General features: G+C 43.0%; 1 protein-coding gene across 1 annotated transcript; it reads left to right on the top strand.

The window, feature by feature from the left end:
• The first annotated feature begins 8234 nt into the window (after positions 1–8234).
• On the top strand, positions 8235–44760 carry LOC139540314 (sodium-dependent neutral amino acid transporter B(0)AT2-like). The gene is made up of 12 exons (XM_071344051.1): positions 8235–8384; positions 10049–10582; positions 20962–21119; positions 23040–23166; positions 23426–23607; positions 32550–32660; positions 36493–36734; positions 37047–37239; positions 38341–38533; positions 41839–41998; positions 42312–42474; positions 43010–44760. The coding sequence occupies exons 2-12, from the start codon at positions 10258–10260 to the stop codon at positions 43382–43384; spliced, it is 2229 nt and encodes a 742-aa protein (XP_071200152.1). The 5' UTR covers positions 8235–8384; positions 10049–10257; the 3' UTR covers positions 43385–44760.
• The last annotated feature ends 16570 nt before the right edge of the window (positions 44761–61330 follow it).

Genomic DNA, 61330 nt, shown 5'->3' on the forward strand with positions numbered 1-61330 from the left:
TATACTGTAGCTAAGAAAGTAATACTAAGTGTATGCTGTGTAGTAAGATGTTAGTAGCCCATGTGCCTCACCCTAATAATTTGGCCTATTTACTCCTCTTAATTTCGCCTACTGTTCTGACTTGGTGGTGCACATGTAGCCTACAACCTGTAATCATCGAATATTGTAAGAGCTTTCATTGTCTGCATATATGCCCCCTTTATTTATCCTACGGTTCTGACTTGGTGTACGGGGAGAACACTGTAAGAACGGCCCATACTCTGAATTCTGCTCGCTCATTAATGTCTTAATCAAAATTATGGATTGCCTCTTATCTGCCTGTTGTCCCCTTATGTCATAGTTTGTACATCTCAATTGTAATTATAAACCACATTTGTTTAAGCAAGTCAGCCATATCAGGTATGTTTTTTTAAAAGGCAGTCAATGAGGCTGATAATATCAGTTAAATTGGTACAGCACTCTCACTACACACAGGTGTAACAAATGTGGTAGTAGTGCTCCAATTAGTAAATGTGTATAGGGGACAGATAGGAGTGGCAGAAAGCTGCCAACCTTTAATGGTTGAGAATTTGCTAGTGATGGGCAAAGGAAGCTTGTGACTACTTTATTTATGAGAATCTTCAGGGGTGTCAATAATTTTGAACCCTACCTTTTTAAGAAAACAAAAGTATTACTTGTTAAACAAAATCACTTTCACACAATATAGGTCAGTTTTTTAAATATTTATTTTATACATTTTAGAACGTTGCCAGGTGACATATGACCCCTCCTGGCGGCCATGTTGGAAAACCACTGCATCAATTCTTAAGACAATAACAGTGGCTACTCCAAGCTGAATGATATAACAGTGCCAAAAAATAGTTGATTCATCATCATGGTCAATTTCTGTGCTGTATTTGGCTGCTCTAACGAGGCAGGAAAGACAACGGAAATGTTTTTATTCAAGTTTTTGGGGAGCTATTTTTTCTCCAAAAAATGCACCTGATAATAAAGCATTGCATTCATCTATCATCACATTTTCAGACTAATGTAAGACTACTATTCCTAATGTGATGAGTAGATTGGATAGTCATAATTTATTAGGCTAATAATATAACTCAATCTAATCACTGTGTATGGCTGAGCGCGTAGTGGCATAGGCCTATAGGCTACAGTATATCAGAGAGGTTTCTTTTCTTTCCTTTGCACTGAAAAAAATGTGGCCTTCGATTAACACATTTAATGCAATTCTACTACACTTTATACGACTGGAGACATTAGCAGAATATTTTTTATATGACAAATCACACGGTTGCCTAGGCCTTCTCTGCCGACACTGACAAACAGATCAATAAAAACGACGTTGTCTTAAACGCAACCATCTAATAATATAGGCCAATGAAAAGGGGAGACACACATTTTACAATATGACATCCATCTATCCTGGAGAAGGACATTATTGTCCAAAAAAACTCCAGTGGCACTGAACCAATGAAAAATTGCTGAGAGCTTTATCCATGAGAGAAGGGAAAATGTATGGACATTACAGCGTAGGACAAAGGCCTCAATGGGATAAGACAAGCTGCAGTGTTGACTATTGGTTGTTCCAGCCCAACAATAGATTTCCTCTTTTTATGACACTAAAACACCTGAATGAATTAAACACAACCAAACAATCAGGAGTCTTGCTGGTATAGGTGACCCGAAGAAGTGATATTCTAAAATCAGGCCAGCTGACCTCTGTCAAGACACCCATGTCGACTGGATTCCCATTGTGAAGTTGACACAATTCTGCAGCAGCGTCAGTTTCCACTTCTACTACTTCGTTCTTTTCCCGATGTGACAGGAGAAATCCCTCAGTTAGATCAAATGGTTGTCATATGCTGTGCCTTGGTCAATCTGAATGATTCTGTTGTTCCATTTGAGTCGAGAGCACCTTCACCTTGTCGTCATGACAAAAATGCCTCGAATGAAGGGTGTAGCAAAAATTGCATTAAACAGGAACACAGTTTCTGTGTAATTTATTGATGTACACATGTATACAAATGTAATTAGGAAGAACATGTAAAATACTAGTGTTTATTTTATTGTAAACATACTGTACTATTACAATAGGCTATATTGTTGTATGGGTGAAATGAAAAGTATTTTGTGTGTCATCTCTGCTTTGCCTTGCCCCATTGAATAAAATGTATTTCTTAATAGCCTAACTATTCTTTCTATCTTTAACAATTTAAACACATTTAGCATAGCAATGTAAATGTTATATAGTGGCAGAGTGGCACCTCCAAGTGCCACTCAGACTTTCTGTGAGAAAAGTATCTGGCATTGAACTCGGTAGTAGTTGTGTGTATGTTTTAATAAGATGAGGATCCCATTATCTCCTGCTTCTAGACATTTCACTACCCAGGATTGGATTTGCACTAAACAATTTCATGTCCGCACAAGGCATGTACAAAATATATACTGAGTTACAGTTCATATCAGGAAATCAGTCAATTTAAATGAATTCATTAGGCCCTAATCCATGGATTTCACATGACTGGGAATACAGGTATGTATTTGTTGGTCACAGATACCTTAAAGGTAGGGCCATTGATCAGAAAACCAGTCAGTATCTGGTGTGACCACCATTTGCCTCAAGCAGCGTGACACATCTCCTTTGCACAGAGTTGATCAGGCTGTTGATTGTGGCCTGTGGAATGTTGTCCCACTCTTCAATGGCTGTGCGAAGTTGTTGGATATTGGCGCGAACTGGAACCCGCTGTCATACACGTCGATCCAGAGCATCCAAAACATGCTCAATGGGTGACATATCTGGTGAGTATGCAGGCCACGGAAGAACTGGGGTATTTTCACCTTCCAGGAATTGTGTACAGATCCTTGCGACATGGGGCCGTGCGCTATCATACTGGAACATGAGGTGATGGCGGCGGATGAATGGCAGGACAATGGGCCTCAGGATTTTGTCACAGTATCTCTGTGCATTCAAATTGTAATCGATAAAATGCAATTGAGTTTATGGTCCATAGCTTATGCCTGCCCATACCATAACCCCACCGCCACCGTGGGGCAGTCTGTTCCCAATGCTGACATTAGCGAACCGTTTGCCCACATGACGCATGGTCTGTGGTTTTGAGGCCGGTTGGACGTGCAGCCAAATTCTCTCAAACGATGTTGGGGGCGGCTTATGGTAGAGAAATGAACATTCAATTATTTGGCAACAGCTCGGGTGGACATTGCTGCAGTCAGCATTGCTTTTGCGCTCCCTCAAAACTTGAGACATTTGTGGCATTCTGTTGTGTGACAAAACTGCACATTTTAGAGTGGCCTTTTATTGTCCCCAGCACAAGTTGCACCTGTCTAATGATCATGCTGTTTAATCAGCTTCTTGATATGCTACACCTGTCAGGTGGATGGATTATCTTGGCAAATGAGAAATACTCTCTAACAGGGATGTAAACAAATTTGTGCACAACATTTTAGAGAAATAAGCTTTTTGTGCATATGGAAAATTTCGGGGATATTTTATTTTAGCTCATGAAACATGGGACCAACACTTTCCATGTTGCGTTTAAATTTACAACTCTGCTGCCAGTATAATGGTGTAAATGTAAAGGGGAAAGTTTTAAAGTGCGTATACTGTCACCCCCTCACCTCAGATGACTCTATGTGACCATTTACGATGTCATCGTTGCCTTGTTCTCAAAGATCCCTTGGGGCATTACCACTGTTTTAATTTTACAACTAGCTGACATCATAGTGGTTCTGGGGTTGTCTAATGAGTGAAGTCACCATCCTATTCCAAGAACAAAGGGTTCTTTTTTCAGTCAGTACCATAACAATCTGCCTGAAACACACACACACACATTCTCACACTCACACACACAAACCCAAACAATTCCAACTTCCAAGAAGGGTGCGCCTTTGACACATCTGACATAACTTGTGTTTGTTTGTGTCGATGTGTGGTTATCAAATCTCACTGTTGTGAAAACATGACCCTCAGAATGGCATGTAGGGTTCCTCTCAAACAGACAGACAGCTGACGCTACCCCGACTCTCTTGCCTAAAGATTCGCTCCTCTTGTGAGCTTGAACACTAACAAGGACTAGAGCAGTTACAGAGCTTTGGGCTAGTGGTCAATTGAGGAGTAGAATTCAAACATGATTTATACATTTTTCAATCAGCTTTTGGAATTGAGAAAGTTCTCATTTGATTGACCTTAACCATGACAATAACTAAAGCGAATGGAGTCAAATATATCCCTATCTTGGTCTCTTGTAGAGATAAACTTACAGGGATACTGTGTTCTATCAAACAGCTTGTGAGCCTGCAGGACCTTCACTTGCTAAAGCAGTGGATGCTGTGAACAGAAGGCTGCCCCCTACATATCACACAAACTCTATTAGGAACAATCAATAAGACTAGCTGCTTAGGCTGCAGTCTCTGGGCTCCAGCAGAGGGGCGGGAGAGTGTGTGTGTGTGGGGGGGGGGGTACACTGTGCGTACACTGCTTGGTAATTTATTCAGACAGGCAAGTCAAATTGTGGCAGAAGGAGATAGGGACACAATGCACTGAGCATGAGTTAAATCTTGTACCACAAACTGAGACATGAAGGAAGGAGTGTAACAATAGAGAATGTTGAAATGAAAAAGATGTTTGAGAAATAAATACACACAAGAACAATCTAACTAATTCTAGTTCATCCAGTTAAACATACAGTACACAACAAACTCTGCCTCGATCTTGATCCCTCTCTCTCTCGATCTCTCTTTTTCTCTCTCACAGACACAAACACACAGACAGACACACACATGCACACACACAGCACCCTGCCTGTTTCAGAGTGCACATGACACCTACTGTGAGAGAGAGCTATTGTATGTCCTTGAGGCACCTGACAGTGCATGGTCATCAGAGCAGGTGCTGAGGTTACATGGGGACAGGGAGGATGGGAAGGAGGCTGGGAGGGAGGCTGGAAGGCCAGCCTTGGGTCAAGCTACCAGGCTCAACACACTGATATGTAGGATAGCCCTAGGTCTCTTCCAATGGTCGGGAGAGGTCACTGTGCCTCAGCTTTCTTTAAAAGGTTATCTAATTGGACATTTGGTACTTTGTGCCCTTTAATTGCCCGTATGCCAAATAGTCTCAAAGGCTGAGAGTGGTACATAAACAGAGGCTACTCCATTTAAGATGTTTAAAAGGAAAGGGAAAGGAGATTCCCAGTCAGTTGCACAACTGAATACATTAAACTGAAATGCGTTTTCCGCATTTAACCCAACCCCTCTATAGGCTTATATTTAATGTGAATAGGGATTTCCATTTATTTATTTTTTAGGGGGGGATTTAAGCACAATCAGTCACTAATTATTGATTAATAAGGTAGACTAGCTGTAATATCCATGAGGGTTTGTATTTGTATTTTAGGGATCCCTGTAACGGGTGTTCTCCTCCTCTTTGCTTGACAAGGAGGAGTAGGGATTGGACCAAAGCGCAGCGTTGTTATAGGACATAACGATGTTTATTAAAGATAAAGACGAACACGAGAAAACACTTGAGAATTTACAAAATAATAAACGAAGTCAACAGACCTGAACAAACGAACTTACATAACACGAAGAACGCACGAACAGGAAAATAGACTACACAAAACGAACGAACAAACGAAACAGTCCCGTGTGGTGCAAACATACACAGACACGGAAGACAATCACCCACAAACAAACAGTGAGAACATCCTACCTTAATATGGTTCTCAATCAGAGGAAACGTCAAACACCTGCCTCTAATTGAGAACCATATCAGGCAACACATTAAACCCAACATAGAAACACAAAACATAGAATGCCGACCCAACTCACGTCCTGACCCACTAAAACAAACAATTAACACAATAACTAGGGTCAGAACGTGACAATCCCCTTTAACTGATACTCTTCCTGGGGTCCAAACACATTAAGTAACATCACACAAAAAGCTACAAAATAAAACAGTACATCATAAGACATTACATCACTACACATCTACAACACAAAATGTATAATACCACCATACAAAATATTACAATGTATGTTTGTGTGGAGTGCATGTGCTATCATGTGCCTGTGTGTGTTTGTGTGTGTTTGTCTCTTCATATCCACGTTGTTCCATAAGGTGTAGTCTTATCTGTTTTTTAAATCTGATTTTACTGCTTGCATGAGTTACTTGATGTGGAATAGAGTTCCATGTAGTCATGGCTCTTAGTTCTGTTAATTTCCCAGAGTCTGTTCTGGACTTGGGGACTGTGAAGAGACCCACTGGTGGCATGTCTTGTTGGGTATGCATTGGTGTCTGAGCTGTGTGCTAGTCATTCGAACAGTCGTGATGCAGTCAATCTCTCCTCTACTTTGAGCCAGGAGAGATTGACATGCATGTCATCGATGTTAGCTCTCTGTGTACATTTAAGGGCCAGGCATGCTGCTCTGTTCTGGACCCACTGTAATTTCCCTATGTCCCTCTGTGGATTCAGAACATGAAGTGAAATGGAACAAAAAGTACAACCTTTAATTCAGTGAAAATATACATTTAGTGTCAGACGATGATGCTACAGTAGGATATATCTCTAGGACAAACATAAATATATATTTTTTACATGCTAGAGCATATAGCCTATATGCCTAGGCCTACACGCAATATGCATCATTGAAACACTGAAGTCACTTTGTAAATTTAAATATTAGCCAAAAAACATGAAGTGTCCTTGATACCTATACACATTTCAGTTATGCAAGTTAACAACCAACATATGTTACTAGCTAGCTTGCTATCTAGCTAACAAGACTACCTAACTAACTAGCTAGTTAGCAGACAATACTAGCTAGCCATGTTAGCTAAAAGCTGACATTGTTCCTTGCATGTGATTGGCTCTGGTCTTGGGGGCAGCACACAACCTGGGAGACAGTGCTCGTGGCATGCCCCATGAGCCGCACAATGGGTGGCATGTCTGGTGAGTATGCAGGCCATTGAAGAACTAGGACATGTTCAGCTTCCAGGAATTGTGTACAGATCCTTGTGACATGGGGCTGTGCATTATCATGGTGAAACATGCGGTGATGACGGCGGATGAATAGCACGACAATGGGCCTCAGGATCTCGTCATGGTATCTCTGTGCATTCAAAGTGCCATTGATAAAATGCAATTGTGTTCATTGTCCGTAGCTTATGCCTGCCCATACCATAACTCCACCGCCAACGTGGGGCACTCACAACGTTGACATCAGCAAACTGCTCTCCCACATGACGCCATAGACGTGGTCTGCGGTTGTGAGGCCGGTTGGATGTACTGCAAAATTAACATTAAATTCTCTGGCAACAGCGCTGGTGGACATACCTGCAGTCAGCATGACAATTGCACGGTCCCTCATAACTTGAGACATCTGTGGCATTGTGTTGTGTGACACAACGACACATTTTAGAGAGGACTTTTATTGTCCCCAGCACAAGGTGCACCTGTGTAATGATCATGTATATACTGTACTCTATACCATCTACTGCATCTTGCCTATGCCGTTCTGTACCATCACTCATTCATATATCTTTATGTACATATTCTTTATCCCTTTACACTTGTGTGTATACGGTAGTAGTTGTGGAATTGTTAGGTTAGATTACTTGTTGGTTAGTACTGCATTGTCGGAACTAGAAGCACAAGCATTTCGCTACACTCGCATTAACATCTGCTAACCATGTGTATGTGACAAATAAAATTTGATTTGATTTTGATTTGATTTGATGCAGTTTAATCAGCTTCTTGATACGCCACAACTGTCAGTTGGATGGATTATCTTGCCAAATGAGAAATGCCCACTAACAGGGATGTAAACAAATTCTGGGATGTAACAAAATTTGAGTGAAATATGCTTTTTATACATATTTTATTTCAGCTCATGAAACATGGGATCAACATGGGATCATGGGATCAACATGGGACCTTTTCTTCAGTGTAATGTAAGGAGTTAGGAGTGGAGAATACCAAGTGCAAATAGGGGAGATTAGACATTTTAAAAACGATTATTTACCTTATCGTGCTTATTCACGAGGGGTTAGAATATAAGTATACCATGTTAAATCGACCTAAATATATAGAGATAAATTGAGCAAAAAAATGATGTGCATTTGGATCAAATATTGACAAAGAGAGAAGCCGAGCACCCCTATTACCGCGCTGCCTGTAACCTATTGCTAAAACGCAGACTAGTCGAAGGACTTGCGTTTGTTTCGCACAGCACTACACCGGCGGTATAGGACCAGAGACGCAACACCAGTGATGATGTCTGCCCCGTGCGTGTGCTTCTGTCACAATTTCATTCCTTGAGACGCTTTTTTCCGAAAAAGACCAACAGAAGACGAATCTATACTTAAGGTAAACATAATTTAGAAGAAATATATGTTTTGGGCTGAATATAATGTTGTTGCATTGCGCAGGATGTGGGCAGTGAGTGTATGATGAAATACCGCACATGGATGGTACTACAGAGGAGATGCGGCTGGGCGGGGAGGGAGGAATTAATTTATGTTCATTCCTGGAGCAAATTGTCTCTTGAATAAACAACATGGCGCCAGGTATTCCTCTCATCCATTACTTTTTCGACATGTAGCCTATGTATTTAATCATGCATTTTAATAGCTTTATTTAGCCCTTTATAGTGGAATATGCCATACGGCGACGTATTCAATAGGAACATGGAACGATTTCTTATTTCATCATAGATGGAAATGCACATGTACATTTAATACAGTAGTCAAATGTTATTATCAAGACAATATGAATAGGTTGAATCTTTCTGTATATAGGCTACAGCATAGTTTACTACTCCACCTACACCCTAAAATGTACGTTTATTACAATTTAAGTTTATTTGCTGATGAAATGAAGCCCACACTTAGTGAATGAACAAGGCTAATAAATAGACTGCTATGTTCTGCACAATTGCAACATTGTATAATTTCGTGCTTTTTGGGGTTTATTTTATGCACAATGGGGATTTTTTAAAACTATCGGCCGAAGCATGATCACATTACAACTATTATACTAATACCTTAAGGGCTATATTCTGGGTCATTTTTTGTTACGTTTTTCGTCTGTTGTTTTTTTCTGCGTGTTTGGGTTGGTATGCAAATTGCCTCGTGCTTGGCGTTGGGGTTCAATTATTCAGAGGCGTGGATACCTGATCGTCTCGATATCAGAACTGTCATAGCAAAAGTCCATGCCATGTTTCAATAAATGTAAACAATAAATAGACAATGGCACATTCATCGATTTTGGTCACATTTGTCATATGGTGATTTCCTTGTGCGGGAAATGATTATTCTAAGATATTCAGTAAATTAAAAACAGGAACACAAAGAATTGATGTTATAATTATTTGTCCTCAACAATTTCCCAAGGCAAGTTTTCTAACATGTGCACACACCAGGTTGGACACCATCCAGACTACCATGTCTGGCTGATGAAGTATGAGGGGTGATTCTATTCAAATCAAGTGTGGTCACAGACTGTGGATAGGAAGGAAATGACATTCATAAAACTAGTTTTGGTTTAATTGATAAGAAGAATGGAAACTTTTTTTTTTGACAGACCCAGACCCCCCCCCCTTACTTCCTCCTTCCTCCACTCTCTTTTTTCTCTTCTCCTCTTTTTTGAGTAAATACAGTAAATATTTCTACGTGCATTGTTGTGATGTCATACACAGACTGTATCGAATTTCTTAAAAACACGAGTTCTGTGTCACCATCAGAGAGTGGTGATATCACCAATACGCACACTCTCATTCGGCCTTTACTGGAGTTATGGATATTGTACCCTAATATTTTGTTTGATTTCCACTTGCCATATGCTGATGATGAAAAGTTCAATATTGTAGTCTAATTTTCATTAAACATGGGTCCTGTGTTAACATCTAACAGTTATTGCATCGCCATGAATCATACACCCTCATGCTGTTTTCCCTGAAGTAATGAATATTGCATTTTTTATATTTACATTGTACCCGAAGTCATTTCGTTTTTGGATTTCTTTCCCCTCAGGCATTTTGTGACAATGAAGAAATAAACAACTCCATCACAAACCTCCAAGACAGATACTTTATCCAACCCCTGACAGACCACCTCTAAGCCCTTGCCTTGTACAGACAGTACCCTGATCTCAGAATAACTACCAGAACTGCACTGCTCGCACACCCCTCCCGCTACCAGCCCAAAGACATTCCACCCCTCGCCCTGGTCTGCTTTATCAAATGCCCAAAAACAACAAGGCCGTCAAGAGAGAGCTTGACGATGATGTCTTGGAGTCCGTCAAAGACCTGCTATCCAACGAGGACACTTGTGATGATTCCTTTAAGAAGAGCTCGCTGATCGTGGGTAGCGGCAGAGGTGATGAAGGGAAGGAGCTTAACCTTAACGGAGACATGGACGTGGAGGACGAAGGCTCGGGTGCAGAAGATGATGCAGCGAGGCCAGCCTGGAACAGCAAGCTGCAGTACATCCTGGCCCAGGTGGGCTTCTCTGTAGGCCTGGGCAATGTCTGGAGGTTCCCCTACATGTGTCAGAAGAACGGAGGGGGTGAGTGGATGTTGTTCTTATTGGTTAGAGTATAGAAGTCGCCTGCCCATGAGGTTAGGATTTGGAGAGGTTAGCCTGCCACATTTTGTGTTTTTGTGTTTGTGTGTGTTGTTCTTAAGGGTAAACCTCCTGCTGATCAACATCACGGTGGTCACATGACTGTTTGAGTGTCTCTGTCTCTCCTCTTTTAATAGCTAACAGCTTACCTAGTAACAGTCACCAAATGACACAATGAACCACACTGCAATATGCAGCAATAACAGTAACCCCCCCAAATAAGAGTTATTTTAACCGCACATCAATAACAAAACACCTAGCACATCATCGGTGTCCACGACTACACCAGCACAGCAACAACTGAATATCGACCAAAACAACATCCGTAACTGAACCAATACAGCAACAATATAATCCAAAAACAGCAGTATGTAATATAGCCAGAGAAGTTATCGCAGCCTCTTGCCTTTTTAACACCAGGAGTCTAGTTCATCTCCGTTATATTGCAGACAGTGTAAATAAGGCGTAGTGGCCGTCATACTAAAGAGATCTGATCACTTCTCCATGTGTCACAAGACACGTGTCATCGACATGTCATGTAGATTTTTACCTGGAGATTACCATTACATTTAACATTTTACATTTAAGTCATTTAGCAGACGCTCTTATCCAGAGCGACTTACAAATTGGTGCATTCACCTTATGATATCCAGTGGAACAACCACTTTACAATAGTGCATCTAACTCTTTTAAGGGGGGGGGTTAGAAGGATTACTTTATCCTATCCTAGGTATTCCTTAAAGAGGTGGGGTTTCAGGTGTCTCCGGAAGGTGGTGATTGACTCCGCTGACCTGGCGTCGTGAGGGAGTTTGTTCCACCATTGGGGTGCCAGAGCAGCGAACAGTTTTGACTGGGCTGAGCGGGAACTGTACTTCCTCAGAGGTAGGGAGGCGAGCAGGCCAGAGGTGGATGAACGCAGTGCCCTTGTTTGGGTGTAGGGCCTGATCAGAGCCTGAAGGTACGGAGGTGCCGTTCCCCTCACAGCTCCGTAGGCAAGCACCATGGTCTTGTAGCGGATGCGAGCTTCAACTGGAAGCCAGTGGAGAGAGCGGAGGAGCGGGGTGACGTGAGAGAACTTGGGAAAGTTGAACACCAGACGGGCTGCGGCGTTCTGGATGAGTTGTAGGGGTTTAATGGCACAGGCAGGGAGCCCAGCCAACAGCGAGTTGCAGTAATCCAGACGGGAGATGACAAGTGCCTGGATTAGGACCTGCGCCGCTTCCTGCGTGAGGCAGGGTCGTACTCTGCGAATGTTGTAGAGCATGAACCTACAGGAACGGGTCACCGCCTTGATGTTAGTTGAGAACGACAGGGTGTTGTCCAGGATCACGCCAAGGTTCTTAGCACTCTGGGAGGAGGACACAATGGAGTTGTCAACCGTGATGGCGAGATCATGGAACGGGCAGTCCTTCCCCGGGAGGAAGAGCAGCTCCGTCTTGCCGAGGTTCAGCTTGAGGTGGTGATCCGTCATCCACACTGATATGTCTGCCAGACATGCAGAGATGCGATTCACCACCTGGTTATCAGAGGGGGGAAAGGAGAAGATTAATTGTGTGTCGTCTGCATAGCAATGATCGGAGAGACCATGTGAGGATATGACAGAGCCAAGTGACTTGGTGTATAGCGAGAATAGGAGAGGGCCTAGAACAGAGCCCTGGGGGACACCAGTGGTGAGAGCACGTGGTGCGGAGACAGATTCTCGCCACGCAACCTGGTAGGAGCGACCTGTCAGGTAGGACGCAATCCAAGCGTGGGCCGCGCCGGAGATGCCCAGCTCGGAGAGGGTGGAGAGGAGGATCTGATGGTTCACAGTATCAAAGGCAGCCGATAGGTCTAGAAGGATGAGAGCAGAGGAGAGAGAGTTAGCTTTAGCAGTGTGGAGCGCCTCCGTGACACAGAGAAGAGCAGTCTCAGTTGAATGACTAGTCTTGAAACCTGACTGATTTGGATCAAGAAGGTCATTCTGAGAGAGATAGCAGGAGAGCTGGCCAAGGACGGCACGTTCAAGAGTTTTGGAGAGAAAAGAAAGAAGGGATACTGGTCTGTAGTTGTTGACATCGGAGGGATCGAGTGTAGGTTTTTTCAGAAGGGGTGCAACTCTCGCTCTCTTGAAGACGGAAGGGACGTAGCCAGCGGTCAAGGATGAGTTGATGAGCGAGGTGAGGTAAGGGAGAAGGTCTCCGGAAATGGTCTGGAGAAGAGAGGAGGGGATAGGGTCAAGCGGGCAGGTTGTTGGGCGGCCGGCCGTCACAAGACGCGAGATTTCATCTGGAGAGAGAGGGGAGAAAGAGGTCAAAGCACAGGGTAGGGCAGTGTGAGCAGAACCAGCGGTGTCGTTTGACTTAGCAAACGAGGATCGGATGTCGTCGACCTTCTTTTCAAAATGGTTGACGAAGTCATCAGCAGAGAGGGAGGAGGGGGGAGGAGGGGGAGGAGGATTCAGGAGGGAGGAGAAGGTGGCAAAGAGCTTCCTAGGGTTAGAGGCAGATGCTTGGAATTTAGAGTGGTAGAAATTGGCTTTAGCAGCAGAGACAGAAGAGGAGAATGTAGAGAGGAGGGAGTGAAAGGATGCCAGGTCCGCAGGGAGGCGAGTTTTCCTCCATTTCCGCTCGGCTGCCCGGAGCCCTGTTCTGTGAGCTCGCAATGAGTCGTCGAGCCACGGAGCAGGAGGGGAGGACCGAGCCGGCCTGGAGGATAGGGGACATAGAGAGTCAAAGGATGCAGAAAGGGAGGAGAGGAGGGTTGAGGAGGCAGAATCAGGAGATAGGTTGGAGAAGGTTTGAGCAGAGGGAAGAGATGATAGGATGGAAGAGGAGAGAGTAGCGGGGGAGAGAGAGCGAAGGTTGGGACGGCGCGATACCATCCGAGTAGGGGCAGTGTGGGAAGTGTTGGATGAGAGCGAGAGGGAAAAGGATACAAGGTAGTGGTCGGAGACTTGGAGGGGAGTTGCAATGAGATTAGTGGAAGAACAGCATCTAGTAAAGATGAGGTCAAGCGTATTGCCTGCCTTGTGAGTAGGGGGGGAAGGTGAGAGGGTGAGGTCAAAAGAGGAGAGGAGTGGAAAGAAGGAGGCAGAGAGGAATGAGTCAAAGGTAGACGTGGGGAGGTTAAAGTCACCCAGAACTGTGAGAGGTGAGCCATCCTCAGGAAAGGAACTTATCAGGGCGTCAAGCTCATTGATGAACTCTCCAAGGGAACCTGGGTACCATCATCCAAAGCGTTTTAATGCTGGCTAAATGAAAGCTGAATACCTAGCAGACACTATTATATCTAGCTCTCTCAGACAGTGTGGGCAGATACACAGTAATGCCTATCCCTAGTGCATGCGTGTTCGATAAATGTTGTCGGTGCAAATTTTATTGGATTTCCCTGCCAGTATGTGTTTGTCTGAAAGGGTGTGTGTGTGTGAATGCATGTCTATGCATGTCACTGGCATCACCTTCTCGGTATTTAATTCTAACTGCATTTTGATGCAGAGCTATAAAAGCAGTTCAGAAGTTATCAAAGCCGTTTCTTAGGGGTGAGTGAGTTGAATTGTCTCCAAAACCACATCCTGAACATGCTTTTATGACTGAATCTAGCCTCAGTAACATGGCCTCAAGAACCACCAGTTCCACCAACTCAACCCAAACCACCAACCCTGCCTGGTTTACAAGTGGTGTCAGTGGTTGTGACGTCAAAAGGGAGGCACCCTGGCACAGCCTGGGCACCACCACAGGATTACTCAGTAGTTTTGTTTTTAAGGAGTGGGGAAAAATGGGGAAAGATAGGAAAATGACCAGTCTCAACGTCAACAGTGAAGAGGCGACTCCGGGACGCTGGTCTTCTAGGCAGAGTTCCTCTGTCCAGTGTCTGTGTTCTTTTGCTCATCTCAATCTTTTATTTTTATTGGCCAGTCTGAGATATGGCTTTTTCTTTGCAACTCTGCCTAGAAGGCCAGCATCCCTGAGTCGCCTCTTCACTGTTGACGTTGAGACTGGTGTTTTGCGGGTACTATTGAATGAAGCTGCCAGTTGAAGCCTTGTGAGGCGTCTGTTTCTCAAGCTAGACACACTAATGTACTTATCCTCTTGCTCAGTTGTGCACCAGGGCCTCCCACTACTCTTTCTATTCTGGTTAGAGGCAGTTTGCGCTGTTCTGTGAAAGGAGTAGTACACAGCGTTGTACGAGATCTTCAGTTTCTTGGAAATTTCTCGCATTCTCAGAACAAAAACAGATTGATGAGTTTCAGAAGAAAGTTATTTGCTTCTGGCCATTTTGAGCCTGTAATCGAACCAACAAATGCTGATGCTCCAGATACTCAACTAGTCTAAAGAAGGCCAGCCTTATTGCTTTTTTAATTAGAACGACAGTTTTCAGCTGTGCTAATATGATTGCAAAAGGGTTTTCTAATGATCAATTAGCATTTTAAAATGCTAAACTTGGATTAGCTAACACAACGTGCCATTGGAATACAAGAGTGATGGTTGCTGATAATGGGCCTCTGTACGCCTATGTAGATATTCCATTAAAAAACAGCCGTTTCCAGCTACAATAGTCATTTACAACATTAACAATGTCTATGCTGTATTTCTGATCAATTTGATGTTATTTTAATGAACAAAAAATGTGCTTTTCTTTCAATGACATTTCTAAGTGACCCCAAAATTTTGAACGGTAGTGTGTATATATATATAATAATAATGTATATATATAATGTCTTACAGAGCCTTTTCATAAGTCCACTCAAGTTTCTTCAACTGTCTGCTGACTCTGATTAGAGCGATGTTGATTGCCGTTGCCGATCGCTCATCATCTTCAACTATCAGTGAGTCCCATCTTATCGAGTCCACCAAATACATTGTTTTCTAACCACAGCTGGATGGATCCATAACGAATTACTATGGGAATAAACATCACTGAATGACAGAAATATTGTCGTAAAGTAGGCTACTGAAACATCCAATTGTTATAATAGGAGTTGAAGCAATAGCCTACCCGCATGTGATCAACTATTTCAGCAGCGTTTCGCACTGCTCTGAGACATGCAAGACTACTTAATCAACATATACAGTTTAAAACAGTTTTTTTAATAGAATTCAATAATATATTTGTCCTATTGTAAAGTGTAGGCTAAAGGCAAAAATAGGCAAACTTGCAATGTATTCGATGCTTAAGTACTCTAAAACCACGCTTGTGAAAAACAAAATGCCTCCAGCTGTCCATCACTACTGTAAATAGAAACACAGAATATCTGAGGAGCTTTTATATGATTATAATGCAGGGTTAATAATAATAATAACAATCATTGGATAACAGATCACTATCACAATATTTAACACTTTCAAATGCATTCATGAATTAAATCGCTTTAGCCGACATGTTGCAGTTCATCTGATGAAGGTGCACATTGGTTGGAGATTATGTCACGTCCTGACCATAGTGCTTATGTGTTTTGCTTGTTTTAGTGTTGGTCAGGACGTGAGCTGGGTGGGCATTCTATGTTGTGTGTCTAGTTTGTCTGTTTCTGTGTTCAGCCTAATATGGTTCTCAATCAGAGGCAGCTGTCAATCGTTGTCCCTGATTGAGAATCATATATAGGTGGCTTGTTTTGTGTTGGGATTTTGTGGGTGGTTGTTTTCTGTGTCAGTGTTTGTGCCACACGGGACTGTGACGGTTAGTTTGTTTTGTTATTTTGTAATTGTATTTTGTTTTCATGTTATTAAATCATGGAAACTTACCACGCTGTACATTGGTCCTCCGATCCTTCTCGCCTCTCCTCGTCCGATGAGGAGGACGAAATAGACTGCCGTTACAGATTATAAGAGTACATGGCCATAAAGGCTAGATAACTTTTCAAACATTCATAGATGACCAGCAGGGTCAAATGATATAAACAGTGGTTATAGAGGGTGCAACTGGTCAGTACCCGAGGAGTAAATGTCAGCAAGTGTGTGAGTGAGTGTGAGTGAGTGAGAATTGAAACGCACATGGTAAAGCGTGTTAGTGAGTTCCGAGAGCCGATCTGTTATCCAACAATTAGTTTAATAGCCCGGCTACTGTAGGTGTGAAAATCCGCCCAACAAGCAATAGCCTACCCGCGTGTGGTCAACTATTTCAGCATCGTTTCAAGCATGACTACTTAATAAACATATACATTTTAAAACATATATTTTTTTAATTAACCCTGCATTATAATTGTATAAAGGCCCCTTTGATATTAATTTAGAATTCTCTAAACTTAATTAGATCTACTACTATACAAGAACATTTTATGGATCTGCCGTTATTTTCATTTAAACTCTTTGATGTTTCCTTGATGTTTCCTGGAATTGTGATACAGTGAATGAAAAGTGAAATAATCTGTCTGTAAACAATTTTTGGAAAAATGACTTGTGTCATGCAAAAAGTAGATTTCCCAACCGACTTGCCAAAACTATAGTTTGTTAACAAGAAATTTGTGGACTGGTTGAAAAATGAGTTTTAATGACTCCATCCTAAGTGTATGTAAACTTCCGACTTCAACTGTATTTACAGTGTATATATATATAGTTGAAGTCGGAAGTTTACATACACTTAGGTTGGAGTAATTAAAATTAGTTTTTCAACCAGTCCACAAATTTCTTGTTAACAAACTAGTTTTGGCAAGTCATGGCTTTAGAAGCTTCTGATAGGCTAATTGACATAATTTGAGTCAATTGGAGGTGTACATGTGGATGTATTTCAAGGTCTACCTTCAAACTCAGTGCCTCTTTGCTTGACATCATGGGAAAATCAAAAGAAATCAGCCAAGACCTTAGAAAAAAAATTGTAGACCTCCACAAGTCTGGTTCATCCTTGGGAGCAATTTCCAAACGCCTGAAGGTACCACGTTTATCTCTACAAACAATAGTACGCAATTATAAACACCATGGGACCACGCAGCCGTCATACCGCTCAGGAAGGAGACGCGTTCTGTCTCCTAGAGATGAATGTACTTTGGTGCGAAAGTGTAAATCAATCCCAGAACAACAGCAAAGGAACTTGTGAAGATGCTGGAGGAAACAGGTACAGAGGTATCTATATCCACAGTAAAACTAGTCCTATATCGACATAACCTGAAAGGCCGCTCAGCAAGGAAGAAGCCACTGCTCTAAAATCGCCATAAAAAGCCAGACTATGGTTTGCAACTGCACATGAGGACGAAGATCGTACTTTTTGGAGAAATGTCCTCTGGTCTGATGAAACAAAAATAGAACTGTTTGGCCATAATGACCATCGTTATGTTTGGAGGAAAAAGGGGGAGGCTTGCTGCAGGAGGGACTGGTGCACTTCACAAAATAGATGGCGTCACATAATTAGGAAAATTATGTGGATATATTGAAGCAATATCTCAAGACATCAGTCAGGAAGTTAAAGCTTGGTCGCAAATGGGTCTTCCAAGTGGACAATGACCCCAAGCATACTTCCAAAGTTCTGGCAAAATGGCTTAAGGACAACAAAGTCAAGGTATTGGAGTGGCCATCACAAAGCTCTGACCTCAATCCTATAGAACATTTGTCGACAGAACTGCATGCAAGGAGGCCTACAAACCTGACTCAGTTACACCAGCTCTGGCAGGAGGAATGGGCCAAAATTCACCCAACTTATTGTGGGACGCTTGTGGAAGGCTGCCCAAAACGTTTGACCCAAGTTAAACAATTTATAGGCAATGCTTCCAAATACTAATTGAGTGTATGTAAACTTCTGACCCACTGAGAATGTGATGAAAGAAATAGAAGCTGAAATAAATCATTCTCTCTACTATTATTCTGACATTTCACATTCTTAAAATAAAGTGTTGATCCTGACTGATCTAAGACAGGTACTTTTTACTAGGATTAAATGTCAGGAATTGTGAAAACTGAGTTTAAATGTATTTGCCTAGGGTGTATGTAAACTTCCGACTTCAACTGTACTAGGCAGTGTCAGAGGAAGGCCCCAAAAATTGCCAAGGACTCCAGTCACCCAAGACTGTTCTCTCTGCTACTGCATGGCAAGCGGTAACGGAGCGCCAAGTCTAGGACCAAAAGGCTCCTTCACAGCTTCTACCCCCAAGCCTTTAGACTGCTGAACAATTAATCAAATGGCCCCACGGACTATGTACAGCTACTCACTGTTTATTGTCCATGCATCGTCACTTTACCGCTGACCTACATGTACAAATGACCTTGACTAACCTGTACCCCAGCACATTAACTCGGTACCGGTACCCCCTGTATTTAGCCTCATTGTTGTTATGTAATCTTTTCTTTTACTTTTGTTTATTTAGCAAATATTTTATTAACTCTATTTATTGAACTGCATTGTTGGTTAAGCTCTACACCTGTTTTATTCGGCACATGTGACAAATAACATTTGTTTTGAATTAATTCGGTAAAATATTTGAAAAGCATCTTTCCACTTCGACATTATGGAGTATTGTGTGTAGGCCAGTGAGCAAAAAATCTCAATTGAGTCCATTTTAAGTTCAGGCTGTAACACAACAAAATGTGGAAAAAGTCAAGGGCTGTAAATCTGAAGTCACTGTATATTAATGGAAAAGGTGTGTACAGCAGTAGTTACGTATATAGGATGAGCCGTAACTAGAATACAGTATATACATATAAAGTCGTTAAAACAGCATGTAAACATTATTAAAGTGACCAGTGTTCAATGACTCTATATACATAGGGCAAAGCGGTCTCTAAGGTGCAGGGTGTAGTACCGGGTGGTAGTCGGCTAGTAACAGTTGCTAAGGTTCAGGGAAGAGTACTGGGCGGAGGCCGGTTAGTGGTGAATATTTAACTCTCTGATGGCCTGGAGATAAAAGCTGTTTATCAGTCTCTCGTCCCAGCTTTGATGCACCTGTACTGTCTCCTAAGATGGTAGCAGGGTGAACAGGCTGTGGCTCCGGTGGCTGAGGTCTTTGATGATCTTCTTGGCCTTCCTGTGACACCGGGTACTGTAGATGTCCTGTAGGGCAAGCAGTGTGCCACTGATGATGTGTTGGGCTGACCGCACCATCCCGGTTGCAGACGCTGCAGTTGCCGTACCAGGCGGTGCTACAGCCCGACAGGGTGCTCTCAATGATGCACCTGTAGAAGTTTGTGAGGGTCTTAGGGGCCAAGACACAATTCTTCAGCCTCCTGAGATTGAAGAGGTGCTGTTGAGCCTTCTTCACCACGCTGTCTGTGTGAAGGGAACCATTTCAGGTCGTCAGTAATGTACTTGAAGCTTTTGACTCGCTCCACTGGTCCCCGTCGACGTGGATAGGGTTATGCTCTCTCTGCTGTCTCCTGTAGTCCATGATCAGCTCCTTTGTTTTGTTTGAGCGAGAGGTTATTTTCCTGGCACCACTCCGCCAAGGCTCTCTCTTCCTCCCCATAGGCTGTCTCGTCATTGTTGGTAATCAGGCCTACCGCTGTTGTGTCGTCAACAAACTGGATGATTGAAAAAGGTGAAAAATGATCAGTGGGGTTGGAAACATGTTGAGCCAGTATGAGAGAAGATACAGTAGGTTTCATGTAATATATACATTTCCAACGTGCTTTGGTTCCTGGTTGACGAGTAGGCCTATCTGCCATTCCGGGCCAGCTAATCTTGTTTTCGGGAGGCTGAAACCAGTGACCAAATTTTCCTCAACCAGTGACTTTTCTCCTGTTTTCCAGACAAAAACAGACTTTGTTTTGAAACTATAGCTTATTGTCAGATGTGATATCCTTAGTTCTGATTCACAATGAGTGACTTTGCGGTTCAATTAGTTCGAAGGGAAACAGTTAAAGGCTTGGAGGTTTGTTTTTATTCAAGTGATCTACTGACTATACATTGTATTAACCTCTTCCAGTTACTTGTGGCAATATGGCTCTGGCAGTAAAAACATTGAAAGATTATAGTACATGCTTCATGCCAACCACCATTTCCTTTGAACAAAGGTTTTTATGTGATCTCTATCTACCATGTGTCTTCCAGTTGCAGTCTCATGTCTTCTGAGTATGTTCTGATGCCCTGAGAGTATCTTCCCAGACAGACAGACCCTGTGTTTTACAGAGCTGTGCTATTACGGGCTGTGTCTTAGTAATTCTCCCTATTCTCCCTATAAAGGAAATAAGGAATGTGTGGTGTGCAGTCACTGTGCAGTCACTGTGTGGTGTGTGGTGTGCAGTCACTACATGGTGTGTGTGTGTGTGTGTGTGTGTGTGTGTGTGTGTGTGTGTGTGTGTGTGTGTGTGTGTGTGTGTGTGTGTGTGTGTGTGTGTGTGTGTGTGTGTGTGTGTGTGTGTGTGTGTGTGTGTGTGTGCGAGAGATACTGTTTCTGACCCTGGTCTGTTTCTTCTTCTCCACAGGGGCGTACTTGGTGCCCTACCTGATCCTTCTGATTGTGATTGGGATCCCGCTGTTCTTCCTGGAGCTGTCAGTGGGGCAGCGGGTCCGCAGGGGCAGCATCGGGGTGTGGAACTACATCAGCCCTCGTCTGGGGGGCATCGGGTTTGCCAGCTGTGTGGTGAGTCAGCGGCACACACCACACCTTAGAAACAGGGGAAAGCACACACCAACGAGAAGGATTTTTTTGCATGCACACACACACACACACACACACACACACACACACACACACACACACACACACACACACACACACACACACACACACACACACACAGAGAGAGACAGACAAAGGACAATAATTGAGAAAGGACAAGACAAGCTGCTTTAAAGAGTAACAGGTTAGAGCAGAGGAAATTCTGGGTATTGAATAGGGCACGACACCTTTCTGCAAACTAACTGGCAGTACGTGTCCACCATGACAACACGTGTTGGTCGAGCATGGTTTAATGTAGATCAGTGTTCTGTATTCAGGATCTGTGTTGTTTAACTAGTGTGTTGCCCTGGCCTTGCTCCTCTGGGGTTTAGGTTTGGGTTGCTGTCAAGTTGCTGTCAATATGTGTTTGTTGATAAAAGCATTCTAACGATAACTTTAGATGGATTGATTGTGTTCAGGTAGTAATGATTTGGATTGTGCACAGCAAATTTGTGGTTAAAATCTCTGTGTTCAGAATTCCCTGATCGGTGATGTGGAGGTGGGGAGAGGGCATTTGTGGCAGGTGTGCCCCCTACCCAACTCTATGGTCACGTGAAGATGGAGGGCACTCGTTGAAGGTGTCCCCGCTATATAACGCTATGGCCAGGTATTTAAACGGGCAGGTTTGAGGGCACCTCTTTTCAATCCGGGGTGCTTCACCCAGACACAGTTGAGCAATTGGGCACGTCATACAACTCTCACACCAAGAAACAGTATGCGTCATTGAAATAGAAGCCATGCAAACATACTTTACGGACCACAGGAGGTTGGTGGCACCCTAATTGGGGAGGATGGGCTCGTGGTAATTGCTGGAGCGGAATAGGTGGAATGGTGTCAAATACATCGCACATGGTTTCCTTGTGTTTGATGCCATTCCATTTGCTCCCTTCCAACCATTATTATGAGCCGTCCTCCCCTCAGCAGCCTCCACTGCTACAGACCCACCGGCTAGTCCATCCAATTCAAGACAAAGTCTCATGTCAGCAACTGTCAATCATTCCATGCCATGTATCATCACCTAAATATATAAAGACTCTTAAACCTAATTGCATCTCTGCCTCTGTCTGCTCTCTAACCATAGTCCGACAGTAGATGGGCATCACCATAACCTAGTTGTAAACCTCAATCAGTTACACTCGGTGTTGAGGTAAAAGTGTTGTGAGCATTACATCGGAGTGATGATTCTAGTGGGGTTAACACCAGTGGGATTGAAATTGACGCCACCTGCAGTGAATAAATGAAGTGTTAATTGAATCACAGATGAATCAACACTTCGTGGTGTGGTTGTTACTCAACTGTGTTGAGTTCATTTCCGTTAACTCTCTCAGAGTGAAAAATACTTGGTAGGGGTCTCATAATCCTATTTCCCAGCATGCTTTTTTGCAGGTAGATTTTATAATATTTTTTAATTTTTATAATGTCTTTCTGCGTGCATATTGATTGATTAATTGATCTAAGATAAATAACTGACATTTTTCTAATCCAATCTGTAAGTGGTGGGGCTTATTGCACCCATTACTGAGACTGTTCTTCCAGTTTAGATGGTTTAGGTCATCTTGTTTGACAAATCACCATAGCATTCAGACTGAATGGCTGGATTCCAATAGGAATTACAACATCCATGTCTCAAGTCAACATTTGCAACACCCACAGTGTTAGGGTGTTGGTTTATCTGGGGGTGTTGGTTTATCAACACTTTGAAAAGTGTTAGTTTAACACTGTTTTGGTGGGTCAAATATAATTCCTAAGAAAGTGTTCAATTTAACATTGTGGGTGTTAAAACTCTGACCTCAAAGGTGGTGTGTGTGTGTGTATTCAACACTATAACTTTTTGTTCTGCAGGTGTGCTTCTTTGTGGCCCTCTACTACAATGTGATCATTGGGTGGAGTCTCTTCTACTTCTCCCAGTCCTTCCAGCAGCCTCTGCCGTGGCACGAGTGTCCCCTGGTCAATAACAAAACCACAATGTGTAAGACACACACACTCACCTTCATCCAGCACATGCTCTTCATTACACAAGAGGCGAGAACTATACAGGTGGCTCTTCATAACTAGCATACAAGTTCATAAAAAAAACAGGTAATGAAGTCATAGTGCTTAGATCCTTCCCAGTGAAAGCGATACAGTAAGCCTTTAGCCATACTGTAGACACACCGTAATCCATTATAAAGCGTGCTCTAAGTCTAATCAGCAACGACCACAATTTTGTCTGTCCCTCCTCCCTCCAGTTGTGGTGCCTGAGTGTGAGAAGAGTTCGGCCACCACCTACTACTGGTACCGTGAGGCTTTGAACATCTCTGACTCCATCTCTGAGAGCGGAGGCCTCAACTGGAGGATGACCATCTGTCTGCTGGCCGCCTGGTCCATCGTCTGCCTTGCCATGATCAAGGGCATCCAGTCCTCCGGAAAGGTGAGAGAGAGTGAGAGAGTAAATGGGGGGGGGGGGGTAATGAGATGGGATATTGACTTAACAGTCTGCAAGTAAGAAAAAGTGAAAAAGAGAGCAGGTTTGTGAGAGAGAGCTTGCTAGATAGTTACTGTATACCTGGTTTAGTCAGTTAGCCATTCAAATGTGAGTAGTGAGGGAAAGCTTGTTAGTTACTGTATTTTTTTACCTTTATTTAACTAGGCAAGTCAGTTAAGAACAAATTCTTATTTGAATTACCTGGATTTCTGCATAAATTTGACATAACATTTGATTTGATCTTTATCTAAGTCACAACAACAGACAAAAATAGTGTGCTTAAACTGATAATACACAAATTATTGTATTTTTTTGTCTAATATTGAATAGATAATTTAAACATTCACAGTGTAGTTAGGAAAAAGTCTGTGAACCCCTAGGCTAATGACTTCTCCAAAGCTAATTGGAGCCAGATGTCAACTAATCTGGAGTCGAATCAATGAGACGAGATTGGTTAGAGCTGCCCCGTAAAAAAACACTTTGCTATTCACAAGAAGCATTGCCTGGTGTGAACCATGCCTCGAACAAAAGAGATCTCAGAAGACCTAAGATTAAGACTTGTTGCCTTGCATAAAGCTGGAAAGGATTACAAAAGTATCTCTAAAAGTCAGTCCACGGTAAGACACATTCAAATTTCAACACTGTTGCTACTCTCCCTAGGAGTGGCTGTCCTGCAATGATGACTGCAAGAGTACAGTGCAGAATGCTCAATGAGGTTAAGAAGAATCCTAGAGTGTCAGCTAAAGACTTACAGAAATCTCTGGAAGATGCTAACATTTCTGTTGACGGGTCTACGATACGTAAAACACTAAATAAGAATGGTGTTCATGGGAGGACACCATGGAAGAAGCCACTGCTGTCCCCAAAAAAATGCTGCACGTCTGAAGTTCGCAAAAGAGCACCTGGATGTTCCACAGCGCTACTGGCAAAATATTCTGTGGACAGATTAAACTAAAGTTGTGTTTGCAAGGAACACACAACACTATGTGTGGAGAAAATAAGGCACAGCACACCAACATCAAAACCTCATCCCAACTGTAAAGTATGGTGGAGGGAGCATCATGGTTTTGGGCTGTTTTGCTGCCTCAGGGCCTGGACAGCTTGCTATCATCGATAGAAAAAATGAATTCCCAAGTTTATCAAGACATTTTACAGGACAATGTAAGGCTATCTGTCCACCAATTGAAGCTCAACAGAAGTTAGGTGATGCAACAGGACAACAACCCAAAAGACAGAAGTAAATCAACAACAGAATGGCTTCAACAGAAGAAAATACGCCTTCTGGAGTGGCCCAGTCAGAGTCCTGAACTCAACCCGATTGAGATGCTGTGGCATGACCTCAAGAGAGCGGTTCACAACTGAAACAGTTTTGCATAGAGGAATGGTCCAAAATTCCTCCTGACAAACCTGTGCAGGTTTGATCCAGTACAGAAAACGTTTGGTAAATATATATATTTTTTTACCCAAAAAGAATAGCAATGTCCTGCTCCTTCCCTGATTTTGTATTTTGCATTGCTCATTTGTCCGAATTTTGAAATGACAAACAGAATTCCCAACTTAAAACTATTCCCAACTTATTCCGCCAAGACAATACGCTGTAGTAGGACGTTGGTACCCAGCCAGGCACTAATGTGTCTCTCCTCACTCAATGAATGACAAATGGATGAATGGGTGATAATTGTGCACGTTATTTCACAATTTAATTTAAATTAGCTGTAATGATGAGTTTGTTTTATGCCTGTTTACCAGCGATGGAGCACATGTTAATAATTTGATATCATTCTCTTTACATTTTACTTTGTAAAAATAAGATGTTACTGTTACTAATCACATTTATTGTAAGGGAAACAAAATATTCTACTTGTTGCAGTAGGCCTTTAGAATAATGCAGAACATCCTTGACTCTATCCAAGTGGATGAGCAAGGGGTAACACACAGCCGGCCCATCAAAACTACACCTAAACTATACCTAAACAAATTTCACACATAATAAAAGCTAACCTAAAGACAATATTAAATTGACGATAGTCTGATGAGTACCAATATTATCAATTGTCAAATTGTACATGAAGAGATTGGCGCAGCTTGGAGTTGACAGATGCAGGGAAAGGAGCATCACTTTATTAAATGCAGGTAAGATGTTTTGATGCAGGTAAAATATTTTGATTGCTATATAGTATCATAAAGAGCATATTCTGCAGTTTCTATGACACTTACCTTTGTCAAATAACTCTCAAAATGCAATAAGTGGATTTCTTTTTTACCAAATATTATTTTTTTGCAAGAATATCCGCGCTGACCATGCATTCAGCGCATGACCACTCGCATAGCGGCATTGCTCTGGCTACTAAGCAAAGACTACTAACATAATAATCTTAAAATATGCTATTCTGTTTTTGTTTAAATACACAATGTTTCTTTAGACCTGCTAAAATGAAATTATACTCTATTTCTTTGTGATGGACTTGAACTATTGTTTTTTTTATTTTTACTGATAGCCTAGAGTAAAAAACTAATGAAAATGCTATTTTGTTCTTTGAAATAATATTTTTTTAGTATTCTAATGTTACCTAAGACCTTCGTAAACAAAACCAAATTAATATTCTTCTGATAGCATATATGAAATACATAAAATTGGACTGTTAGAATGTTGATTTGTCTGTGCCTGGAAATGTCGAAATTTGGCTTTAGGCTTACGTTTTTCACTAGGACGTTGAAGAATTATACAAAACAAATCCTTGACTCTATCCTGAGTGGTGCAGCGGTCCAAGGCACTGCATCTCAGTGCAAGAGGCATCACTACAGCCCCTGGTTCAAATCCAGGCTGTATTACATCCGGCCGTGATTTGGAGTCCCAGAGGGCGGCGCACAATTTACCCAGCGTCGTCCGGGTTTGGCCGGGTAAGCCGTCATTGTAAATAAGAATTTGTTCTTAACTGACTTGCCTAGTTAAATAAAAGTAAAACATTTTTTTTTAAACAAATAACTATTGTTATATTTTTACATGGGTATATTTCCACAAATATTTCTTCATACAATTAATCCTTTATAATTGTTTATGCACTATCAAGCATTGGTGCTTATGTTTGCACACCTTACGGGTTGATATACATCTGATGCGTATAGTAATGGTGACACCCAGCAACGTTCTCAACGTTTTCTAGTGGGTACTTCTATGCTGAAAGGCCAGGCAGTTCTAGTGTCAACCAAGTCTCAATAGCTAGCAGTGACGCTAGCTACCAAAGGAGACGGAGAAGTAGAAATGTAATTTCTACTCGTAAACATAAACCTTACGGTTACTACTCAACCTCTCGACAGGGTCTGAAGAACTACGCTCATCAGCAATATCCTTCACGGTTTGATGGTGAGCAGATCAAGCAGGCAAACAGGTATGCAGTCGATATGAGGAGAGCTAGAGTAGTGACACTCTTCGTGAGGAAGAGAAGCGAGAACAACCAGAGAGTGGCTTCTTTTATGGAAGTGAGGGTCCCACCTGTCTGTCTCCGACAGATGCTTTTGTTAGGTACTTCCAAGAGAGTAGGTGGTCCTTGCAAACCCCCACATGTGATACATCGAAACAAGTATTTGAAAGAGAACATCATTGAGAACACCATTGGGTCCTTCTCATCGCTTGTGCGTCTTAGTAAAGAAAGTTTACTCCTTTTAGAGTATTGTTCCTTGAGCATTTTAGCAAAGACCATTTTCACTCGCTTTAGAGTATTTCTGGTCTTATAGGAACATGGCCCTATCCTGTGCTATCTTAATGCAGCATTTGATCCGGCCTTTGTCTCTCTCCCTGGTCTTATCCCAACAGCTGTCTGGTGTTTGCTTGGTTCTATTCAAGCCTCTGTCTCCACAACAAACACAGAGAAAAACAGTCTCCACAACACCCACAGACAAAGCAAGATGGATGCCCTGGCCTCTCAAACAGACAGAAGTGCTTTAATCTTGGTCCTCTGCCATGGCGATGGCACGACAACAGGGAAACCGTCTGTAGTGTCCCAATCTTCCACGTCCTGTTCGTCTGTCGCCTTGCGTGAGGTCATGAAAATGGCCATGCACTTTCCATTCCCCTCCTGGTGAAGGGGCCAGAGTGGGAGACCCTTTGAAGCTTAATCAAGGATTTACCACACAAAAGAATATTAATGTCGCTCTCGCCCCTTGTTCACAAAAGCCTATTCCTAGGCTGTGATCTACAGTTTATTTTTCATTTCTGTGTGTGTGTGTGAGGGTGCAAGAGAGACCGAGGGGGTGCATGGTTGCCATGGTTATCTGCGCTCTTTTACTTTGTGTGATTGTTATGGGTGTACTCACAAAAAATGGAAAGAAAAAAACTTTAATCATGTGTATTAAATGGCTTATTAATTTTCCACTCAATCTAATTTGGGCTTGCATTCTTGATAGACAACAGTTCCGTGCAGCTACAAAAGAACACCTCACTTACAGTACACATAATTAAGATTCTTTTTTTCTCATGACCTGACAAAGTATAATTTGAGTTGCATAGCAACAACTTGATGATACATAGCCATAGTGATAGATGGCTCCTACTATCTGTGACTGAAATGACCTCTCCTTACATAAATGACATGCTATCTAATGGGATAAAGATACAAACTTTGATAGGTGAGGCAGATATACAAAATGTAGATATGGGTGGCAGGTACAGTAGTCACTGCACCTATCTGGTGTATGTGACAAAACCTTTTTTTTAGATTCTCTGAGCAGAAAGGAGCTTCTTTATATACATTGTGACCAAGGTTGTTATTTTCCTATTTTATGAATGGTTGATACAGTGTGTAGAAGATGTTCAAGAGCAGCTCAGCTGCAAAGTGACATGGTTAGGGAAATGGAGCTTCAACCCATACAGCAGGGGAAGGCAACTAGATTCAGCCCCGGGCCTATTTTTGTCGGAGTGAATGGTCGGGAGGCCGGAAAATAATTATCATTTGTAGACCACAACTAAGCCCAGGAAGAGATTGCAGTGAAAAATAACAATCATTTCATACCTTGATTACATTGAGGCACGATCACATAAACGTCCTCTCAATGTCAACTGCGTTTATTTTCAGCAAACTTAACATGCATATATATTTGTGTGAACATAACAAGATTCAACAACTGAGACATAAACTGAACAAGTTCCACAGACATGTGACTAACAGAATTGGAATAATGTGTCCCTGAACAAAGGGGGGTTCAAAATCAAAAGGAACAGTCAGTATCTGGTGTGGCCACCAGCTGCATTAAGTACTGCAGCGCATCTCCTCCTCATGGACTGCACCAGATTTGCCAGTTCTTGCTGTGAGATGTTACCCCATTCTTCCACCAAGTTCCCGGACATTTCTGGGGGGAATGGCCCTAGCCCTCACCCTCCGATCCAACAGGTCCCAGACGTTCTCAATAGGATTGAGATCCGTGCTCTTCGCTGGTCATGGCATAACACTGACATTCCTGTCTGGCAGGAAATCACGCACAGAACAAGCAATATAGGTGGTGGCATTGTCATGCTGGAGGGTCATGCCAGAATGAGTCTGCAGGAAGGGTAGCACGAGGTAGGAGGATGTCTTCCTGTAACACACAGCGTTGAGATTGCCTGCAATGACAACAAGCTCAGTCCGATTATGCTGTGACACACCACCCCAGACCATGACGGACCCTCCACCTCCAAATTGATTCCGCTCCAGAGTACAGACCTCGGTGTAACGCTCATTCGTTCAACAATAAACTTGAATCCAAGCATCACCCCTGGTGAGAAAACCGTGACCCTTCAGTGAGGAGCACTTTTTGCCAGTCCTGTCTGGTTCAGCGACGGTGGGTTTGTGCCCATAGTCGACCTTGTTGGCGGTGATGTCTGGTGAGGACCTGCCTTACAACAGGCCTACAAGCCCTCAGTCCAGCCTCTCTCAACCTATTGCGGACAGTCTGAGCACTGATGGTGGGATTGTGCATTCCTGGTGTAACTTGGGCAGTTGTTGTTGCCATCCTGTACCTGTCCCGCCGGTGTGATGTTCGGATGTACCAATCCTGTGCAGGTGTTTTTACATGTGGTATGCCACTGCGAGGACAATCTGCTGTCGGTCCTGTCTCCCTGTTGCACTGTCTTAGGCATCTCACAGTACAGACATTGCAATTTATTGCCCTGGCCACATCTGCAGTCCTCATGCCTCCTTGCAGCATGCCTAAGGCACGTTCAAGCAGATGAGCAGGAACCCTGGGCCTCTTGTCCTAAGTTTTCATAACTGTGACCTTAATTGCCTACCGTCTGTAAGCTATTAGTGTCTTAACGACCGCTCCACAGGTGCATGTTCATTAATTGTATATAGTTCATTGAACAAGCATGGGAAACAGTGTTTAAACCCTTTGCAATTAAGATCTATTAAGTTATTTGGATTTTATATATATATATATATATATATATATATATATATATATATATATACTGTATATATATACAGTTAAAGTCGGAAGTTTACATACACCTTAGCCAAATACATTTAAACTCAGTTTTTCACAATTTCTGACATTTAATTCTAGTGAAAATGACCTGTCTTAGGACAGTTAGGATAACCACTTTATTTTAAGAATGTGAAATGTCAGAATAATAGTAGAGAGAATGATTTCTTTCAGCTTCTATTTCTTTCATCACATTCCCAGTGGTTCAGAAGTTTACATACACTCAATTAGTATTTGGTAGCATTGCCTTTATATTGTTTAACTTGGGTCAAACGTTTCGGGTAGCCTTCCACAAGCTTCCCACAATAAGTTGGGTGAATTTTGGCCCATTCCTCCTGACAGAGCTGGTGTAACTGAGTCAGGTTTGTAGGCCTCTTTGCTCGCAAACATTTTTTCAGTTCTGCCCACAAATTTTCTTTAGGTTTGAGGTCAGGGCTTTGTGATGGCCACTCCAATACCTTGACTTTGTGGTCCTTAAGCCATTTTGCCACAACTTTGGAAGTTTGCTTGGGGTCATTGTCCATTTAGAAGACCCATTTGCGACCAAGCTTTAACTTCCTGACTGATGTCTTGAGATTTTGCTTCAATATATCCACATAATTTTCCTGCCTCATGATGCCATCTATTTTGTGGAGTGCACCAGTTCCTCCTGCAGCAAAGCACCCAAACCACATGATGCTGCCACTCCCGTGCTTCACTATTTGGATGGTGTTCTTCGGCTTGCAAGCCTCGCTTTTTCCTCCAAACATAACAATGGTCATTATGTCCAAGCAGTTCTATTTTTGTTTCATCAGACCAGAGGACATTTCTCCAAAAAGTATGATTTTTGTCCCCATCTGCAGTTGCAAACCATAGTCTGGCTTTTTTATGGCAGTTTTGGAGCAGTGGCTTCTACCTTGCTGAGCGGCCTTTCAGGTTATGTCGATATAGGACTCGTTTCACTGTGGATATAGATACTTTTGTACCTGTTTCCTCCAGCATCTTCACAAGGTCCTTTGCTGTTGTTCTGGGATTGATTTGCACTTTTCGCACCAAAGTATGTTCATCTCTAGGAGACAGAACGCGTCTCCTTCCTGAGCGGTATGACGGCTGCGTCATGGGACCCATGGTGTTTATACTTGCGTACTATTGTTTGTACAGATGGACGTGGTACCTTCAGGCGTTTGGAAATTACTCCCAAGGATGAACCAAACTTGTAGAGGTCTATAATCGTTTTTCTGAGGTCTTGACTGATTTCTTTAGATTTTTCCATAATGTCAAGCAAAGTCACTGAGTTTGAAGGTAGGCCTTGAAATACATCCACAGGTACACCTCCAATTGACTCAAATTGTGTCAATTAGCCTATCAGAAGCTTCTAAAGCCATGATGTAATTTTCTATAATTTTCCAAGCTGTTTAAAGGCACAGTCAACTTAGTGTATGTAAACTACTCACCCACTAGAATTGTGATACAGTGAGTTATAAGTGAAATAATCTGTCTGTAAACAAAAATAATCTGTCATGCACAAGGTAGATGTCCTAACCGACTTGCCAAAACTATAGTTTGTTAACAAGAAATTTGTGGAGTGGTTGAAAAACGAATTTTAATGACTCCATCCTAAGTGTATGTAAACTTCCGACTTCAACTGTATGTATATATACAGTATATATATAAAATTACTAAACACTTTGGAGGGACAAAAAAAAAGGACTCGCGGGCCAGTTTTTAGAGAGAGAGAGAGTTGAGACAGCAGGTCCGGGACAAGATAGCACAACCGGTGAACAGATCAAGGTTCCATAGCGCAGGCAAAACAGCTGAAACTGCATCAGCAGCACGACAAGGAATCACGTCCGATGAACAGGTCAGGGTTCCATAGCCACAGGCTTAACAGTAGAAACTGGATCAGCAGTACGACCAGGTGGACTGGGGACGTGGACAGCCAGTAGTCGTCAGGCCAGGTAGTCCTGAGGCATGGTCATAGGGCTCAGGTAATCTGGGAGGGGAGGGAGAGGGAGAGGGAGGCCTCTCTCTCTGTTAACTTAGTGGGACAGTGAGACAAAAGCTCGAGTGTAGACCTCCCCCAGGAGAGGGCCACTCACTGTGGTCCGCACTCCGCAAGGCTGTGTATTTCTCTGTGTCCACAGGTCAGGGGTAGACAACAAGAGGCAGCCTCAGAGATCCGTTTAGATAAAGCACAGAAGTAATCAGTGAACAGGATCTATCTTGTTATTAATCCCAAACTTTGGGTCTAAGCCAGACTTGTCAATAAATCACGAAAGGCAAGTCAAGTCTTTGAGCACAAGTCAGAGTCAATGAGTATTTTTTTTTAAACACGAGTCAGGGTCAAGTCTCAAGTCTTTGAGGATGTTTTCGGGTCGAGTCTCAAGTCAGCCTCTCACTTTGTAATGTATGAGTTATACTAAGGTTGTTCTTATGTTGTGGTTGTTTTACAGGTGATGTACTTCAGCTCGTTGTTCCCCTACGTAGTGCTGATCTGTTTCCTGGTCAGGGCTCTGCTCCTCAAGGGATCCGTGGATGGGATCCGACACATGTTCACACCCAAGGTACAGTATCCTAACCCTAATGCTTACCCAAGGTACAGTACAGTGCAGGGGTTGGAATCAGTTCAGGGAACAGAACAGAAAACTGGAAAATAACAACATTTTCAGAGGAACAGAATCATAACCGGGAACGGAAGTGATCTATACTGTTCCGGAACAAAACCGTTATTTTAAAAGCATGGGAACTGGTTAATAACATTATTTTACGTTCCAGCATTTTTTTCCAGTCTCACAAAACTCCCTCACTCAGAAACTTAAGCCCCGTTTCCATTGGCAATTTGAAGTCAAGCCAGGTTGGGCTGGCCTTGGTGGGCTAGCTCAAATTGCGTGTCCACTGCCCCCAGAAATGAGAAATTATGTAATGTTGCTAGGTTGCCAATATGTGACTACAGCTGGCTTCGCTAATGTTGCTAGCTAGCTTGGAAGATGTTGACGAATTTAATTAATCCTCACCATCCTGTAACTAACATTCCCCTATACTCCTGCCAGTACCAGCCAGACTCAGAGCAATGTATTTTGCTTGCTAACGTTAGCTATCTAGCTAAACGGTTAGCGTCGTTGCTAGAATAACAGGCTAGCTAGCTAAATTCCTACCTTGCTTGCCATGGCATTGGTTATTAGCTAGCTAACTAAGCAAACGAGACAACAGGTTTGATATGATCTAGCTAGCTTTCGATATGACTTGGCCAGCTAATATTCCTGCTAGCTCACCTTAGCTAGCTAGCTTGTTTCAACTCTGATTTGCTAACTAACATTAGGTAGCTAGCATTCAAGGGCTGAATGTTCTCATAAAAGTTTGTGTAGTACAAAAATGTATGAAGGATCCAGCTATGGTGGTTATTATAATGGGGCCAGAGGCGATGGCTGCCGTTTTACGGGCTCCTAACCAACTGTGCCATTTTGTTTAGTTTTTTCGCATTGTTTGTAACTCATTTTCTACATAATGTTTCTGCAACCATCTCTTATGACCAAAAAGAGAGTCTGGACAGCAGAACAGCGATTACTCACCTCGAACATTACAAATCATTTTTGTTTAATGAGTCTGATGCAAAGGATATAGTGCTTTGTCAAGACAAGGCCCAAATCCATGTCATCAACATGAAGAAAATTATTTGCAGACAAGTAGGTAAACCACCACTTCCCAATGATGGGAAAACAAACTGGACGATCTACGATTAAGACTATCTGACCAATGGGACATTAAAAACTGTAATATCTTGTGTTTCACCGAGACGTGAACGACGACACATATTATAGAGCTGGCTGGCTTCTCCGTGCATCGGCAGGACCTCCCTTATCCTACCTCATTTGCACATGCTGTATATAGACTTTTTCTACTGTATTATTGATTGTATGTTTGTTTATTCCATGTGTAACTCTGTGTTGTTGTATGTGTCGAACTGCTTTGCTTTATCTTGGCCAGGTCACAGTTGCAAATGAGAACTTGTTCTCATCTAGCCTACTTGGTTAAATAAAGGTGAAATAAAAAATGAAATAATAATAAAAAAAAGTTATTGTAATGTAACTTTATTGTGTTACTTTTGGATTTTATTTCATTTAGTAAATATTTTCTTAACTTTATTTATTGAACTGCATTGTTGGTTAAGGACTTGTAATGCGACAAATACAATTTTATTTATTCATTCCAGCTGTGCTGGCCCGTGTTTCCCTCGATCCAGCTCAAATTTGAGATTTCCATTCGAGCCACCTTGAATTTGGCCCTAATTTTAAGTGCCAGTGGAAATGGGGCTTTATTCCAGTGTCTGCCTGCCAGCTGGAAGGAAATCTTTGCCAGTGTGTGTGCATGTGTAGGCTACCTGCCCCTCCCCCTCTGAAGCATAGGCTACTGTACCCTGCTGACATTACAAGCGTGAGTCAGAAATTGGGGAGAGAGATTTTTAATTAGAGAAGAATAGATTCACTTTTTCAATGCTAGTTTAGGATACTATAGTTATCACATTTCACATTGGATTTATTAACTACAAAAAGTGAATTCTGATGCTGCTCTGCACACACAAGCTTGTTAGTTGACCAGCTAGCTCTGGTTCAACGTTAAGCCAACTCTCGGAGTTCAAAGACATTCAAAGTTCCTCCATAGAAGCCGCTCATTCGTACGTGTAATTCTGTGGGACTAATTCAGATAATGCATGTCATAACAAGATGCCCAACGCTTCAGGCCAAGCCCCTCCACCTCCTCCACCCTATCTCGCTCTCTCCCCACCCGCAAAATGTAAGTTGCATCTCACGCCCCGTACTTGTCGGTCCAATGCATGTATACAACTATAGCTTGTCCGCACCATAGCAAGCTGCTCTATCTCAAAAATCATTTTTATGTTCAGAACTAAACAATTGAAAATTATTTTGGTTCCAACCCTTGGTAGAGTCACCATAATGCTGCTCCTTGGTTATACCCAAGGTACAGTACTGTACAGTCAGCACAATTCTGCTTCACACAGCCAACATACTGCATTACACCCAGTCAAGGACCCAGACTTGTTTGATCCAATGCACTAGTTTTATCCAATGCATTTGTTTGATCCAGTTATGAATCAATGTTGCGTTGTTCACTTTACTGAAACGAGAAGGAAACCTAATTGACTGAAAATGTGCCAGAAATATATTTTTAAAATATTTTAGTCTTTGGCTACTCAGTTGCCGTGGACCAATAGCAATTGGAATCATTTCATTTGGCCTCTGCTGTGGTGGCACACTTCTCACCATGGCAACAGGAGTTGCTGGGCACTCCCTGCTTTATGTAACATCCACGACGGCGTGTTCCATTCATTTCACAACAAAGTCTCATGTGTCTGCTGCTTCTCACACGCCTGACATCTTCCTACTTCAAAGGCCTTTGCTGCGTCTCCGGTGTGCAGGGAGAAAGACATCGAAAGCGGGGCTCATTGTGTGTTGTGTAGTGTGTGCCTTCTGTATGGGTTAAGCCTTCCACCACACACACATACTGTTGGCTATTTGAGAGCAGTAGCATGCTGGATATGTTCTCCTTGCTGTGTCCTTGTTTGATCTTCTCCAGTTTTGACAAATGGAGGTAACTCTCAATCATGATTCACATGTCCACTGATCTGCTCCACTGGTCCAAACAATGGTTTGTCCATTACTAGGAGTTGAACGAAGACTATTGTACAATAAATGACGTAGTGTTGTCCTAAAGAGTCAAACGTTGATCAATTGAATCCACATCGAGGAGAGATGTGTCTGGAACTATAGTTTGTCTTCCTTTAGCACCTCACCTAAATGCAGTGGTGTAAAGTACTTCAGTAAAAATATCTGTACATTACTTTACTGTTTATATTTTTGACAACTTTTACTTTTACTTCACTACATTCCTAAAGAAAATAAGGTACTTTTTACTCCTTACATTTTCCCTCACACCCAATAGTACTCGTTACATTTTGAGTGCTTAGCAGGACAGGAAAAGGGTCCAATTCACACGCTTATCAAGACAACATCCCTGGTCATCCCTACTGAATCTGATCTGGCGGACTCACTAAACACACATGCTTCGTTTGTAAATGATGTCTGAGTGTTGGAGTGTGCCCCTGGCTTTCCGTAAATAAATAAAAAACAATAATATGGCCTCATCTGGTTTGCTTATTATAAGGAATTTGAAATGATTTGTACTTTTACTTTTGATACTTAAGTATATTTTAGAACCAAATACTTTTAGACTTTTACTCAAGTAGTATTTTACTGGGCGACTTTCACTTTTACTTGAGTCATTTTCTATTAAGGTATCTTTACTTTTAACTAAGTATGACAATTTGGGTACTTTTTCCACCACTGTCTAAATGTGCATTCATCATTTATTTCCTTCCAGTTGGAGATCATGCTGGAGGCCAAAGTGTGGCGCGAAGCGGCCACACAGGTCTTCTACGCCCTGGGCCTGGGCTTCGGAGGGGTCATAGCCTTCTCCAGCTACAACAAACGGGATAACAACTGTCACTTCGACGCAGTGCTGGTCTCCTTCATCAACTTCTTCACCGCTGTGCTGGCCACCCTGGTGGTGTTCGCCGTGCTCGGCTTCAAGGCCAACATCATGAACGCCAAGTGTGTCGCACTGTGAGTAGTACATTATAAGCCACTCACTTTTAGAACTCCGGAATGTAGCCTAATTCCCCCAAATCGTAACCCTTTGGTGATTATACTGTAGGCCAATATGCCGGTTTGATTGTGACTTGAAGTTAAGTAGATGCTTTTATCGATCGTACATTTCATAGAGACACACATTATATTCAATGCAATGTATGTGGCCAATACTTGAATCATGCTGTAACCACTGAGCCATGTGATGAGGCCGATAAGATATTAGCATGGTCTTGTATGATAGAGTATCCATTTTGATCTGGTCTTATATTATTTTCAATCTCTCAGGAACACAAAGAAGATAGTTGCTTTGCTAGGGAATGAGGTCAGCCACGACCTGATCCCCCACCACATCAACTTCAGCGCTACTGTGAGTGCTGAGGACTACCAACAGATGACAGAGATCCTCAGAGGGGTGACGGAGAAGGATTACCCGAGTCTGGGCCTGGACTCCTGCAGCATCGAGGAAGAGCTCAACAAGGTGAGGGTCCATTGTCTTCCAACTGCTACATCATTCTAATGCAACGAGTTGGTCAGTGCAGACGGCCGTCGGAACATCGGACATAAGGCAATGGGTGAGGGGGCTCGTAGAATGTATAATGGTAATATTGTATCTTTTTGCATCTTTCATGATCATAACAATCACTTTTAGGTAGCATTTTACTTGAAGAAAACACATAAACAGTCATAAAAACTGGTGTCAGACATGGTATCATCACAACAACTGACTTTGCACTGTCATGTCACAAACCAGGATTAGCTACGCCCAGAGCCATATATTTAGAGAGTTGGGCCAAAATGATGAATGGACGCCATGTTTGCGCCTGTGAGCATTCCATTCATCCATACACGATGAGAATTTGGAATCTTGTACATAGCATTGTTTAAAATTCAGAAAATTCTGTGAACTGCTATTGGTCAATATAGCCCATGGGGGGCTAACATGGCTGGCCTGGAATATAGTGTAATGTAAATGCATCACAATGCAAAAAAAACATAGTTCAATTGTTGCCAGCAGCACAGTTACAGTCACTAACACTCTAGATAATATGAAAACAGACTAACCAGCTCTGCCAGAGTGAGTAAAATGGTCAGAGTGAGGTGTTCTCTCATTTGTGTCTGGAAGTAGCTAGCAAACTAGCCAACTTTAGCCAGTTAGCTTGGGTGCTTGACTGCCGTTGTGAGGTCAGAAACCCTTCTACTCGGCCAGAGCGTCCAGTGTGCACTCTAAGCGCTCCGAGTGCGAAACGCTCTGAATTTACAAAACGACCCAAAGCACACTCTGACACCACTGGAGGCAATTTACGAACACACCCTAAATATATGGCTCTGGCTACGCCTATCCAATGAACATTCTTTGTGTCATAACAGTGCAATGTAAACTGTTACTGAATACTATTTTCCACAGACTGTGGGAGACTTGCCTCTAGATGTTGTCTACACACGTCAAGATTTACCTTTCCAATCATGTGAAACCCTAGGGCAAATAGTCTTACTAGAAGTGGATATTACTGACTAACTTACGTAAATCCTTCTTCTTCTTCCCTGTCCTCCTCCTCCTCCCTGTCCTCCTCCTCCTCAGGCAGTGCAAGGTACAGGCCTGGCCTTCATTGCCTTCACAGAGGCCATGACCCACTTCCCGGCATCTCCCTTCTGGTCCGTCATGTTTTTCCTGATGCTGGTTAATCTGGGCCTGGGCAGCATGTTTGGTACCATCGAGGGCATCATCACACCTTTGGTCGACACCTTCAAAGTCCGCAAGGAGTTCCTCACAGGTCAGTCCAAGACGGGATGGAGGAATATATAGCTCATTATATCTCAATTCACCTTTCTGCGATTCCTCTTCGCTTATCTCCTTGTTTCCTTCTCAATCGTATTGGAGGAGGTCCCTATCGTGCCTTCTTCCTCAATGCGTTGTGAAGGAGGATGCGAGAGAAGATGCAAGGAATTGAGGAAAAATTCAAGAGAGAAAGCCTTTGTGTCAGTGTGTGGAGGTAGACCTTTTTCCACAATGTATCCTCAGCTGAACTATACGGATGTGTATTTGCTATAGTAACAGGTCAATTAAGTATTACCTATGTGTATGATGTATTATGGCTCTTTGCTTTAATGCTTTTGGCTCAATAATGATTGCATAATACTAATCCAATGCACAGTAGATGTGTGGCACCAAAGAGAGTTTCCTAATTAGCGCAACCACATGTTGATCAATATTGTGCATGAATTCTGTTCATGAGGATGGGTCATTCTTGAATTGCAGTGGTAAACACTTTAAAATGAAAAAAACAAATGGGGCAAAATACATTCTCCGTTTTATTTAACTGTTATTTAAAAATTAAACAAACGGTATGTGACCCACCACCTGCACAATACTTGCAATGAAAATGACTTTCTGACTAAATTAAAAACATAAAATATATGAAATGTAGCTAGACTCTTACATGGATGAACACTTCTTCCTCTCTGTCATGGATGCCCGATTGCCCTAAGTTTGAAGATGTAATCCGGAGACAGGTATTTTATTCTTTTCGACTCCCTGTGCATTTTCAATCATACTCTGCTTCAACCGGCATTCCACTGATCTCAAAACTCGGTCAACTTCTTCCATGACAACAACATTGTTGATCGCCATTTCTTCCCCATCACTGTCATCAAAAGACTATACAATGTCTGGTTCAAGGAAAAATGTTGACCTAAATCAGGGATTTCCTCATTATCTGATTCATTATCTGAGTCAGAGGCGGTCAGCATGGCACGATCGTCCTCCAGAAAGTAGTCCATCAAAACGTTTTCCCACTGATCCTTGTCGATGGCGCCTGTTAAATTCAGGGCAGCAATGTTGAGAGCAATAGCAACACTTTTTCAGTTCTTCATATCTTTCAAAAAAGCTGCAGTAGAAAGGATTACCTACACACACTGAGCAGCTCATGTTATAGACACAAGCATTCTACATGGCAGACCAATCCGAACTCATCTCTCGTCCAGCCCATCCATTATCTCAGCCAATCATGGCTTGCGGGAAGGTTCCTGTATTTTTCCCATGACCAAACCAACTAGGCTTGTAATTTAACAATTGTATTTGCATTTACAGATGGCATATAAGGTTTTGTTATTAAGGAACTTGAAAGTTCATGTTCCAGAAGGCTTTTCTGACAAAAAAACGCATTTTGATAAACAAAAAAAAGTTTACGTTCAAGTGCCTCTCCTGTGAAGTAGTGACGTGCAACATACACCTAGCTTCCTGAAACGGGTCACATATGTAAGTCCTTAAAACTTCTCACGAGTCAGCAACCCTGATCCGGTAGCACCCCCCAACTCACCCCACTGATTAGCACAGCTAGCATAGCGTCACAAGTAACTTGTAGCATCTAAATATCATTAAATCACAAGTCCAAGACACCAGATGAAAGATACAGGTCTTGTGAATAAAGCCACCATTTCAGATTTTTAAAATGTTTTACAGGGAAGACAGAATATGTAAATCTATTAGCTAACCACGTTAGCGGAGGACACGATATTTTTACCAGGCAGATTCGGCTAGGCGCCCACGTCCAGTTCACATGCACAACAGATATGATATAAAATCGTAAATTGGGTCTTACTATGGCTGATCTTTCATCAGAATGTTGATCAAAGTGTCCTTTGTCAAGATGAGTCGTTGGTTCCGTTCAGAAATGTTCCTTTCCCACTCCATTTAGCACAGGTACCGGTCGAGTGGCACGAATTTCTCAAACGTAAATACAATCCGACAACGGTACACCGAAAAACTCCCGGAAAAATTCAAATAATCTGATTAAACTATATTGAAAAAACATACATTACGATGATATGGTCACATGTATCAAACAAAATTCGACACGGAGATAGTTTGCATACATAACGCCAGCAAAACAGTACACCAACGCAGCTCAAATTGGAAAATTAAGATGTCCGGAAGTTGTCGGTCACGCCAAAGAAATGGGTCCTATTTCACGTCAGTCCCAGATAAACAAAGAATTTCTCCTCTGACGTCATCTTGACAACCAGAGGAAGGCGAATGTGGTGTGTTTCTGGTCATAGGGGGCACGACCATATATAGGCAGAGCTTTGAAGCCAGCATAACACATCTTGATTTTATGTTCTTGGTCATGGAAAGTGCTGTTGAATGACTTCTGTATCACTCAGAGACAAAATTGAAACGGATTTAGAAACTAGGGATTGTTTTCTTTCCAATGGTATGATTCATATGCATATAGTAAGAGCAATAATTGAATAAGAGGCAGTTTAATCTGTAGAGCAAATTATGCTAATGCGAAAATATTACCCCCTGTATTCTCAAGAGGTTAAATTAATATTGCAAAACATCTAGTTGCATGCATTGTTGGAACTACTTGAGGATAGCAAATTGTCCCGCTGGTAATGTATAGAGGTGTAGTGACATGTTTTGGGTGTTTCGAGATATCTTTCTATTGTTTGGAATGCTATTCAAATACCTTCTTTTTTTTTTACTAGTATAATGTGTCCCTCAGTTTTATGTCATTGGTGTTACCACCTTGAAAATCACTGATTACAAAGATATACAAGGATCCAGTGGCAAACTGTTATTGAGGGAGGGGGTCTATATTTTACTTTTTGTTTTAGCTGATCACACCCTTTTAGTATGTCATACATTTGAGGATTTTTCATTTATCATTTGGTGTGTCTAAATCCAAAGTGTCACTTGGTGTTAGAACATTTTAATGAAGGGAATTGACATTGTGAGTAAAATAATTAATCATATTCATTTAGTAAATGATTTTTAAAAGTGTGATTACCTTGGAGGCCACAAATGCTCAAATCTATTTCAGAAAATCCAAATTTACCTCAAATGTATCATCGGTGGTGTTACTACTCCTGGTGGCACATTGTTATTATAATGGTACACATTTTTAAAGTCATTAAGCTACCATATTAGTTGAATTAGAAAGGGAAGATAAAATGTTAAAAAAATTATCCAAAATGCCATGCCCAAATGCCACCATAATTCAAGTACGACCCGGATGGCATTTCTCCCCCTTGTCCCTTTTTTACTAATGTCCATGTATTCTCCCTCTTGTAACAGTGGGTGTCTGTCTGCTAGCCTTCTTCATCGGCCTGCTGTTCGTCCAACGATCTGGGAACTACTGGGTGGCTATGTTTGATGACTACTCCGCCACACTGCCCCTGCTCCTAGTGGTCATCCTGGAGAATGTGGCTGTTGCTTGGGTCTACGGGACTGACAAGTATGTATATGTCAAATGATATACAGAATGTCAGTAATCTGGGGTTTTCTTGACTAGAATTCCAAATTCAAAGCTGTCCATCCAAGTACAATGACAAATATTCTTTAAATTCTGTATTCAGAATTAGAGTTAACCATGAAAAGTGAATGAACAACACTTGACTTAAATATTACCTGCTATCACCTCTGGTATCCTGTACAGGTACTGTATGTTAAACATAATTGCCAAACTCAACACAGTCTAAAGTGTGTACCATTATGTATCCTCACCTTCTGTGGGATCCTTTCCCTGCTTCTCCCGTTCCTCCGCCCAGGTTCTTTGAGGACCTGAAGGACATGCTGGGCTTCACTCCGTTTCGGTTCTACTACTACATGTGGAAGTACGTGACCCCCCTGCTGCTCATCCTTCTGCTGGGCTCCAGTGTGATCCAGATGGGAATGACCCCACCCAGCTACAGTGCCTGGCTAGAGGACATGGTGAGTTGTCTGTGGTCTCTGGTGCAGCTGTCAAATACAGTATTTTAGTTCAGTGGACCTTCGGTTCAATTAATGGGATACACAGGCTTTTGTTATACTCCAGCACCAAAACAACAATCCAACTACACATCAAGATCTCTTTTCTCTTTTTCTATAGTCCTATATTGCCTCCTGTACTTGCCTTCTTTACATTATCCACACCCATTTTAAAATACCTAGATACCTGGATGGTTACTTGATAGCCCTCTGCCATATTAGCTTCACCAATCCTCTTGGATTATGAGATCAGCACAGATTTGAGGAGAGGACGTTACACTTAAAACTGATTTAAGATGCAACCTATTGTCAACATGGTTTTAATGTTAGTATCAGTTTCAGGCCAGTGAGAAGTAATATACAGTAGTAACTTCTTGCTCTCCTTCCCCCATGTGAACGAGGCCAGTGAGGAGTCTCTGAGCTATAATGATATACACTAGTAGTATCATTAGGAATACTATACAGTTCTAACCTCTCAATCCTTCCCTGTTTCTCCTAGGCCAGTGAGAAGTCCCTTAAATATCCCCCTTGGGGCCTGGCGGTCTGCATCTCCCTGGTGGTGTTGGCCATCATGCCTGTGCCCGTGGTCTTCTTCCTCCGCTACTTCAACATCATCGACGAGAACGCTGGCGTGGTGTCCACCATCTCCTACAAAAAGGGCTGCATCATCAAGGAGAGCGTCAGGCCCGAGGAGGACGATGATGCCAGCCTCCTCCACTCCAATTCGCCCGGCAGCGAAGCGCCCTCTCCCATGCCTGGCAACAGCATCTATCGTAAGCAGAGTGGAGGGGTCCCCGATGCCGCGCCCAACGGCCGCTACGGCATCGGCTACCTGATGGCTGACATGCCAGACATGCCCGAGTCAGACTTATAGAGCGACTTGTAGGGCGATGTCTATGGTCCTCCCACCCTACTGGCTGGCCAACCAATCCCTCTTCGTTGCGTTTAATCATGGGAATCATCATCTGCATATTTATATTTGTAGTGTTTCTGTATATTCTTTGGAGTTATCGTAGCTGCTCCCCTTCATGTTTTCCTCGTCCCCTTTTGCCATGAAAACGATTAAAAAGGTGTGTCCACTGTACATATTATCTCCTTTTGTCTTCCCCACCCAGTTGCTCCTTGGCTCTGTCCCAAATATATCCTCTCTAGCTCCCAGCCCTGGAGACCTTGTTGACTCCCCCTAGTGGACAGAACAGGACAGTATTGGCAATAAGGTGGATTCAGACTCCACCAAGCCTACTATAGTGCTAGGCAGGATGGGTGTGAATTAAATTCTGTAAATTCAGTAAGTAAACTGAAATGAAAATGGTCTTTATTGCTTCTCTATGAAAACAAAAAATGAATTTGAATTTCTGTCTACTGTCTGAATTGAAATGGACTTACCCCAAACTTGATTCTAGGCTCTGCCAGGGAAAGTCAACAAGGGTCATAGGCTATGGACCAGTGTGGGATCCGTGTGGGACTGGAGCTTCTGTCCACAGTATGTCTCTTGGAGATGTGCGAATAATGTCCCCCCCCCCCCACTGGCTGTGTACATTTTGACTTCACCACTGGCCCAGAGTACTGAGATTAGTAGTAGTGTAGGCACTTTGGATGACATACTTGTTGACAATGATGCTATACTGACCACATTCTTTGGGTGTAAGTACAATATAGTGCATACAGCGAAAGGATGGCATTGAAACTGAATCCCCCCAATGATTGTTCTAAAAGAAAATGTGTGCCTAAATAACTTCTGATGATTGGGGCGGCAGGTAGTCTACTGGTTAGAGCGTTGGACTAGTAACCGAAAGGTTGCAAGATCAAATCCCTGAGCTGACAAGGTACAAATCTGTCGTTCTGCCCCTGAACAAGGCAGTTATAACCCACTGTTCCTAGGCCGTCATTGAAAATAAGAATTTGTTCTTAATAACTGACTTGCCTAGTTAAATAAAGGTCAAATATATGTTTATAGAATACATGGTGGACATTGTATATTTAAGGTATTCTGTAAATATAATATAGAAATATTATAAATATATTTATCTGAATAGTTTGGATATCAGAACACCTTGTTTTTTGGTAAGAAGTGCTACAAATCCTTAACTCTGGTCTCTTTTTTTTGTTTACCGATGTGCTGTCGGTCTATGTAAAGAGTTTGACTCAACTTGATAACTTGTAAATACTTTTTTCCATGAAATGGCTTCAAAACACAATGTATTTTTTTCCCTTTCGAGATTAAAGATCAAACTTGGTCCATGCTTGGCACTGATGTCTATGTAGTTTAGTGTTGTCCTCATCTCACCGTTTGTCTGTCAGGGAAATGTCAACCATGAGTCAGATCAAACAACAGATACAGACAGACTCATATTATATTGAGTTAAGGCTACATCAATAGGCAGCCTATTTAACTGTGTTGCACTGCTCTCTAGTGTGCATAAGGTAAACGTCTTTGTAGATCTTTTTAAGGCCTTTTTGGAGTCATGGGGTAACTGCATACATGGAATGTCTCTGGAAGTGGGCGTATCAACAGAAGTGGAAGGATTAACCAAATTGGGTGTTCGGAAAGCGAATCGGCTAATGGGCAGATTTTTTGCCACTCAAGACCGTTTTGCGTGGCTGCTGTGTTTTCTAACTTTCCGAGTGTGTTCTTGGTCCGAATCGGCAGAGATGACAGTAAAGAATTTCAGTTAGGCTAACGTTTGTGCCATTCACTTTGAGCTGTGTCATTGGTGTAGCTACCTAAGTTCTTTGTTTTTTGTATTGCCATCTAAGATTAATGTGGCTATAATCTACCAAACTAACGTTAGCTGACCTAGCCTTTTAAAATTAGCTATCATCACTGAGAGCGACTGTTAACTAACGTTGTGAACTCATCTCGCTAACTTAGTAAACTATTTTTCATTTATGTTTGTTTTGACAGCTTGTCACAGTTTTGAAAACTGCTGATGACCGCATGGTTTTATCCCAGTGCTAATTGTATCATTGCCCCTTCTGCCAGCCCTCTATTATCAAGCCACAAGACTATGGCAGTTTGTGGGCGCACATTTAGTGGTGGGAAGTTGACTCCAAAATAATCGATTCCTCGACTCCTTGCCGGTCGACTCCCATTTCTGGGTGTCAAGATCCGATTCTGCTTGGAATCGACTCCAAAGATTCAGTATTTTATTTTTTGCATGGGAGGAAAGTATTTTCCATAGTATACTTCGAGAACACAACCTCTCGCATCTTTTTATGTAGCCAGAAAGCTGCCAAAAGTTTGGACGTATGTTTCGTTAGGATCGTAAGAAAAGCCATGCTTGAAACATGAAACGTAACCGTTAAATTACATCTGTAAATATACAAACCCAATGTTACGACTATGAATGAACATTTACACGTTAAATTCTTACTTTACGTCTCCCTTTACTTGGTTACAGATGTTTTTTATACATATAAACTTTTGTCAGGAATGTGGCATCAGCAAAGGACATGAACCGAACATAGCTAGTCGAAGTTAGCTAGTCAGTCAAGCAACTCTTGCAACTTCTTCTATGGTATATTGGTGATCACACAATATAATTCCCCCAAAAAACGGAACTACCAAAAAAGGATTTAAAAAAAAGAAGAAATAAAATAAAACAGATCTGAACCCTACACAGGCTCAAGGGGAACCTGGGAGGGTGGGTCTTCTGGCGCCAGTACCCCTTGCAAGTCTTCAGATGTAAAATCCCCAAAACCTTTCTGCCGCAGCCACAATAATGTCCAGTTTCTTTGACTTCTTTGAGACTTGTGCTGTACAGTTTAACTGTGGCAATGAATGCAACAAAATCTACCTTTTTAACACACAAGGTATATTTTGTCTGGCAGCAAACATTTACTACAGGCTGTGGTGTATCCACTACCATATATTCACTAGCATCACTTGTTTTCTCAATTATTTGAAATTGCCTTCGAATAGGCGATTCAATAGGCCTCACGAACTTTTGCCACCTCAATTTCCTTCACCCTTACAGAGCACTCCAGGAACTCGGGATAATTGCAACACCGTCGTCCTTCTACACACCGTTCTTCAGTATACTCTGTTCGCCTGCACACACTTGAAACATGGCCAAATCCTTTGAAATTCTTACACTGCAGTGGTTTGGGGATGAACGCTCTTACAGCGTATCTTACAAATCCGAGCTTCACATGCGTAGGTATTTGCTCTTTATCAAAAAACAACAGAAACGACAGACTTTCTTCTTTTTCTCCATTCACCCAGTGGTTCAGACGTGGGCACCAACCACACCAGGTATTCAACCTGAACATCCATCGTCACAGGTGCGCTACTCCAAAGTTCAAACATAACTTCTGTTGTCCGGGTTCTTTTGAGGCCCACTGCCATCTTCCTATGAGAAATACAATTCACCAAAATAAGACCACTCTTGATCACTCTGACAGACTCCACTTTTCCAAGCGCATACTTCGCCATTTTCGACACCTCAAACGGGTTTCCCACATATACAACCTTTCTCAACAAACGCATCCCAACAAGAAGCGATTCATTATCATTTACACAAGTATCCTCCACTCCAATTTCAGACAATTTCCTCTTTCTTCCAGTTTTTGATAATATCTGTCCATTCAGAACATTCGTCTTCACCAAATTTACCCGAAGCACTGCTTAATTCGAACTCGGCATCCACTTCCGCCATCTTACTCATTCCAAACACACTCCCCCTTCAATAAAGCAACTCTAGCCGAGACGTTAGTTGCTTTGAAGCTTCCGGTTTCATTTCCAAAATAAAAGCCCAAGCTTGTTTTTGAACGGCATTCGATAACTACGTTGTACCAGTCAGTAGATGGCGTAGTATAGGTTTGGGCCTTCAGCAAATGACTTGTGTGAGAATGATACTATAAAGACACAAAAGAGCCTTGTCTAGAATAACTGCCTGCCCTGCAAAATAGAAAGTAAATATGATTTAGGCCTATTCCACTATCTAAATATGCCATGCTGGCCTTCCGAGTGGTGCAGCGGTCTAAGGCACTGCATCGCAGTGCTTGAGGTGTCACTACAGACCCGGGTTTGATCCCAGGCTGTGTCACAACCGGCCATGACCGGGAGTCTCATAGGGCGGTACACAATTGGCCCAGCGTTAGGTGAGGGTTTGGCCAGGGGGGCTTTACTTAGCTCATTGCACTCTAGCGACTCCTTGTGGCGGCCCTGGTGCCGGCAGGCTGACTTCGGTCGTCAGTTGAACGGTGTTTCCTCCGACACATTGGTGCAGCCGGCTTCCGGGTTAAGCTGGCGGATGTTAAGAAAGGCGGTTTGGCGGGTCATGTTTCGGAGGACGCATGACTGGACCTTCGACTCTCCCGAGCCTGTTGGGGAGTTGCAGCGATGAGACAAGATCGAAATTGGGGAGAAAAGATGGTAAAATAATAATGAATAATAATATGCCATGCTGTTGTATGTTATTTAATGGCAATATAATTGCATAATTTATTTTTATAGCCACATGGGGCTACTGTGGCGATCATGAATCATACTTTTTCCAATATTTGGGAGCAGGGACTATAGGCCTTATTAGGCATGTTGACTGTTGTATTTGCAAATTCCACTCTGTGTTGGCTTGTTATAGTCATTTGCATTTGCACAACACCCTCACACAAAGACTATAAACTTATCAATAAGTGAGACAAAACTAAATATTGATTAAGGCGATAACCTATCCTGAGCGCAATAGCCAAGGGGTCCCAAATGAACGACGATCTATATTTATCAGCCACTGCATGTGCTTCTTCAATTCGTTTGTTTAAAATGTATTTAGAGGCTATATTTAGAGGCCTGTGAGCTAGGGTCTCATTTTTAGAGTTCTAAAAGTATTCCGCAAGACATCAGTACACAAAATGAAAATGCCTACAAGTTGAAGCCCTATTTTTTTTTTGGGTGGGGGGGGGTAGGCCTACAGTAAATGAAACAAAGAACTTTTGAATACACACATGGATTTCAATAAACAAATGGATTAGACTGTTCTATTCTCTTTGATTTAGTTCCTATTGCAACTCAGACAAATTACTGAATGGATGACATATTGACTGACTGACTGAACTCAATGAAGGATGAATTAAATGTTCAAATATGTTGGAATGAGTTGCATGCATCATGAATGCTCTGCACTTTATTTGGCTAGTAGGCAAATAGGCCTACATTAGGGTATAATCACTCTATGGCTGCATGCCTCCAGAAGGGCATCTTCTGAGGCTGAGGGGTGCTTTTCTGTGCATGGAGATCACAAGCTCTTCAACTTGGCAGCATTGTCGCAATGGAGGGAATAGCCTATATGGAGACTACATAAGACCTCCCCTTATTGTAAATTGTGGGAATACGCTTATGCCAGACTTAGCCTACATTTAACCTCTTCCTTGTTCATTTCAAAGTCCATATGTTCATGCCCCGATTCATATAAATCATGTCAAATTATTTAAAATTCATGTTAAACCCTCCTACAGAATATGCTTTGGCAAGAATTTGAGTGATGAAATACATTTCAAAATATTCTTGAAAAAAAAATATTTTGAGTGGCAAAGACTCCAGTGGTCATACATAATTCATAGATTCCCTAAACATCTATTATTATTCCGTTTCATTATTCCTGGTATATACTACTGGTTATGATTGCAGACAGAGCCCAGAGAATGGGATTGTGCAATATTGAATTAGTCATATTTTGATAAGGTGCATGCATGGGGTTGTCCACGTATGCCCATGGTGTAGAGATACACATAGCGGACTGAAACTTCACTGCTGTAGGCATAATACAGCTAGTGCTATCTAGACTTGTGCTGGAAAAACAAATCCATTACATTAGCTACCTAAATGTGAAGTAAACTCAACTGAGGAGTAATAGAGAATGGAGACTTTTAACTTGAAAACATGCAGGATACCTCTTTTGGTTTCCCTGACTTCTTTTTGACGTTCTTTTATACTGAGTTATGGTTGTTAGCGTAGCACTCCTCACAGGCTGCTTGGTGTAAGTTCTTTCTGTTGGTGAGATGAAACTGCCAAAACTCTGAAAGGTATTATTGTCAAAATTGCAACACAAGATTTTTCAAGACTAAAATGTTAGTCCGTAATCGTAACATGGTATATTCACAGATTAAATTTCATTTACGTTTCATGTTTCACGCATAGCTTTTCTTACAATCCTAACAATTTATGCACGGATTTTCTTACACTCCTAACGATACGTAGTATGTTCAACCTTTTGGCAGCTATCTGGCTCCATATCTTTTACAGAAAATAAAAAACTAGCTAAGGAGGGAAAGAGAGAGCCCTTTGAATTTAATTCAGAGATGGGTGGCATGTTGGTCACCAGGCAGGTAGAACTGTGCATCGGTAATCAAAAGATGTAGGATATAGGCTATCGCAATGCAGCATTTCGCAATTTCTTGTCTTGCAATGTCTCACGCAAGTTCAATAAAGTAGGGGCTATCAATGAGTAGGCTGAGCTATTCTACAGGCAACAGACAGAAGACCAAACACACACTAGCGTTTTTCATGGCGTAAAGAAATAGGAGCAGGCAAGGTGTATGCTGACGCTGTTCCTGTCTCGTTCCATGTCCGTTCTTTATTAAATGTTTGACTCCTCGTACCAGCTTCGTCTCTCCAGCGTAAACTCGTGTGACAGAATGCAGAAGCCATCACACGAAGCATCGGGGAGTACTGGCGTTCGGGTTGGTATGGTAGCATCGGCTCTGGGTCGCCACCGATGGAACCGGGGGTGCCTAGCCAGGTCGTCGGGCTTCCACGCCCTAGCTGGCTTGAGAGGTTTCCTGCCCCGGTTGCCTTGGATGGTGCCCATCCCACGTCGGGCCTCAGCCGGATCGTCAGTTCTTGTTCGCCCAGCCGGTCCAGGAGTTTCTTTTGTTTGTTTTTTGTTTTATTAGTGACGGAGTGGATTCCGCCGCCAATGGAACCGGGGGTGCCTAAGCCAGCCCGTTGTGCTTTCACGTCCTGGCTGGTGTAGGAGTAATTGATACATATGTAGGTAGATATCACACTATTAAACAATAGACAGGTGTACATTAGAAAATAGGAGAAGAAGGCAGACGTGAGTGCATTTGCCATTCTGGTAAATACAGGAAACCAAAGATTAGCAGATGGCCAAAGTCATACGTGCTTTAAAGTGCATGTATGGAAAAAGCAGGACACCATTATGAAGATAAAATTGACAGGAACGGCCATAAGTGCTTAGGGTAAAGGCCATAAGTGCTTAGGGCAAGATAGACATATATTAATTTTAGGGGACAAGGGGGTCCTGCCCCCATTATAATCTAATCAAGAGCGGATACAGGCGTTATTGGGCGTAGACAAGCAGGAAGCCTGAAATGAAGGATAATGGTGGGAGATGACCATAGGAGAAGTAATTTAATTAATGTATGTAATGATCTAATGTGTGTGGATGTGTATAAAGAGAGAGCGAGTGCTCTGGGAAGGTGTGGGATCCGCGGATCGTTCCGGCTTGTGATACATTGTATTAAAAGTCTATTTGATTTCACAAGTTCTTGTAAGTGTTATGGTTTGAACCGATTTTCCACGACACTGGCTCGAGAGGTTTCCTTGCCTCGGTTGGCTCGGCGGCTTCCCATCCCACGTCACACTCCACCGGATCTTCTGGCTCCCTCCACTGCAGCGGGATCGACATGCGTCTTGCCTCAGCCGGCTCGCCAGGCTCTCACGTTCCTGCCGGTTCGTTGGGCTTCCACGTCCCAACCGGCTTGCCCAGCGACCATGTCTCAGCCGGTTCGCCCAGGTGGGACGCCGGATGGCGCCCCTAGAAGCGGGTACTGTCATGTCTGCTCCCGCTCTCCCCCCCCCCCCCCCCCCCCCCGGCGCTTGAGGGTGCCAGGCTGCCATGCATCACGCACTTCTATCATCCATTACGCACGCCTGCCTTCCCTCGTCACACGCATCAGCGATATTGGACTCACCTGGACTCACTCATCACATGTTATTACCTCCCCTATATTTGTCAGTTCCCCAGCTCTGTTCCCCGCTTCTGCATTGATTGTCTTTTGTTTGTGTTACCTGTTTGCTGACGCTGTTCCTGTCTCGTTCCATGTCCATTATTTATTAAATGTTTTACTCCTCGTACCTGCGTAGTCTCTCCAGAGTCTTTCCATGTGACAGATGGAGAACATTCTGCCGTTTGATTGTAAATAAGCGAAGGAAGTCGAAAAGATAACACACTAGAGATGACCCCAATTAGTTGATTGGTCGATTGTTTGCCCCGTTGGCTGTTGGTCGACCGAGTTGGTTTTAGTCGAGCAGTAACAAATATATATATTTGTGCCCATCAGTGAACTAATCCAATGCAGAGGCCTAAACTAAAAGCTAATTTATGCTTGATTCAAAAATGTGGTCGGAGGCTCCATATTATTAGGGTGTGATGCAATTGCGGAGCCTCCAGAGGCATGCAGAGGCCAAATCAAGCTCACAATTCACTACCCAAATTTTGTAACAATGTGGAGGGCTCTGTTTAGCTCCGCATTGACATGATTGGTTGAAGGTACAGTAGGTGGGGCGGTACATCCTGTATAAATATCAAATCAAATCAAATGTATTTATATAGCCCTTCTTACATCAGCTGATATCTCAAAGTGCTGTACAGAAACCCAGCCTAAAACCCCAAACAGCAAGCAAATACAAACTCACTTCCTTGACAACAGCTCTGCACTGCTCTGCTAAGCATAAGAAGTACCTATGAATGTCCTGACTTCTGCTGAGGCCATATCACCGTGATTGCTGCATGGGCCAATGCAGACGTCCGATTGACCATGCGCCCAGATGAACAACGCACTTCTCTCTCCAGAATGCGCCCTCTCACGCCAATTTGTGCTCATTCATTGTTTCATAACTTCATTGTGTGAATTGTTTGCATTTGTTTGTTAGTGTATATAAATTCCCCATTACATACTATATCACAGGTAGTACATTTACCGGAAATAATTTGTATAATTTCTAATCTACAATGTTTGTTACTTTGGTTACGGTAATTTATTTTCATTCAATATTATTATTCCAGTTTTCCAGTTCTCATTGTCGGTGTGGACACATTGTTTGCAAAGTGCACAACCTATGTTAGAATTAATTTATTTAAAACATTTTCCATTTACGAGTTTTGTCAATATAGTCATTGTCTTTTATTTGGAGAGTTCTTGTTAATGTTGAGTTAGGACGTGCACACATAGCCAAAGTGTAAAATCAACTAAATGTGTTCTTTCAACCATCTAACAGCACAACTAAATTCCAGTGGAAAAACTGATTTTTGGTTTAGTTGTCACCCAAATGTCTATCATTGTGCTTTGAACCATTTAAAAGCGCAGCAAAGTTCAAATGGGAATACAATGTCAGATATTTTGTTCATTTATACAACAGATTAATGATATATCAATGTGCTTCATCTAATAGCAGAACCAAATAACCTGGATTGCAGTTGAGATTACATAAGAAATGCATGGTGCAAATGATCAATGAAGTTTGAGATTATGCACAGATTATTACAGCAATTGTGTTGATTTTTTAAATTATACTAGGCAAGTCAGTTAAGAACAAATTAATACTAATTTACAATGATGGTCTACCCCAGCCTCCCCTAATCCGGATGACGCTGGGCCAATTGTGCGCCACCCTATGGGACTCCCGATCACAGCCCGTTGTGATTCAGCCTGGAATCAAATCAGGGTCTGCAGTGACACCTCTAGCACTGAGATGCAGTGCCTTAGACCGCTGCGCCACTCAGGAGCCACAAGCTCGCCACAGACCTGTGATAACTTATGCATGCTATCTTGAACATACAGGCTTTATATACACTGCTCAAAAAAATAAAGGGAACACTTAAACAACACAATGTAACTTCAAGTCAATCACACTTCTGTGAAATCAAACTGTCCACTTAGGAAACAACACTGATTGACAATAAATGTCACATGCTGTTGTGCAAATGGAATAGACAAAAGGTGGAAATTATAGGCAATTAGCATGTGCTGGCGAGCACATGGAGGGCTGTGCGGCCCCACAAAGAAATGCCACCCCACACCATGACTGACCCACCGCCAAACCGGTCATGCTGGAGGATGTTGCAGGCAGCAGAACGTTCTCCACGGCGTCTCCAGACTCTGTCACGTCTGTCACATGTGCTCATGTGCTCAGTGTGAACCTGCTTTCATCTGTGAAGAGCACAGGGCGCCAGTGGCGAATTTGCCAATCTTGGTGTTCTCTGGCAAATGCCAAACGTCCTGCACGGTGTGGGCTGTAAGCACAACCCCCACCTGTGGACATCGGCCCCTCATACCACCCTCATGGAGTCTGTTTCTGACCGTTTGAGCAGACACATGCACATTTGTGGCCTGCTGGAGGTCATTTTGCTGGGCTCTGGCAGTGCTCCTCCTTGCACAAAGGCGGAGGTAGCGGTCCTGCTGCTGGGTTGTTGCCCTCCTACGGCCTCCTCCACGTCTCCTGATGTACTGGCCTGTCTCCTGGTAGCGCCTCCATGCTCTGGACACTACGCTGACAGACACAGCAAACCTTCTTGCCACAGCTCGCATTGATGTGCCATCCTGGATGAGCTGCACTACCTGAGCCACTTGTGTGGGTTGTAGACTCCGTCTCATGCTACCACTAGAGTGAAAGCACCGCCAGCATTCAAAAGTGACCAAAACATCAGCCAGGAAGCATAGGAACTGAGAAGTGGTCTGTGGTCACCACCTGCAGAACCACTCCTTTATTGGGGGTGTCTTGCTAATTGCCTATAATTTCCACCTTTTGTCTATTCCATTTGCACAACAGCATGTGAAATTTATTGTCAATCAGTGTTGCTTCCTAAGTGGACAGTTTGATTTCACAGAAGTGTGATTGACTTGGAGTTACATTGTGTTGTTTAAGTGTTCCCTTTATTTTTTTGAGCAGTGTACATAAAAAGAAATGTATAGTTACAGTAATCTCAACATGTGGCCATGGACGTTTTAAGGTTGAATGTTACATTAGTTTGCAAGATAGCCTTAATTTATTAAAAAAGTAGGCCTAATATTGAATTGTGCTTGGTTGACAATGCAACCAAATGTCAAAATTTAAAGGAGCTGTATCTACTGCTTGGATAGTTGCATCTTAGCCACTGGCTTAATTCCATTCTTTACCTTGTATTTTTGGTTGAGTTGGAGACATGAATCTAATATATCATTTTTGTAACATGTCGACAAGATAACATTTGAAGGAGATGTATCTTCTTCTTGGATCGTTCCATCTGTCCAGTCTGGCTTTAATTCCAGTTTGTCCACCAAAAAAATTGATATGTTGGATTCATGTCTTTAATCGAAAATATAGAATAGGACTAAATCATATCAAACTTTAAATGCACTTTAAATAAAGTTTGATTTGATTTAGTCCTATTCTTAAACCTAGATTTGTGAATCCAACATATACATTTTTAATTTGTAGATAAACTGGAATTAAAGCCATGTTAAGTCAATGACACAGATAGAACTATCCAAGTAGCAGATACATATCCTTCAAATGTTGTTATATGGTTGCGTAATATCCTTGTATTTGAAATCAACCAGAGTTGAAACCCTAGTATTGTCTATTTTTAGTTGAATTCTGGGTTAAATTCAAACAATTGCTGTTGATGACTTTGCAAATGCTAAATAAGCCTAAATATCATCATTGATGATTGATAAAGTATGTTCACATTTAATTGTCTCTGTTAAACACTTTTCATTTTCGCTGTTAAACCTTTGGAACAACTTTGTCAGCAACAGTCAGTCGATTTAGTTTTTAAGTAGAGATCTCTCAACAATCATTCTCATGATAGCACTTTGTCAGTAACAAATATCATAGCTGGGCTGGGTAGAACTTTGAATGGGAGACCCAAGCATAGCTACAGTACAAATAAATAGATACATTTTCAGTAGGATGTGCTGCCCAGACAATTTTTTTATGATATTGGATACAACATTAATCTGATCTTGTTTTAAAGGTACAAATTCCACATGTTTTATAAAAGTTTTGTCTATGTTGAAATTTGGTTACCATGATGACATAATCCTGTGGTTTAAGTCCAATGTATTTTCCACGTAGATTCCTAAAAACATACAGCTGCGACCAAATATATTGCCACCCTTGCACTTTTCTTAAATCATTTCATATTTCTTCTGGTTGAAAATCCAATAAAAAGGTCTCTTCACCTCACTATTGCAGAACCAATTTTACATGTTAGTCATTTAGCAGACAAGAGTGACTTACTGTACGTTTTCACACTTTATTTCCCAACTGGTCTCCCATGGGAATCGAACCCACAACCATGGCCTTGCAAAAACCATGCTCTACCAACTGAGCCACAAGCTATTCTAATTGTAATATTTTTATTTAGATGATTGGCACGCAAGAGCTAGTACTTGTTTGCACAACCTTTGGCCAAGACAACTGCCAACAAACGCTTCTTGTAGCCGTCATTAATGAGCTTGCTGCACCTTTCAACTGGCAATTTGGCACACTCTTCAACAGCAAACGTCTCTAATTCTTCAATGTCTGAGGGATGCCCTTCACCAACTGCTGTTCCCACATGAAAAAAATATGACAGTTTACTACTGCAGTCCTCACTATATAATTCTATAGTAAACTGTAGAACACTGTATAATACTATACTACACACTGTGACTGTTGTAGTATACTATAAAATAGCGCAGTATTATCCACAAAAAACACTGTATTAAATACTACAGTAATGTCGGCAAAAACACTACAGTCCGCAAAAACACTACACTTTTTAAAACTATAGTAAATAGTGCAGTTTCTTATTTGCATATACCCTGCCCATTTCTATCTCCCATTATGCAATTTGGGCTACCCATAAGTAAGAAACCTACATGCCAAGTATAGACCATATATTGTGTTTCCTATAGGTTATAGAAAACAGCAGAAGCTCTTGTCACGTTCGTCGTTTGGATGAAGAGAGGAGGACCAAGGCGCAGCGTGATAAGAATACATTCTTCTATTTATTTAACGAAACGAAGAACACTTAAACAAACTATGCAAAGCAACAAACAAACGTGAAGCTATATATTAAACAAGTGCAGACACAGGCAACTTACATATAGACAATAACCCACGAAATACCCAACGGAATATGGCTGCCTAAATATGGTTCCCAACCCGAGACAACGATAAACAGCTGCCTCTAATTGAGAACCAATCTAGGCAACCATAGACATACAAACACCTAGACTAGTAAACACCCCATAAACATACAAAACCCCTAGACAAGTCAAACACATACATCCCCCATGTCACACCCTGACCGAACCAAAATACTAAAGAAAACAAAGATAACTAAGGTCAGGGCGTGACAGTACCCCCCCCCCCCCCCCAAAGGTGCGGACTCCGGCCGCAAAACCTGACACAGAAGCGGAGGGTCCGGGTGGGCCTTCTTACGGCGGCGGCTCAGGTGCGGGAAGTGGACCCCACTCCACCATAGTCATTACCCGCTTTGGTGGCGCCTCTGGAGCGGGAACCCTTGCAGCGAGTCCCGGACTGAAGACCATCGTAGAGGGCGCCACTGGACGGAGGGGCAGCTCCGGACTGAGTGGTAGCTCCGGACTGAGGGGCAGCTCAGGACTGAGGGGCAGCTCCGGACTGACGGGCAGCTCCGGACTGAGGGGCAGCTCAGGACTGAGGAGCAGCTCCGGACTGAGGGGAAGCTCCGGACTGAGGCGTAGCTCCGGACTGAGGGGCAGCTCAGGACTGAGGGGTAGCTCAGGACTGAGGGGCAGCTCCGGACTGACAGGCAGCTCCGGACTGAAAGGCAGCTCCGGACTGAGGGGTAGCTCCGGACTGAAAGGCAGCTCCGGACTGAAAGGCAGCTCCGGACTGACGGGCAGCTCCGGACTGACGGGCAGCTCCGGACTGACGGGCAGCTCCGGACTGAAAGGCAGCTCCGGACTGAAAGGCAGCTCCGGACTGACGGGCGGCTCTGGCGGCTCCTGACTGGCGGGCGGCTCTGGCGGCTCCTGACTGGCGGGCGGCTCTGGCGGCTCCTGACTGGCGGGCGGCTCTGGCGGCTCCTGACTGGCGGACGGCTCTAGCGGCTCCTGATTGACGGACGGCTCTAGCGGCTCCTGACTGACGGACGGCTCTGATGGCTCAGGACAGACGGCGCTGGACAGACGGGCGGCTCAGGCGGCGCTGGACAGACGGGCGGCTCAGGCGACGCTGGACAGACAGGCGGCTCAGGCGGCGCTGGACAGACGGGCGGCTCAGGCGGCGCTGGACAGACGGGCGGCTCAGGCGGCGCTGGACAGACGGGCGGCTCAGGCGGTGCTGGACAGACGGGCGGCTCAGGCGGCGCTGGACAGACGGGCAGCTCAGGCTTGCCGAGGCGCACTGTAGGCCTGGTGCGTGGTGCCGGAACTGGTGGTACCGGGCTGGGAACACGCACCTCAAGGCGAGTGCGGGGAGACGGAACAGGGCGTACTGGACTCTGGAGACGCACAGGAAGCCTGGTGCGTGGTGTTGGCACTGGTGGTACTGGGCTGGTGCGAGGGGCTGCCACAGGCGGACTGGTGCGTGGAGAAGGCACCGGATAGACCGGACCGTGGAGGCGCACTACAGGTCTCGAGCACCGAGCCTGCCCAACCCTACCTGGCTTATCGCTCCCCGTAGCCAGGCCAGTGCGGCGAGGTGGAATAGGTGGACACCATGCGTAGGGCTGGTGCCATGTACACCGGCCCGAGGAGACGCACTGGAGACCAGATGCGTAGAGCCGGCTTCATGGCACCTGGCTCGATGCCCACTCTAGCCCGGCCGATACGAGGTGCTGCTATGTACCGCATCGGGCTATGCCTGCTTACCGGGGACACCGTGCGCATCTCTGCATAACATTGTGCCTGCCCGGTCGCTCTCTCTCCACGGTAAGCACGGGGAGTTGGCTCAGGTCTCCTACCTGGCCTAGCCACACTCTCCGTGTGCCCCCCCCAAGACATTTTTGGGGCTGCCTCTCTGGCTTCCAGCCGCGCTTTCGTGCAGCCTCCTCATACCACCGCCTCTCCGCTTTCGCTGCCTCCAGCTCAGCTTTGGGGCGGCGATACTCACCAGCCTGTACCCAGGGTCCCTTGCCGTCCAGAATTTCCTCCCAAGTCCACAAAGCGCTGTTCCTTCCTTTCACGCTGCTTGGTCCGGTTGTGGTGGGTTATTCTGTCACGTTCGTCGTTTGGATGAACAGAGGAGGACCAAGGCGCAGCGTGATAAGAAAACATTCTTCTATTTATTTAACGAAACGAAGAACAATTAAACAAACTATGCAAAACAACAAACATCCCCCATGTCACACCCTGAGGCCCTGACCTACCCAAAATAATAAAGAAAACAAAGATAACTAAGGTCAGGGCGTGACAGCTCTGAACAATCCATTCAGACCCCAGTTGAAAATGTGCTCTTCTAGAATTTCTTCAGCAGGTTTCCTGAAGTAGAAAGCCTCCACTTCTATGTCAAAGGTAATAAAACAAAAACACTATAATAAATACTACAGTATTGTCTGCAACAACTCTACAGTATACTACAATAATTGTCAGCAAACATGAGACCCCTTGACTTTTTCCACATTTTGTTACATTACAGCCTTATTCTATAATTGATTAAATTAATAAAATCCTAAGCATTATACACACGCAATACCCCATTATGAAAAAGCAACAAAAAAAAGGTTTCTAGAAATGTTTGCAATTATATTAAAATAAAAAGTGAAATACATTATTTACATAAGTATTCAGATCCTTTGCTATGATACCCGAAATTGAGCTCAGGCGCATCCTGTTTCCATTGATCATCCTTGAGATGTTTCTACAACTTGATTGGAGTCCACCTGTGTTAAATTAAATTGATTGGACATGAAAGGCACACACCTGTCTATATACTGTAAGGGCCCACAGTTGACAGTGCATGTCAGAGCAAAAATCAAGACATCAGGTCGAAGGAATTGTCTGTAGATCGTCGAGACAGGATTGTGTCGAGGCACAGATCTGGGGAAGGGTACCAAAAAATGTCTGCAGCATTGAAGGTCCCCAATAACACAGTGGCCTCCGTCATTCACAAATGGAAGAAGTTTGGAACCACCAAGACTCAACCTAGAGCTGGCCAAACTGAGCAACCAAGAACTCAATGGTCACTCTGACAGAGCTCTAGCGTTCCTCTGTGGAGATGGGAGAACCTTCCAGAAGGACAACCATCTCTGCAGCACTCCACCAATCAGGCCTTTATGGTAGAGTGGCCAGACGGAAGCCACTCCTCAGTAAAAGGCACATGACAGCCCGCTTGGAGTTTGCCAAAAAGGCACCTAAAGACTCTCAGACCATGAGAAACAAGATTCTCTGGTTCCTCCAAACGTCACGTCTGGAGGAAACCTGGCACCATCCCTACGGTGAAGCATGGTCGTGGCAGGATCATGCTGTGGGGATGTTTTTCAGCAGACTGGGAGACTAGTCAGGATCGAGGCAAAGATGAACGGAGCAAAGTACAGAGAGATCCTTGATGAAAACCTGCTCCAGAGCTCTCAGGACCTCAGACTGGGGCAAATGTTCACCTTCCAACAGGATAACATATTCCAGTCTGTGCTAGCAAAACAGTCCTGTAGTGTAGCCTCCGCTTCATTTGACCACTTCCGTATTGAGCAAGTCGCTGGTACTTCCTGCTTTAGTTTTTGCTTTTAAGCAGGAATCAGGAGGATAGAATAATGGTCAGATTTGACAAATGGAGGGCGGGGGAGAGATTTGTATGCATCACTGTGTGTGGAGTAAAGGTGGTCAAGGATTTTTTTTCTCTGGTTGCACATGTGACATGCTGGTAGACTGGTAAAAGAGATTTAAGTTTGCCTGCATTAAAGTCCCCGGCCACTAGGAGCGCCGCTTTTGGGTGAGCATTTTCTTCTTTGCATATGGCCTTACAGAGTTGGTTGAGAGCGGTAGTAGTTCCAGCTTCGTTCTGTTGTGGTAAATAGATGGGTACGAATAATATAGATGAGGACTCTCATGGTAGATAGTGTTGTTTACAGCTTATCATAAGGTACTCTACCTCAGGAGAGCAATACCTCGGGACTTCTTTAATATTAGACATCGCACACCAGCTTTTATTGACAAATAGACACACAACCCCAACCCTCATCTTACCGGAGGTAGCATCTCTGTTATGCCGGTGCATGGAATATCCCACTAACTCTATATTGTTCATATCGTCATTCAGCCACATCTCGGTGGAACATAAGATGTTACAGTTTTTGATGTCCCATTGGTAGGATAATCTTAATCGTAGGTCATCAATTTTATTTTCCAATGATTGCACGTTTGCAAGAAGAACGGATGGCAGTGGGAGTTTACTCGCTCGCCTATGGATTCTCAGAAGGCTGCCCGATCTGCGGCCCCTTTTCCTGCGTCCTTTTTTCACGCAAAAGGCGTGGATCTGGGCCTGTTCCAGTGAAAGCAGGATATCCTTCTCGTCGGACTCGTTAAAGGATGAGTCTGTTGTCCAGAAGTTATTTTCGGTCATAAGAGACATTAGCAGCAACATTATGTATACAATAAGTAAACAAATAAGTTACACAAAACGATAAAAACTTAGCACAATAGCACAATTGGTTGGGAGAATGTAAAATTCAGCTATGTTCTTCGGCGTCATCCTCAGTGAGAAATACAGTATATCTACCACATCCATTAATAGACTTACCTGCTGTACTATTAGACAACCATGAGATGGAGCTATTTGCCAACCTGAGCTACCTGAGAACTCTGAGAGAACCACATACTGTACAGAGCAGAACCATTTAGAATGCTT

The sequence above is a fragment of the Salvelinus alpinus genome, chromosome 15 (assembly GCF_045679555.1).
Source record: "Salvelinus alpinus chromosome 15, SLU_Salpinus.1, whole genome shotgun sequence".
NCBI classification, from domain to species: Eukaryota; Metazoa; Chordata; class Actinopteri; order Salmoniformes; family Salmonidae; genus Salvelinus; species Salvelinus alpinus.

What these genes read in the sequence shown, in the direction of transcription:
- LOC139540314 (XM_071344051.1), top strand. Translation starts at nt 10,258, where the DNA reads ATGCCCAAAAACAACAAGGCCGTCAAGAGAGAGCTTGACGATGATGTC. An exon ending in TCGGGTTTGCCAGCTGTGTG is followed by an intron (nt 21,120 to 23,039) that starts GTGAGTCAGCGG and finishes TTTGTTCTGCAG; the next exon opens with GTGTGCTTCTTTGTGGCCCT. An exon ending in GTGCCTGGCTAGAGGACATG is followed by an intron (nt 42,475 to 43,009) that starts GTGAGTTGTCTG and finishes TGTTTCTCCTAG; the next exon opens with GCCAGTGAGAAGTCCCTTAA.